This window comes from Phyllobates terribilis, unplaced genomic scaffold, assembly GCF_046119375.1.
Source record: "Phyllobates terribilis strain yellow unplaced genomic scaffold, ASM4611937v1 Scaffold_1__5_contigs__length_1240528914, whole genome shotgun sequence".
Classification (NCBI taxonomy): Eukaryota; Metazoa; Chordata; class Amphibia; order Anura; family Dendrobatidae; genus Phyllobates; species Phyllobates terribilis.
Window position 1 is genome coordinate 376,282,946 of NW_027362761.1, and position 72,089 is coordinate 376,355,034.

At 42.8% G+C, this 72,089-nt stretch overlaps 1 protein-coding gene across 1 annotated transcript; it reads left to right on the forward strand.

The window, feature by feature from the left end:
* The first annotated feature begins 7,825 nt into the window (after positions 1 to 7,825).
* Positions 7,826 to 43,579, forward strand: SUDS3 (SDS3 homolog, SIN3A corepressor complex component). The gene is made up of 12 exons (XM_073676395.1): positions 7,826 to 8,106; positions 10,394 to 10,463; positions 13,631 to 13,686; positions 17,288 to 17,359; positions 21,324 to 21,343; positions 21,428 to 21,584; positions 27,481 to 27,576; positions 30,036 to 30,097; positions 31,321 to 31,342; positions 31,828 to 31,933; positions 37,835 to 37,919; positions 40,491 to 43,579. Exons 1-12 carry the CDS (start codon positions 7,983 to 7,985, stop codon positions 40,587 to 40,589), a joined length of 969 nt encoding a protein of 322 aa, XP_073532496.1. The 5' UTR covers positions 7,826 to 7,982; the 3' UTR covers positions 40,590 to 43,579.
* The last annotated feature ends 28,510 nt before the right edge of the window (positions 43,580 to 72,089 follow it).

The following is a 72,089-nucleotide window of genomic DNA, read 5'->3' on the forward strand; positions in this document are numbered from 1 at the left end:
ACACACTTTTCTTAGCCCGGCCTGCTTTAGGGCAGCATTGGACGAGCCTACCAGAGAACCAGACTCCTCCGGTGGGCCCTGGCTTCTCCATCAGGGGAGTTGAGAGTGCCAAGATGAGGAGCATGATGATGATGATAGAAGTTAGCATCTGCTTTGTTTTCTTGGAATGCAAGCGTAAGTGTACAACCAAACACCCACCCACCCCAGGCGGCAATACCATACTGCTAGCTTGCACTTGAAATGGGGCCTTTTAGTTTGGAGGAGGCCGAAGCTGGCCACTACCTCATGGCTGCTTCGGCAGCGAGGTATCCATACTCAGTCCCCAGCCGCCCGGCGGCCGGGTGTCCACGCTCGGTCCCCAGCCGCCAGGGGGTGGCCGGGTGTCCACACTCGGTCCCCAGCCGCCCCGCGGCCGGGTGTCCACACACACTCCCCAGCCGCCTGGGGGTGGCCGGGTGTCCATAAACGGTCCCCAGCCACCCCCATTTCTCCTTGGAACATCCCCCCACACACTTTTCTTAGCCCGGCCTGCTTTAGGGCAGCATTGGACGAGCCCACCAGAGAACCAGACTCCTCCGGTGGGCCCTGGCTTCTCCATCAGGGGAGTTGAGAGTGCCAAGATGAGGAGTATGATGATGATGATAGAAGTTAGCGTCTGCTTTGTTTTCTTGGAATTCAAGCGCATGCATGTAGTAGCGGCTAGGCCTGAGGTGGTCAGCGTTTTGGCGCATATCCTACCTCCTCCGAGGATTGCTGGATGTTTTCCTGCTACTATCCCAGTTCTATGACTCCCGTTAAGACAAAGCTTCTGGTGATGAATAATGGATGAGGTGGTGGCAAAGGAGAAAGAGCAGGAGGAACAGGGACCATTCACATCAATATCATGCCAGTCAACCACACATGTCTTGTAGGATATGTTTCTGTACCCAAAGGAGCGGTTCGGCTACACAGTTAAAGGGCATGCAGTGAGTGTAATGCCTACCAAAAATTTCGAGGCACTCCAATGCCCCTTGGAAGTGACATGGAGGTCAGAAGGCCTTAACTAAACCGTTTTTTCCATTTATAGCAGAGGTCCCCAACCGCCGGTCCGCGGACCAGGACCGGGCCGTTGGGGTTTTTCAGCCGGTCCGCGGGGAGAGGGGGCCCCTCCAGCCTCCAGCAGGGCCGCCATCAGGGCATGACTGCCCTGACTCCAGTATGGGGCCCGGCCGGTAGGAGCCCCCTCGGAGCCCCCCTCTTGTGCGTCTCTCTCCTCATGGGGCCCCCGGCCCCATGCTAAGCGCCGGGTCCGGGACATTTAGCGCTGCGCTGCTGCGGCAGCACCTTTATGATTCCCCTGACTTCCGGTCATGTGACGGCGCCGTCACATGGCCGGAAGTCAGGAGAACCTGGTGTCAGCGATTTGGACGAGCGCCAGGATTCTGCAGGGATCGCATGGGGGTAAGTATAACAAGTTTTATTTTTTTTTAAATACAATTAACTAGGAGTGGGGGGAATGGGAGATGCGCATGGGGGGAGGGGAGAGATGAGAGATGCACATGGGGGAGGGGAGAGATGAGAGATCCACATGGGGGGGAGGGGAGAGATGAGAGATGCACATGGGGGGGAGGGGAGAGATGAGAGATCCACATGGGGGGGAGGGGAGAGATGAGAGATCCACATGGGGGGGAGGGGAGAGATGAGAGATGCACATGGGGGAGGGGAGAGATCCACATGGGGGGGAGGGGAGAGATGAGAGATGCACATGGGGGGAGGGGAGAGATGAGAGATGCACATGGGGGGAGGGGAGAGATGAGAGATGCACATGGGAGGGAGGGGAGAGATGAGAGATGCACGGGGGGGTGAGAGATGCACGGGGGGGTGAGAGATGCACGGGGGGGTGAGAGATGCACGGGGGGGATGAGAGATGCACGGGGGGGATGAGAGATGCACGGGGGGGATGAGAGATGCACGGGGGGTGGATGAGAGATGCACGGGGGAGTGAGAGATGCACGGGGGGTGGATGAGAGATGCACGGGGGGGTGAGAGATGCACGGGGGGGATGAGAGATGCACGGGGGGGATGAGAGATGCACGGGGGGTGGATGAGAGATGCACGGGGGGGATGAGAGATGCACGGAGGGGATGAGAGATGCACGGGGGGTGGATGAGAGATGCACGGGGGGTGGATGAGAGATGCACGGGGGGTGGATGAGAGATGCACGGGGGGTGGATGAGAGATGCACGGGGGGTGGATGAGAGATGCACGGGGGGGGGATGAGAGATGCACGGAGGGGGATGAGAGATGCACGGAGGGGGATGAGAGATGCACGGGGGTGAGCTGCACATGGGGGGGTGAGAGATGCACATGGGGGGGTTATGTTTACATAACTTTGTTGCCTTATGAAGGGCGGGGGGGGCCCCCAAAAATTTCTTGCACAGGGGCCCACTACAGTCTGTGTCCGCCCCTGGGATGAAGTAAATGCAGCTGAACAGCAGCTGTCAGGACAGCTGCCCTGTCCTGCTGCAGGGCGTGATGGGGCCTCAGTGATGCGGCTCCTGGCACAGCACATTATGTGGGGCTCCTGGCGGGGACCTGGTCTACACTATATGATAAGTATGCACTAAACTCCAAATCCCTCCATTACCCCGCCCCCATATGACCAAAGCCCCGCCCACCCCACCCCCTCCTTGCTGGGCCATGGAAAAATGATCTTGCTTCAAGCCGGTCCCTGGTGCAAAAAAGGTTGGGGACCACTGATTTATAGCAACTGGGTCTCCTGTGCACTGTTGGCCTAAGCAGTAAATGGAAGGCTTTCCAAATATTATGAGGAACTGCAATGCCCCTTGAAACAGACGTGGATTACAGCATACTAAAAACCTTTTACCCATTATTGGGGAGTGGGTCTCCCTTAGTGTTCACCTATGCATTGAAAAGCAAAAGCTGACTAAAATTAGGAGGAAATGCAATGCCCCTTGGAAAAGTGGTGGAGGTCGCAGTAGCTTAACAAGACGGTTTTAATGCCCCTTGGAGAAGTGGTGGAGGTCGCAGTAGCTTAACAAGACGGTTTTAATGCCCCTTGGAGAAGTGGTGGAGGTCGCAGTAGCTTAACAAGAAGGTTTTAATGCCCCTTGGAAGAGACGTGGTGGAGGTCGCAGTAGCTTAACAAGAAGGTTTTAATGCCCCTTGGAAGAGACGTGGAGGTTGCAGTAGCTTAACAAGACGGTTTAAATGCCCCTTGGAAGAGCCATGCAGTACAGCATCTTAAAAACAATATTCCCATTATTGGGGAGTGGGTCTCCCATAGTCTTTGCCTATGCCTTCCAAAAATTAGGACGGAGGAACTTGCAATGCTGGCAACACGGACCAAGGTCACCCTGGTGGTATAGTGGTGGTGGAGGCTGAGGATAAGAGCAAAATACAGCCGAAATGAGGAAGCTTATACCCATGTGTGGGTGTGAAGCGGTGCATGGGAATACACCTCCCGAAATAAGACAGTGGATTTGACTTTATGTTACTCTGCTGTCATTTGGTGGTGATGAGAAGTCTGGCCCAATCCAGCCCTTGTTCATTTTGATAAGGGTCAGCTTTGTCAGTTGACAGGCGAGTGCGCTTATCAGTTATAATTCCCCCAGCGGCACTAAAAACACGCTCCGATAACACGCTAGCGGCAGGGCAGGCCAGGACCTCCAAGGCGTACAGAGCAAGTTCATTCCAAGTGTCCAGCTTGGATACCCAATAATTAAAAGGCACAGAGGAATCACGGAGGGCGCTGGTACAGTCGGCAAGGTACTCCTTCACCATCTTTTGAAACTTTCCACTCCTTGTGAGAGTACCCCGCGCCTCAGGGCCTGTAAGCTGGGCGGGTCTCAGAAAACTGTCCCAGAACGTTGACAGTGTTCCCCCTGCCTCTGCTAGATTGGAGTTGTGTCTCTCTCGCCTGTACGCCTTGGTTGGGCAACGAACTGTGACCTCTGCCGCTAGCGTGTTCAGATGGGAATTTTTTTAACAGTTCTGCAGCAAGGGCCTTCTGGTACTGCCCCATTTTTGTAGACCTCTCCACCTCAGGAATAATAGAGTGAAAGTTCTCCCTGTAGCGGGGGTCTAAAAGTGTCACCAACCAGTAATGACTGTCACCCAACATTTTTACAACGCGAGGGTCACGGTTAAGACAGCGTAACATAAAGTCAGCCATGCGTGCCAGACTGGTAACGGGCAAGACTTCTTCTTGATCCATCTCATCATACTCTGGCTGCAATGCCTCCTCTTTAATTCTCTGCAGAGAACGTTGCAAAAGACAGACAAGTGGGATGCTGATGCTAATGATGGCATCATCGCCACTCACCATCTTGGTGGACTCCTCAAAGTTTGTCAGGATGGTACATATGTCAGACATCCAGGTCCACTCCTGAGGTCTTATGTGTGGAGTCTGACCTGAATATCGACGGCCTTGTTGCAGCTGGTACTCCACAACTACTCTCTTCTGCTCACAAATCCTTTGCAACATGTGGAGGGTAGAGTTCCAACGTGTGGGGACATCACCCACCAGTCGGTGTGCCGGAAGCTGCAAACGCTGCTGCAACACAGCCAGGGTGGCGGAAGCTGTAGCAGACTTGCGAAAATGAACTGACAGGCGGCGTACTTTGACGAGCAGATCTGGCAACTCGGGGTACGATTTATGAAACCGCTGAACCACGAGGTTAAGCACATGAGCCAGGCATGGTATGTGTGTGATCTCGCCTCGCCTCAGAGCCGCCACCAGGTTACGGCCATTGTCACACACGACCATGCCTGGATGTAGGTTCAGTGGACTCAGCCACAGATCTGCCTGCTCTTTCACAGCTGTCCACAACTCACAAGCAGTGTGAGGTTTATCACCTAAGCTTATGAGTTTCAGCACAGCCTGTGGCCGCTTGGCTGAGGCAGTACTGCAGTGCTTCCAGCTTGTAACTGATGTGGTGATATCTGAGATGGAGGCTAAAACATGAGGAGGAGGAGGAGGATGATGCACAGGAGCTGTACACTGTGGGGGCAACTCTGACTGACATAGGGCGCGCAATCCTCGGTGTGGGGAGGATGTGTTCCGTCCCAAGGTCCGACTGGGTCCCGGCTTCCACTATGTTTACCCAGTGTGCCGTCAGGGAGATGTACCGTCCCTGGCCACAAGCACGTGTCCGTTGTCAGATGGACTCTCCCAGTAACTGCGTTGTTGAGGGCACAGCAGATGTTTTGGGACACGTGCTTGTGTAGTGCGGGGATGGCACACCGGGCAAAATAGTGTCGGCTGGGGACCGAGTACCGACCACCGCCATAAGGTCGCGGAAGGATTCCGTCTCCACCAGCCTAAAAGGCAGCATTTCCAATGCAAGCAGTCGTGAAATGTGCGAATTTAGGACTGTGGCCTGTGGGGTGTTGGCTGCGAATTTGCGCTTTCGTTCAACACTCTTGGATATGGACAATTGAATGCTGCGGTGGGACGTGGACGTTGATGCTGTTTCTTGAGAAACTGCCATAACATGTGAAGACTGAGAGGAGGGGGAATCTTTGCATGCAGTATGGACAGGGGATTGCCTTGCACACACAACAGGGGGTTCTTATCACCAGAACGGCCAGTTCCACGTCCCTTGCCACGCGCCTTGCCCATTGTAAATTAAGTAAAATAGCTTACACTCGCACTATCAATGGAAAAAGGGTAATAAAAAGGAGATTAGAACCGTGGAAGAGGAAAATCACAGTTCTATTTCTCTGGCCTACACCAGAATCTTTTAAACAGATATATTTGTGACTGAACAGACAGGGAGACACTATTTTTTTTTTTTACGTAAAACAGGCCAAAAGCTGGATAATACAGAGATTTGAACCGTGGAACTGCAAAACCACAGTTCTAATTTACTGGCATATACCAGACTTTTTTAAATAGATATATTTGGGGCTGAACAGTCAGCGACACACTCAAATTGTTTTTTTTATGTAAAAAAGGCCCAAAAGTGGATAATACAGAGATTTGAACCGTGGAACTGAAAAACCACAGTTCTAGTTATGTGGCGTACACCAGAATCTTTCAAACAGATATATTTGTGTCTGAACAATCAGGGAGACACTATTACTGTTTTTCTTTACGGAAAAAATACCAAAAGCTGGATAATACAGAGATTTGACCCGTGGAACTGCAAAACCACAGTTATATTTTTCTGGCCTACACCAGACTCTTTTAAACAGATATATTGGTGTCTGAACAGTCACAGACACACTCAATTTTTTTTTTTTGGGGGGGGGGGAATACCAAAAGGTTAATAAGACGCGTATTTGGACAGTCTGACTGAGGAAAAATAAATAAATACAGGATTTAGATGAAAAAATAATAATTTTTCCTGGCCCCTGAGACCGGGGTGATAAGTCTAGCAATTTGACCAGCAGGAGCACACAGGACTGTAATGCAGCGTTTATTGGTATAACCACTGCGTCTCCTATACAGCCTGCCTGCCTGCCTGATATCTGGGATGGATATTAGTCCTGAGAAGGACTGTTTGTCTGATTTGGCAGGCTTTACAGACCCTACACTAACTATTTCGGAGTATAAATCTCTCCCTAGCTCAGCAGCACTGACCCTACACTGTCTGATCCGGAGCGACTGTGCCTAAGATGGCGGCGCCCGGTTTTAAATACTCGAGGTGACGCTGTGCGGCCAGCCAATCACTGTAATGCCCACAAACAACATGGCTGCGGCATTACAGTGACTGGCTGGCAATCCTTGCATGTTCATTGGCTCTGTAAAGAGTGCCAAACGTGCAGGGCGGAGACCCGAGCTCCCGCCCGAGTAACCCGGAAATGCTAGGTGCTCGCCGAACATCCCGAGTAGTGAGATGCTCGGGCGAGTACCGAGCAGTGTCGAGCATGCTCGCTCAACACTAATAAAGATGACTGAATCTCCTAAAAAATTATTTCATTCTGATCAGTGCCCTGATTAACGAGAAAAAAAACACCTTTTATTACCTTCTGAGGTCTCTACAAAGCCCATAGCATAAGAGGGGAGGTAAAGAGTTAAAGACTATTATTATGTCCCTCGCCCGATTCATTACACCTCTCCGCTCCCAGGGTCCGCTATGTGGGTCTCTGCTCGGTCATGTGGGGGACGTCAGGTCATTTCCACCAGTCCCATGTGGCCCCTGACATGGCAGCATGGGCCACAGTACTGCACGGAGGCCATGAATGGTGGCAGCAGTCAGGTGAGGGCCTAGGACAGGAGTAGAACCTTTATCAGCCCACAAAATGAGCCACTAAATGGTGGCAGCCATTTTCCTGGATTAGCGCGAATCGAATCCCAATAGCTCAGTTTCACCGGAAATCAAAATTTGAGGGAAATTCTCTGCGAATTAGTCTGCTGATAACTAGTCAACAAATAATCTCCTAACGCTTTGTGTCCTCAATCACAACTGACTGATATTACACCTTCCTGCAGGGAAGAAACACTCCAGGCCTCCTCCTGGCCCTCCATTATTATCAGCCTGATATGGCGCCCAAGACCCTGAAGGAAGCGGCGCAGTACACTGCAGTGCACAGTCACATAGAGCGGGTGCCGGCTGCCCCCTCGCGGCCACTCTCGGTATCACACCCTCACTGTATAACCTCCGAGAGATTTGTTTCCATCCACCACTGTACTTCCCGCCAGGTGGTGTCCGCCGTACTGCCTGTGTGGGCCTTGTTCTAAAATTCACTGTTTACGACCTTAAATTATCTAGTGTTGGCACTTGAGGAGCAACTACATTATCACTAGTGTAAGTTTGCTCTGTGTATAATAATATATTACCTAGAGAGGCTTTTCGGTTGCACTGATATTTCTGGCAATTCACAGGACACCTAGAACGGAGACACAGGAACTCGGGCGGCGGAGGACCCCGTTGCTGTGCGCCGATTGTTGTAGCTGCTGTGTCGGTTCTCGTGTGGAAGTTTCCCGCTGCAGTTCCGGTCACGGAGGTCCGGGTGTGGGGAGGCGGGTAACAGACATGAGCTCGGTCGGCGTGATGTCCCCGGCCGCGGCGGCAGCTAATGACTACTATGAGGAGGAAGAGCTGGAGAGCGCGGACGAGGACGATGACCGCAGCTTCAGGGGCCGGGAGTCAGACGAGGGTAAGAGGACATGCTGTGCCCGAGGGTCCTCACAGGTGTGCAGGGGCTGCTGCTGTCACCTGGAGGGAGCAGGGAATGACCACGAAATCCTGCTTTACCCATGAATGCCCCCAATACGCCTGTCTGCAGACCCCAGATCACACACTGCTGTCAGCCACGGTCAGTGTGGGCTCCAGTCATGGCTGTTTAACCCCCTAGATGCTGCTGTCAATAGCAACAGCGCCCTCTAGCTGGCCGACTCCTCCATCTCATCACGGCATCCCGAGATCGCGATTGTGGGTCCCAATGGTCGCCATGGCAATGCGAGGCCAAGTAATGGCTGCGGGGTCTGCGACTCTGGGGTCCCGTGAGGATTTTAGAAAACTTTTAGGGGAGAAAAATCCATTATTTAATTCATTCCACTTTGCCTTAATTCCTGTGAAGCACCTAAAGGGTTAACAAACTACCTGATACACTCCTCAATGTCACTTTAAAGCACCACTCCAGTCTCTTTTTTTATTTTTTTTTATTTCAGCGCTGGAGTGGTGCCACTTACGTAATATACTTACCAGCCGCCTTTTTCCGCTGTTCCCGGTGCAGCTCCGGTCCTGCGCCGCCATCTTGTGACTGACCGGAAGTTAGGTGTAATGGTGTAAGTCTATGAGACTTTCTTACTGGCTCTCATAGACTTACATTGAATATAGTGACCTCCAGATCACCCAGCAGATCGGGCTGGTCACAATCTGCAGAAGACGACTGGAGCGACGCTGATAACAGACGACAGCAACTAAAAAGTATACTAGGGGCAAGGAACTTAGATTAGTTGTGTCACTCCAGCTGTAAAATAAAAAAAAACAACAATTCTGGAGCAATGCTTTATAACTGAATAGGTCACTAAAAAATATAAGTTTTGTAAACTTCTTTGAAAAATTGCTGCTAAACATTAAAAGATTCTAACATCCTTATAAAATAAAAGGACCTTGGATAATGACACTGACATAAAGTAAATGTGTGGGAAATGTTATTTAGCTTTTTTTGTGTAGTATGACATATTATGGTTTAAGAATATAAAGGCTGTGCTCACATCACATCTGTTTATGGCCTCCATATAACACACGTACTGTGTATAGCTGTATACTGGAGTGCATTGTATGGAATAGTCTGCCTCGGGTGTATAGTGATCAGATGGAGACCAAACGGGCTCTTGTGACCACAACTGGGAGGATTGCTCCTCGATCAGGAGCGTACACAGCATGTATTCTAAATGTATGTAACGGATGGAATGTGAACATTTCACAAGAAATAGCAAGTTGCATTAGTTAATTTTGCTCAGAAAAAAATAAAATAGCATTTAACTGAGATTTATGTGGTTGTTCTATGAGAGAACCACATGTGACTTACAATAATAGATATTTCTGAAGTGATCAAGACATTTGCAGTAGTTTGTTTGCATGTGACCTTCTATTTGTTTCAGTAGGAGCTGAGCTGCAGTTCCCAGATCCCTGTTTATCTGTCTCACATCCAGTAGTTCTCTGTATGTTGAGCTCTGTATAACCCCGCCCACAGCACTGATTGACAGCTTTCTCTGTACACTGCATAGGCAGAAGGCTGACAATCACGCTGCTTTCAGATTAGGTGGCTAAAACCTGATAATGGATTCCGTTAAACAGCGTACGGAGCTGTGCTGTTCATCCAGCAATTGGCTGTGGTGCCTGGTGTGAGACCCCCCCCCATTGTTCTGATATTGATGACCTATACCTTTTTAAATTTCACACGCAAAAAACTTTTACCTGCCAAGTGTAAATGTACAAGGCAGTGAATAATACATCCTTGGCAGTATGGCAGCTTGTATCCGATTTCAGCCTGCCCTCTGCTACTTTATGGCTCAAATATTGAAGGGAAAAAGGTTTGTGTATATGTTATCTCATTGTCAGTAAGAAAAATAAGAAATGTCAGATTCTCGTTACCTTCAAGGTGTACTGTTTTTTTTTACACATATCCATTCTTTATTTTTATTATTATTATTATTATTATTAATAATAATATTTATTATTATTATGTGTATTAGCTATTATTAAAAAGGGTTTTCCAGTTTGGAACCCTTGTTCCTGGCTGCAGTCTGAGTTAATACCCGAGGCTGGTGAGTAACGCATTCTTTTGTTAAACTGCAGCTGGGGAACAGAGTTTTTTCTGAAGCTGGAAAATCAGCTTAATAATTCAGACCAAAATGTAACAGAGCGAATCCTTGTTATCTGCCTTTGTGACCCTCTTCTATACTGACATCTTTGTTTTCCATTTTAATATAAAGATACTGAAGATGCGAGTGAGACCGACGTGGCAAAGCATGACAACGTGGACTACGTAGAAATGAAAGAACAGTATGTACACTTTATATCATTATGGTAATGTCCATGCCTCATAGGTGTTTTGTTACTGTGTAATGCCACACTATAAGAAAGTCCTGTGTCATCAGTGGTAAGGTATGATCCTGAGGCTAAGTGTACATTGTCATAGTAAAACTTGGGCCAGTCTTGTCCTTGTGTAACTTTGTGTTTTGGTCTCCATGACAGATGGGTACATGATCTGCCTATCATTTACATGTACCAGTCTGGGCCGCAAATATTCCAGGCTAGCACATGCTGTGTGGTTTTGTTTTTTCCAGCATGTAAAATCTTCCATGTGGACGAGCCAATGGGTAACACTAGTCCTTGTGCAGTTCTTTGAGAACACACTAAAATTGTTTGTCTGAACATAGCCTAAATCTGGCCATGTAGATAGTTTCTAGTTAAATGCTCATTTAACCAACTGCTGTTCCACTCAAACCCTCCCATCCTTATATATTCACACTTGTCTTGGCGGAGCAACTTGTGTTCTTAATAGGGAGAGGGGATTTAGCTGCTGCCACACACCTCTGGCGAAGGCTTATCTAATGTGAGAACATAGGATCAGGCAAGTTGAAATCCAACATGCCCAACCCTCCTGCACACATTCCAATAGATCAGACCTGGGCAAACTATAGCCGGCAGGCCATATCTGGCCATTTGCCTGTTTCTATTTGTCATGCAGACCAGGACAGTAAAGGGGCCGAACACTGCGGCCGCCCTCTCCACCTTCGCTCAACGTCTCAATTTCACTGATCTCTACATTCTTTGGGATGCAGATACCAGTGAATATAATGGTGGAGGAGTGAGCTGTCGGCTCCATCTTTCACCATTAAGCCTGTGCAACTTAGTGTCTCAGCACAGCTGGCGCGACAACTTCATTAGATTGCGCCTGCTGTGCAGCCTCAGTGTGCAGATTTAAGATCGGAGCAGCGCACCAGGGGAACAGGGGTAAAGTGTGCAGTGTTTTTTTTGACATTCACTTGTGGGGCCATCATTAAGTATTGTGGGGCTGTGAGGCATCATACTGTGGAGGTAGTCATTCTGTGTTGGGGGGACCATTGGGTGCATTATACTGATTTGGTGGGTGGTCATGCTGTGTTGGGGCCTGTGTGGTATCATACTGTGTTGGGGTGCTGCATGGGCCATCATATTTTGTTATGGGTCTGTGGGGGATCATAGTGTGTGGGCAATCATACTGTCTGGTATAATTTTTGGGGGGCTGTAGGGGCTCATTCTGAGTGCAAGATTTTAGGGATCATCATACTGTGCTGGGGGGCTGTGGGGTTCAGTATACTGTATGGGGGCTGTGGGGACGTGTGGGAGCTGTGGGGGACATCTTAGAATCATAGAATCATAGAATGGTAGAGTTGGAAGGGACCTCCTGGGTCATCTGGTCCAACCCCCTGCTCAAAGCAGGATTCACTAAATCATCTCAGACAGATGTCTGTCCAGCCTCTGTTTGAAGACGTCCATTGAAGGGGAACTCACCACCTCTCGTGGCAGCCTGTTCCACTCATTAATCACCCTAACTGTCAAAAAGTTTACTTACTGTTTTTGGAGGAGCTGTTGATTATAGTACAAGGACTGCATAACTGGACCAGTATATATAATTTACTGTATTATTTATAAACTTTATAAAAATCTGTAAATTTATATGGTTTTGTTCTGCTTGATAATAAGCAATACAATTATTAAAATGAAATCAATTCTGTTCAATATTAACATATTTTAACGTATTAGTTCAGTCCTCCGCAACACTCACGGTCTCTCGTGCGGACCCTCGGGAAAATTAATTGCCCACCTTTGCAATAGATCATCTAATCTAGTGATGTCAGAGTTCTCTATTCTGTGTAGCTTATGACTGCTCTGTAGCACCAAGGACAAAACTCCATTTCCCTTTTAAATGGATGCAGTTTTTGTACATTGATGATAATTCTCTCTGAAAGTACAGACTCAGATAAGCTGGGGTAGAACAGGCAAAAATTGATCTGGGGCCGGGTAATTATTCTTATTGAACGAAGGATCATTGTAGTCGTCATTTTTGTGTTTTTTTTATATTTGCACACAGAATTTTATGCACTGTATAGAAAGATATTAATGTACTGTTACACTTAAGAAATAGTAGCCCATGAATGAAACTAGAAATACATATAAAAACTTCCTCATATTTATGCCATCCCAATTCATTTACATCTTCACACAAATCTCATGGCCTAGCTCATCACATAATGCTCCACTTCGTACACAAGGGTCCTAGTACTGAAACACCATTATCTATTACCGGGAGACAGAATAAGATGTAAAATAAAAGCAGATTGTATATCGGGAAAGTTTAGCCTAGTTGTGGCTAGAAATATTCAGAATCTGTTAGGAATATAATAATGTACTTGCTGATGGCCGATCATACAAACTAATTAAGCGTTTTGTGACCTCATGACATAAAATTACACGGCAGCAGGTGTTTAGGGCAGGTTCAAAAACTGGACCCGCACCATACATGGCAGATGCTGACTGTGTTAGACAGACGGCATCTGCCTGTAACAGCAGCAGCAGCTGAGTATTGCTCCATTTAAATGTCGCTGTCACTCACCCCGGCACTTTGACTGACAGCTGACTCTGCACTGCCAAAGTGCCAGGACAGGTTTACTGCCGCCGCTTACAGTGCTGTGAGTGTTGACTGTCTAATGCTATCAACCTGCAGATTAACCCCATATCGTTAGCGTTGGCCAACGTGATAGGTTCCCTTTAAAAACGTAAGCTTTCACACAGCTCCATTAACAGGAAAAATAAAGAAAAAGTTACAGGTATAAGATCATGATGCTGAGTCATTTTTACTAAATAATAAATGCCATACAAACAAAACCTAAAAAAACAATGGCGGAATTGTTTTTTTTTTTCCCCTTATTTTTCAGTACATTACATGGTGAATTGTGTTATTCAAAACTATAAATTGTCCCATAAAAATCAAGCCCTCACACTGCTATGTTAACGGACAAATATACAAAGTAATGGCTCTTGGAGGAAGGCGAGGAAATAACAAAAATGGAAAATTTCCAATTCATAAAGGAGTTAAGCTCAGTGCAGTTAAAACTAAATAAAAATGTTTTTTTTTCCCATAGATATAACTCTAACTTTATTTTTATTTATTTTTTTCTTGCCAGGATGTATCAGGATAAGCTGGCCTCTCTGAAGAGACAACTGCAACAACTTCAGGAAGGTGGGCATTGAGATTACCAGATGATGGTGGTACTTATTCCTTAGTATTTATTGTCTTCATAGAGCCCCCGATGAGTTACTGGTCTGCCTCAGATAGTTCTCATCTGCAGGTATCATTGCATGAAAACTTCTGTAGCCAACCATTAATTTCCAAGCTGCAAATTATGTGACACAATCCTATTGCATTGTAGATGAAGGAATGTGTAAAGTAATTGGTGCCCTCGCGCTACATCTTTATGTCGCAGATCCACCTATTCCTGAGTCTTCTTCCTCCACCAAAAATGGCTTCTTTTAGTACCCTGCACACACCCAGCTGACCCTTCCTTTTGCTAAGAGTGACCAGTGCTTTCTCTCTATAACTTTATGCTGTGTCCCGTCCTGATTTTAAGTTATTATTCCCAATATTCCCTGCTTATTTGTTGTCTGCATAGAGCTTGCTCTAATGATTGCATTCTGGGAATAATCATCCAATGTTAGTGTTCAGCAAAAAGATTTTCAGCATCCTTGCGCAGGAAGGTATTCGCATGTCTCTGGTCTGGCGGCCACAGACTACCGATGTGAATGCTGAACCAGGGTCATTCAAATCATTTGGCTCACTGTTCGGCACCTAAATATCTCACTATAAAAAATAACACGAAAGGTGTAATGTAGGGCAGTACTGGAACAGTGCAGCATTGTTGTCCTGAGTTTAGTCCCACCAAGGACAACATCTGCAAGGAGTTTGTATGTTTTCCTTGTGTTTGTGTGGGTTTCCTCCAGGTTCTTAAGTTTCCTCCCACACTCCAAAGACATACTGATAGGGAATTTAGATTGCGAGCCCCAATGGGGACAGTGCTGATAATGTCTGTAAAGCACTGCAGAATTAATGGCGCAATATAAACGAGTAAAATAACTAACGTACAGAACTCAGTACAGCCAGGATGTATTTACTTATGTAGATTATTTATATAGAAACTATGAATCATACAACCCCAATTTCAAAAAAAGTTATTGTGTAATATGTAAAGAATGCAATGATTTGGAATTCTGTTATAGCCATATTTTATTCACAACAGAACATAGAACACAGATCAGAAGCTGAAAGTCAGACATTTTCCAGCTCATTTGAAAACATTTACACATTTAGAAATTGTTGGCAGCAACACCTCTCAAAAAAGTTGGGACAGGACCATGTCTGCCACTGTGTAGCATCCCCCCTTCTTTTTACAACAGTCTGTATCTCCAGAATTACTTGTATTTTGAAATTAGATGGATTGCACCTTTATAAAACAAACTTACAACAGCAAGGAGAAATCCTATAAAACACCCATACATTAAAGGGGTTGTCCGAATATAAATATCTATCGTAAAGCCCTAACCACTCTTGGAATTTGCTTTATTATAACATTTCTTACCATCCTACTAATCCCTATATCTATAATTTATTTCTTCAGTTCCTGGGAGGAAATGGAGTCTCAAACAGGATGTCACAGGGGGTGGCCCTGCTGTCACTTCTCCGCAGCTTCTATCACCCCCACACCCCACGTGGACCACAGTGTTATCAGAAGGCTCTGCTGCTGTCACTTACCACAGCTTTTGTCACCACCAATCCCTGATGTCCTGTCTAAGGGGGTTGGTGGGGAAGTGACAACAGCTTTTATCATGCTGTCTTACTTATGTGGCTGCCCCCACACTTCTATGCCCTCCACACACAATTTCAGTTTCCACAGCCACAGTTCCGGTCTCTTTCTTTGAAATGAGACGTCAGCGGGGGTCGGTGACAGAAGCAGGGTGAGTGACAGCAGTACCCCCTCACAGCCTCTATCACTGTCTTCAAGCAAGTTGGCCTCAAAGGGCAGCAAAAGAAGCAGATTGATGACACCATCTGCGCTCCCTGATGTCGATACGTTTGAGGGCGGTGATAGAAGATGTGGGCCGGTGTTGCTTTCACTCACCTTGCTTTTATCACTGCCCCATGATGAAATTAGTTTCAGGGAGAGATGTGGCCGTGACAGTAGTAGGAATTGTGGCGCCAACAGAAGTGTGATGACAGCCACTGAAGATGTGGGCACAGAAGCTGCGGTCACTTCTCCGTCACCTTCTCGAAACAGGACATCATCGTAGGATGGTACGTAACAGCAGTGCCGCCCCCTTGTACGTCTGTTTCAGGGGGGTGATAGAAGCAACGGAGAAGTGACTATAGGACAATGCTCTTATGACGTCTCTTTTGAGACTCTCCTCAAACAAAACGTCACAGGAAGTAAAGTAAAAAACAAACAGATATAGGAAGAATGGTAGGTAAGTTTATCATAAAGCAAATTACAAAAGTGGTTAGGGCTTAAAGGGGTATTCACATCTGCAAGATCCTATCCCAATATGTAGTAGGTGTAGTAATAATAATATTAGCAAATACCCACAATTAGAAATGTAATATAGTTTTTCTGACTCGCTATGTCTCTTATGTGCTGGCATTGCAAGACCTTAGGTATCCATGGTTACGACCACTAGTGGTCGTAACCATGGATACCCAAGGTCCTGCAATGCCTACACATAAGGAAAGAGATTTAGCTTATCAGAAGAACTACACTAGTACATTTCTAATTGGAGGTATTTGCTATTATTATTACTACACCTACTACATATTGGGATAGGATCTTGGAGATGGGAATACTGCTTTAAAAATAGATATTTTAAAGAGCATTATAGATATTGGGTAACCAATTTAAAATTCCAGACCCTAAGCTTTTCAGATAGATGTGTCTTCATGCCTGAAACAGCTTCAGAAAGGTTCAGTAATGGTCCGATAAAAGGTCCACTTTTTGCATAGCCTGTTGGAGTGCTGCCTCTTTTTTTCTTCTATTATATAAACAGGATGTTTTATAAGGATTTCTCATTCCTGCTGGACTTTTGTCTTTTCTTATGCAAGTTTGGTTCATCTGAGTCTAGGATGTCCATGCATAGGAGTTTCTGGTCCAGAGAGTTTAAGCGGTGAGCTGACTTATTATTTCTTGTACCTCATGTGTTCCTCCTCAGGGGGAACAGAAACCCATATCATAGATAATGATGATAATTTCACAGCTCCTGTCGCAAAGTTATAATAAAGATGACAAGTCTGCCTCCCTGACTGTATAACTATATTATGTTATTTAGGGGAATATATAGGAGAGTAGTGCCATCCCAGTAGACAGATGTTACTAGCCAAGCTGGCAATGTGATGCTATGCTGACACATGAGATTGATAGCGGCGTATAGAAGGATAAAATGCAGGGTGAAATCTAGGAATCATGATATAGGCTGTCCTGCAGGGAAAGTAAGTTCTCCGTATGTAAGATAAATGCTGAGTGTGATAGACAATCAGGTGGGGGTGCAGGCAGAGAAAAAAAAATTGCTAGATTGATTCTTTAATAAATCCCCACCCCACCTCCTGTTAACTTGTTACAAGAAATAAAAATATGAGCTACATTTTTTTTAATCACTTTATTTGTAATTCATTTTCCCCAACCCCAGTTGGCAAACGCTATGGAAGAAATATCATGATTTGTGATGGATGATCACTAATAACTTTAGTTACACTCACCGGTTGTTATTATATATGTGATTTCATGCCTTTATTTTATATTTAGGTACCTTGCAGGAATATCAGAAACGGATGAAAAAATTAGATCAACAATATAGAGAGAGGCTAAGAAATGCTGGTAAGAACATGAAAGAATGAATGGGATCTCCTTCTTTTACATGGGTTTTCTTTTAACCCCTTCACGACATCCGCCGTACATGTACGGCGCATGTCAGAAGCGGGTGTATGGAGTGGGCTGCCCCATACACGGCAGGTGATGGCTGTGTATTACAGCCAGGACCTGCTGCTAACAATCGCGGGTGGAGCAGTGCTCTACCCGCGATTGTTAACTTATTAAATGCAACTGTGTGCTTGATCGCTTCATTTTCTCCGTCCATTGGCGCAACCGTGACGTGATTGCGGGTCGCCGATGGGTTGTCATCACAGCCGGGGGTTGTCATGAAACCCTGCCTCTGGCTGGGCTTCAAAGGAGACTGTAATTTCTGCCATATACAGCAATGCTGCAGCATCGCTGCGTATAGCATAAACGATCAAACAATCGCATCTTCAAGTCCCCTAAGGGGGCTAACAATAACAGTAAAAAGTAAAAAAAAAAGAGTTTAAAAAAAAGAAAAAACATTTCAAATCCCCCATTGAAAATAAAGATATATATAAAAAATGTGGTATCGCCATGTTCAGAAAAGTCAGATCTATCAAAATATAAAAACAATTAACCCGATCAGTAAACACCATAAACGGAAAAAATTCAAGAAAGCCAAAATTACGTTTTTTTTTGGCTTCCACAAAAAAGGCTGTAACCAGCGATAAAAAAAAAAAAGTCACATCTATCCAAAAATGGTACTAATAAAAACGTCGTTTTGACCCGCAAAAAAAATAAGCCATCACACAGCTCCATCGGCCGAAAAATAAAAATGTTACGGTTCTCGGAAAATGGTGACACAAACCCAAAATTATTTTTTTTGCAAACTTCTGACTTTTATTTTCACCACTACAATAATAAAAAAACCTGGACATGTTGGGTATTGCCGTAATCTTATTGATGAGGAGAATCATATTGCATGGTAATTTTTACTACAAAATGTACACTGTAAAAACAATTCCCAAAAAACAATGTCAGAATTGCGTTTTTTTTTTCACAATTTTATCGCACCATACAACTTATCCCAGCAAAAACAAGCCCTCATATGACAATGTGGACAGAAAAGTAAAAGTTATGGCTCTGGGAAGAAGGAGAGGAAAAAACCGAAAACGCCAAAACGGAAATTGGCTGCGGCGTGAAGGGGTTAAAGAATGTATTGGTATGTGCTAATAAGAGGTTCTTATGCCCAGTACACCCAGTCAAATGCCCAAGAATTGATGGGTGTATGCTCCCATTTACATTATACCATTCATTATATGAATCCTCAAAGACTAGAGCTGTTTTTTCTTCTGTACAGAATAGAACAGCATGTTATATTATTTTGTATAGCAATAAAATGCCTATGCTTAAAATGTAATAATATCAGAAAAAGTCTGTGTTAACCTGTAGTGACCACATTTTTCTTTACTGAAGGAATACGAATTTTAAAGTTTCTTGAGATATCCTAAAATATTTTGTTTAGATTGAGGAGCATTTGGGTGCTGAAATCTGGCTTGCCTCTTGAAGAAGCGCTATCACCTATCCTATCGATTGGCAGAATGGGACACTCTCCTCCCTGTAAGTTCGGAGCGTCAGTGCACATACCAAATTGAAGCTCCCTTTTTCTCTTACGGTATTGCTGAGTGCTGCACCTTTTCTTTCCAGTAGCCCTATGGAGCTGCGCTCAATCATAGACACTGCCTCACCATTCTGAGAGGGATAAAAGTGACCCTTTCTGCCAATCCCTGCAGTCGGTCCGTGATAACTTATATTGTGGATAGGTGTTAACTTCCATTCACCAGACAACCCCTTTAACCATAAAGACAGAAGTGATATTTAAAGGGGTATTCCTATCTCCAAGATCCTATCCCAATATGTACAGTGGGTACGGAAAGTATTCAGACCCCTTTAAAATTTTCACTCTTTGTTTCATTGCAGCCATTTGGTAAATTTTAAAAAGTTCATTTTTTTTCTCATTAAAGTACACTCTGCACCCTATCTTGACCGAAAAAAAAGCATAAATGTAGAATTTTTTTTAGTTTATTAAAAAAGAAAAACTGAAATATCACATGGTCATAAGTATTCAGACCTTTTGCTCAGACACTCATATTTAAGTCACATGCTGTCCATTTCTTTGTGACCCTCCTTAAGATGATTCTACTCGTTCATTGGAGTCCAGCTGTGTTTAATTAAACTGATAGGACTTGATTTGGAAAGGCGCACACCTGTCTATATAAGACCTCACAGCTCACAGTGCATGTCAGACCAAATGAGAATCATGAGTTCAAAGGAACTGCCCAAGGAGCTCAGACACAGAATTGTTGCAAGGCACAGATCTGGCCAAGGTCACAAAAGAATTTCTGCATTACTCAAGGTTCCTAAGAGCACAGTGGCCTCCATAATCCTTAAATGGAAGAAGTTTGGGACCACCAGAAGTCTTTCTAGACCTGGCCGTCCAGCCAAACTGAGCAATCGTGGGAGAAGAGCCTTGGTGAGAGAGGTAAAGAAGAACCCCAAGATCACTGTGGCTGAGCTCCAGAGATGCAGTAGGGAGATGGGAGAAAGTTCCACAAAGTCAACTATCACTGCAGCCCTCCACCAGTCGGGCCTTTATGGCAGAGTGGCCCAACAGAAGTCTCTCCTCAGTGCAAGACATATGAAAGCTCGCATAGAGTTTGCTCAAAAACACATGAAGGACTCCCAGACTATGAGAAATAAGATTCTCTGGTCTGATGAGACGAAGATAGGACTTTTTGGTGATAATTCTAAGCGGTATGTGTGGAGAAAACCAGGCACTGCTCATCACCTGCCTAATACAATCCCAACAGTGAAACGTGGTGGCAGCATCATGCTATGGGGGTGTTTTTCAGCTGCAGGGACAGGGCGACAGGTTGCAATTGAAGGAAACATGAGTGCAGCCAAGTACAGAGATATCCTGGATGAAAACCTCTTCCAGAGTGCTCTGGACCTCAGACTTGGCCGAAGGTTCACCTTCCAGCGAGACAATGACCCTAAGCACACAGCTAAAATAACAAAGGAGTGGCTTCAGAACAACTCTGTGACCATTCTTGACTGGCCCAGCCAGAGCCCTGACCTAAACCCAATTGAGCATCTCTCGAGAGACCTGAAAATGGCTGTCCACCAACGTTCACCATCCAACCTGACGGAACTGGAGAGGATCTGCAAGGAACAATGGCAGAAGATCCCCAAATCCAGGTGTGAAAAACTTGTTGCATCATTCCCAAGAAGACCCATGGCTGTACTAGCTGAAAAGGTGCTTCTACTCAATACTGAGCAAAGGGTCTGAATACTTATGACCATGTGATATTTCAGTTTTTCTTTTTTAATAAATTTGCAAAAAATTCTACATTTTTGTTTTTTTTTTCAGTTAAGATGGGGTGCAGAGTGTACTTTAATGAGAAAAAATGAACTTTTTAGAATTTACCAAATGGCTGCAATGAAACAGAGAGTGAAAAATTTAAAGGGGTCTGAATACTTTCCGTACTCACTGTAGTAGGTATAATAATAATAATATTAGCAAACACCTCCAATTAGAAATATAGATAGTTCTCCTGATAACTTTTGTCACAAACCCCATATGCAGGCCATTGCAACAGCCTAGGTATCCATGGTTACGACCACTCCTATATAGACAGTTGCTAGTGGTCGCAACCATGGATACCTAAGCTACTTCAATGGCCTACACTTGAGGTAAGCGACATAGGTTATCAGGAGAATTATACTACATTTCTAATTGAAGGTTTTTGCTAATAATAATAATATTATTATTATTATACCTACATTGGGATAGGATCTTGGAGATGGGAATACCCTGTTAACTGAGCTCTCCTGATCTTTGAAGTGACTGTTTGTACTGACCACAGAAAGTAAAGGTCACTATTCCCACCATGTAAATACTGAATACAAGTTTTCTAAACTGATTTTATTTCTGTTTTTCTTCCAGAACTTTTTTTACAACTAGAGGTAAGTGACATTCCAGGCTCATTGTGTATCACAGGCATCATTCCTATTAATTATTTATCGCCGTGAATTATATTATCTTCCTAGACTGAGCAGGTAGAAAGAAACTACATCAAGGAGAAGAAGGCAGCTGTGAAAGAATTTGAAGATAAAAAGATTGAACTAAAGGAGAATTTGATAGCAGAATTAGAGGAAAAGAAGAAAATGATTGAAAATGAGAAATTAACAATGGAGCTAACAGGAGGTAAGTTCTGTCCATGCATAAAGGGAATGAATAATCAAAAATTACCTTTTTTATTTTTTCTTAAAATCAAAATTTTTTAAGAATTTTGCAGGTCCTAAAATTTGTCAATTTTCACTTTAGGCTACTGAGCATTTTTAAAAGGAGTCTGTCGCACCTAAAATGGCAATAAAACGGCATAAACATTTATATAGAGCATGGGTGGGGAACCTTTTTTCTGTCAGGGTCCATTTGGATATTTAGACCTCCACTCTGGGGCTGTACAAAATTATCAACTTGAAATTTATCCCGTTATATTTTGTAAAACATTTAATGGACTCGCCCCTAATGTGATGGCTGGAACTGCTTCTGTTTGGTGCAGCTGTGATGTTAGGAGGTATTGCTACTCCCAACTGCTTTTCCAGGGTTGCCCCAGTCTGGAGCGCAGTTGACTCTTTGCAATGAATATGGAAAAAACCTTGCACCAGTAAGTTCTGAACATAGATGCATATTACACTGCAGGTCTCCTCACAGGGGGCAATCTCTGCTCACTTTTACATTTATAGAAGTCAAGCAGTTGGGGGCCTGGAGTATATACATCTCACATAGACACCAAAACTGCTCTGTATACATCACATAGGAGACATTGGGGGGGCTACAGTATACACATCACATAGGAGATGCTCGGGGGGGGGGTTATATACATCACAGGAAGGGCTGGGGGGCTATATACATCACAGGAGGTGCTTGGGGGCCTATATACATCACAGGAGGGGCTTGGGGGGTTATATACATCACAGGAGGGGCTGGGGGGCTATATACATCACAGGAGGGGCTTGGGGGGCTTATATACATCACAGGAGGGGCTTGGGGGGCTTATATACATCACAGGAGGGGCTTGGGGGGCTTATATACATCACAGGAGGGGCTTGGGGGGCTTATATACATTACAAGAGGGGCTTGGGGGGCTTATATACATTACAAGAGGGGCTTGGGGGGCTTATATACATTACAGGAGGGGCTTGGGGGCTTATATACATTACTGGAGGGGCTTTGGGGGCTTATATACATTACTGGAGGGGCTTTGGGGGCTTATATACATTACTGGAGGGGCTTTGGGGGCTTATATACATTACTGGAGGGGCTTGGGGGGCTTATATACATTACTGGAGGGGCTTGGGGGGCTTATATACAGTACAGACCAAAAGTTTGGACACACCTCATTTAAAGATTTTTCTGTATTTTCATGACTTTGAAAATTGTACGTTCACACTGAAGGCATCAAAACTATGAATTAACACATGTGGAATTATATACTTAACAAAAAAGTGTCAAACAACTGAAAATATGTCTTATATTCTAGGTTCTTCAAAGTAGCCACCTTTTGCTTTGATGACCTCTTTGCACACTCTTGGCATTCTCTTGATGAGCTTCAAGAGGTAGTCACCGGAAATGGTTTTCCAACAATCTTGAAGGAGTTCCCAGAGATGCTTAGCACTTGTTGGCCCTTTTGCCTTCACTCTGCGGTCCAGCTCACCCCAAACCATCTCGATTGGGTTCAGGTCTGGTGACTGTGGAGGCCAGGTCATCTGGCGTAGCACCCCATCACTCTCATTCTTGGTCAAATAGCCCTTACACAGCCTGGAGGTGTGTTTGGGATCATTGTCCTGTTGAAAAATAAATGATGGTCCAACTAAGCGCAAACTGGATGGAATAGCATGCTGCTGCAAGATGCTGTGGTAGCCATGCTGGTTCAGTATGCCTTCAATTTTGAATAAATCCCCAACAGTGTCACCAGCAAAGCACCCCCACACCATCACACCTCCTCCTCCATGCTTCACGGTGGGAACCAGGCATGTAGAGTCCATCCGTTCACCTTTTCTGCGTCGCACAAAGACACGGTGGTTGGAACCAAAGATCTCAAATTTGAACTCATCAGACCAAAGCACAGATTTCCACTGGTCTAATGTCCATTCCTTCTGTTCTTTAGCCCAAACAAGTCTCTTCTGCTTGTTGCCTGTCCTTAGCAGTGGTTTCCTAGCAGCTATTTTACCATGAAGGCCTGCTGCACAAAGTCTCCTCTTAACAGTTGTTGTAGAGATGTGTCTGCTGCTAGAACTCTGTGTGGCATTGACCTGGTCTCTAATCTGAGCTGCTGTTAACCTGGAATTTCTGAGGCTGGTGACTCAGATAAACTTATCCTCAGAAGCAGAGGTAACTCTTGGTCTTCCTTTCCTGGGGCGGTCCTCATGTGAGCCAGTTTCTTTGTAGCGCTTGATGGTTTTTACAACTGCACTTGGGGACACTTTCAAAGTTTGCCCAATTTTTCGGACTGACTGACCTTCATTACTTAAAGTAATGATGGCCACTCATTTTTCTTTACTTGGCTTCTTTTTTCTTGCCATAATACAAATTCTAACAGTCTATTCAGTAGGACTATCAGCTGTGTATCCACCTGACTTCTGCACAACACAACTGATGGTCCCAACCCCATTTATAAGGCAAGAAATCCCACTTATTAAACCTGACAGGGCAGACCTGTGAAGTGAAAACCATTTCAGGTGACTACCTCTTGAAGCTCATCAAGAGAATGCCAAGAGTGTGCAAAGCAGTCATCAAAGCAAAAGGTGGCTACTTTGAAGAACCTAGAATATAAGACATATTTTCAGTTGTTTCACACTTTTTTGTTAAGTATATAATTCCACATGTGTTAATTCATAGTTTTGATGCCTTCAGTGTGAATGTACAATTTTCATAGTCATGAAAATACAGAAAAATATTTAAATGAGAAGGTGTGTCCTAACTTTTGATCTGTACTGTACATTACAAGAGGGGCTTGGGGGCCTATATACATCACAGGAGGGGTTTGGGGGCCTATGTACATCACAGGAGGGGTTTGGGGGCCTATGTACATCACAGGAGGGGTTTGGGGGCCTATGTACATCACAGGAGGGGCTTGGGGGCCTATGTACATCACAGGAGGGGCTTGGGGGCCTATGTACATCACAGGAGGGGCTTGGGGGCCTATGTACATCACAGGAGGGGCTTGGGGGCCTATGTACATCACAGGAGGGGCTTGGGGGCCTATGTACATCACAGGAGGGGCTTGGGGGCCTATGTACATCACAGGAGGGGCTTGGGGGCCTATGTACATCACAGGAGGGGCTTGGGGGCCTATGTACATCACAGGAGGGGCTTGGGGGCCTATGTACATCACAGGAGGGGCTTGGGGGCCTATGTACATCACAGGAGGGGCTTGGGGGCCTATATACATCACAGGCGGAGCTGGGGGGGCCTACATACATCACAGGAGGAGCTGGGGGGGCCTATATACATCACAGGAGGGTTTTGGGGGTGCCTGTATGCATCTGGAGGGGCTGGGGGTACATACCTCACAGGAGGGGCCTGGGGGCCTGTATACACATCACAGGAGGGGCCTGTATACATCACAGGAGGGGCCTGTATACATCACAGGAGGGGCCTGTATACATCACAGGAGGGGCCTGTATACATCACAGGAGGGGCCTGTATACATCACAGGAGGGGCCTGGGGGCCTGTATACACATCACAGGAGGGGCCTGTATACATCACAGGAGGGGCCTGTATACACATCACAGGAGGGGCCTGTATACACATCACAGGAGGGGCCTGGGGGCCTGTATACACATCACAGGAGGGGCCTGGGGGCCTGTATACACATCACAGGAGGGGCCTGGGGGCCTGTATACACATCACTGGGGGGGGGGGCTGTATACACATCACTGGGGGGGGGCCTGTATACACATCACTGGGGGGGGGGCCTGTATACACATCACTGGGGGGGGGGCTGTATACACATCACTGGGGGGGGCCTGTATACACATCACTGGGGGGGGGGCTGTATACACATCACTGGGGGGGGGCCTGTATACACATCACTGGGGGGGGGCCTGTACACACATCACTGGGGGGGGGCCTGTACACATATCACTGGGGGGGGGCTGTATACATATCACGGGGGGGGGCTGTATACATATCACTGGGGGGGGGCTGTATACATATCACTGGGGGGGGCTGTATACATATCACTGGGGGGGGCTGTATACATATCACTGGGGGGGCTGTATACACATCACTGGGGGGGGGCTGTATACACATCACTGGGGGGGTGGGCTGTATACATATCACTGGGGGGGGGGCCTGTATACCCATCACTGGGGGGGGGGCCTGTATACCCATCACTGGGGGGGGGCCTGTATACCCATCACTGGGGGGGGGCCTGTATACCCATCACTGGGGGGGGGGTCCTGCATACACATCACTGGGGGGTCTTGGGGGACTGTGCACATATCACTGGGGGGGTCTTGGGGGACTGTACACATATCACTGGGGGGGTCTTGGGGGACTGTACACATCACAGGAGGGGCTGGGGCATTTATACATCACAGGTGGGGCAGGGGCTTCAGCTGCTGTTGTCGGTGGGGCTGAAACATGCTGACTCCACCCATAAAATACACCCTGACGCAGGACACAATTCTTTATTCCACGTGCCGTAGCATTCTATAGTGAACGCTTAGTGCATGCACTGTCAGAGGCAATTAAATGGCCTGTGGTCCCTGGGATTCTGCCTGGGGGCTGGAGAAAAAGATGTTAGAGGTTCCCTACCCCAAATATAGAGGATGCAGCCCTTATAAAAATCATATCAGGCATATACAATTTATCTTAACATTTGCTGAAAATCTACTTTTATTTAATATACAGATGAGGCTGATTTAGTGCAGCCTTTGCCTGGTCGATGCTCTGGTGCACCATTACGCCCTCTTTTTTATTATTAAAGAAGATGGCCACAACTTTTTATTATGCCCCCAATGTATTCCCCCAGGACCCATAAGGGTTTTTGTAATTACCTTCTGTTGCAGATACTGCCTGTGAGCGGCGCTATCGCGGGCCACTCACAGGCATCATGTGACCCGCCACGGATGGCACGTCAAGTGAGGCGCGACATCAGTGTCGCGGTCCCTGCGGTGAATGCTGGATTGAGGGCGGGGTTATCCCCCACGTCACACCCAGCATCCACTGCGCGCTTTCTCGATGAATGAGGAGAGGGAGAGCGCGCGGTGGATGCCGGGTGTGACGCGCGGGGTAAACCCGCCCACAGCCCAGCATCCACCGTGAAACGCAGAAGTAAGTCACTCCTGGCTGCATCCAGAACCATGAGGTGACATCAGCGGATGTCAGAGCCGGCTGCAGCCGGGGGTCACGTGATGCCTGTGAGCGGCCAGTGGTAGCGCCGCTCACAGGCAGAACCTGCAACAGAAGGTATTTACAAAAACCCTTATGGGCCCCAGGGCAATACATTGAGGGGATAATATAAAGTAGTGGACAACTCTTTTTAAAGTAAGTTTTTTGTCTTGGTAGACAGCTCTCCGTTGATGAAAGGGAGCACTGTCTAAAATCAGTTTGTGTGCCTGTGCTTGCATATAAACACTGGAGGACCTCAGTGGCATTCTCCAAGTGTCCGTGTGGGGTAGCACACAATGTGGCGCTGACGCCTGGTTCCTGCCTGTGTATGACCGCCGCTCAATGCACCTGTAGCGAGCGGCTTCAGAGAGGAGAGGACGATGTGATGTGCGCATGCTGTTTGTTCACTTCAGTACCCCTACTCTTCACTGATGCCGCATGAGCGGCTGCCATAGATGGGCAGAAACCAGGTGTCAGGATGCGTCGGCAGTCATGTCTTGTGCGCGCCTGCACTTACACTTGTAGCACGCCACTGTGCGCCTCCAGTGTCATTGTGCAATTGCACTGATTTTAGACATTGATCGCCCTTACAAGCCTAGCGCTGTCTGCACGTGCCTGCTGTTCTGCCACATATAGCCGCTTTATCTGGTTCACATGCAACATCGTCGACTTCTTCTAAAAATGTATTTCTTTTGACAGATTCTATGGAAGTGAAACCTATTATGACTCGAAAATTACGACGACGACCAAACGATCCTGTACCAATTCCTGATAAAAGAAGGAAACCGGCTCCTGATATCCTTTACATGTGGGACTTTATTGTATCGTCTACATAAGTTAGATTTGTTCTTAGTGCTGGAATTGTCAGCTGTTATTATATCAAGCTTGGAAAAATCCTGCCCTAAGGCCACGTTCACACATTCAGTAGTTGGTCAGTATTTTACCTCAGTATTTGTAAGCCAAAACCAGGAGTGGGTGATAAATACAGAAGTGGTGACGTGTTTCTATTATACTTTTCCTCTGATTGTTCCACTCCTGGTTTTGGCTTACAAACACTGAGCTAAAATACTGACCAAATACTGAACGTGTGAACGTGGGCTATTGCTTTGAAATAAGCAGGGAGTTTCGAGTCATGAGCACAGCTTGATATGCATGTTAAAATGAAAAACTTAGTGTATTGACATCTCTTGGCAGGGAAATACTCAGACACAATGAAATTCATAAACTTCACTAATAAGACCAACATTGAGAAATATCCTCACATTATGTATTGTTGTGTGCTGCTCCACTAACATCCTGTAGGTGGAGCCAGCGCTACAGCAGTGCCCAAACTTCATCTTATAAGCCAATGTGCAGAGTCCCAATTATATTTGACATCATAGGTTGCAATGTATAGCCTTCATCCTTTTGAAGGACATGGCTTTGAAATTGGGTATATGCCGGCCATAGCCTATTTTGGAAGAACCTACAGTTAAAGGGAACCTGTCTCCAGGTTTCCCCTATATAAACTAAATCTACCACCTAAAAGTCGTCTTAAAGGGAATCTGTCTCTACTTTGGAGTTATCAGACCTCTACTATGGCCATACAGGGTATAGAAAAGTAAATCTATACATACCTGTATGGCCCGTAGTAGAGGTTTAATTACAGAGAAAAGCGCTTTAATCAGTTCTATGTTGTACAGGTTTGGCGTCCGGGGGACGCCAAGCCTGTGAAAAACCAAGGAGATAAAACTACATTTCTCTGCATTCAGACCTCTACCATGGGCCATACAGGTATGTATAGATTTACTTTTCTATACCCTGTATGTCCATAGTAGATAACTCCAAAGTGGTGACAGATTCCCTTTAAACAGCACTGCTGTTTATAAGCGCTCAGCTCTTCTGCATATCTAAGGAAATACCTTTTTTTAAGCCTCCAGCACCATATGCTAAATGGTGCAGTCCAGCCCCAAGGCTGTCGCTTGTCTGCTGCCTCCGCTGTTCTTGCAATCGCTGTCCTCCTGTCTTGATCGATGTGGCAGATGTCATCCGCAGAGTCTGCTACGCCTGCGCTGCTCTTGTTCTCTACTGTGCAGGTGCAAGGTTTGGCTAGACGGTGAATGACGTAGGAAATGTCAGCCACTCCAATCAAGGCAGGAGGACAGCGATTGTAGGGACAGAGGAGGTGGTGAGCACATCAGCCGGAGGATTAAAAGGTATTTTCTTAGCTATGCAGGAATGATGGGCTCTTAAAAACAGATTGCTGGAGTGCTGTGTAAGACAGCTTAAAGATGGTGGATTTAGTTAATATAGGGGAAACCTGGTGACAAGTTCCCTTTAATATTCTGTGCATGGCCACCACAAATGTCAGCAGGTTTGACCAAATTTTGACATCTGTCAATTAGCTGCAGATCCAATTTCATTTTTATAGAAGCTGTCCAATAGGAGAATGAATTTTTCCCTTATTTTCTAGTCTTAAAGGGGTTGTTGGTGCTGTAGACTAAAGTCTGCCTTCACTCTGTGACTGCAGATTGCTGAATCGTGACAGCAGGCCACATGAGACAATTTGGCATGTGACCACAAGCGCTCGCACGAGGTGAATCGTGACATAGTGTGCGCCGTATGCTGTCATGATTCGGCAGTCTGCTGTCGCGTAGTGACTAGACGTTTGGCCCAAGCCCGAACAACCCCTTTAAGATAAGGTGTTTGGCTATGTGCCCACGATGCAGAAATGAAGTCCTTGATTAGCTGCGGACTTTCTCTTCATGTTCAATTTGTCCGAAGGCGGGGACAGTGACAGCAGCGCTAAATGGGCACCGGCGTCACATGTAATTCCACCGCATCACAGCCCCGGGACCACGAGTGCTGACATCACTGGAACGGTGCTGGCAAGGTATAGTTTTTTTATTTTATTGGGGCCAAACATTTAGTTCAAGAAGGGGTTGTCCTAGTAGTGGACAACCCATTTAACTGATCTGTTTTTGTTTTTGTGTGTGTGTGTTTTTTTTTTTTTTTTTTTTTTTTTTTTAAAGCACCTTGGAAATCAAAATATCCATTTGCAACACTAGATCCATTACAAAAGGTTGACAACCGGCCTTGTGAACAGAGGTTAAAATTCCTTTCTCCTGTTGACCTCAACAAGGTTTTATAAACATTACTGTACATGGGATTCTCTCTGTGTTCAGCTCTACAATAAGGAATTGATTTTCAGTTGTGTACTCATTGTGGCCTTTTTTGTGAAGTTTCCTATTTTTATTTTTCCTTAATACTTGCACCCCAGCTAAATTATCTTCTCACAGATGAACAAATCATGGAGGACTTACGGACACTAAATAAGGTATTACAAACCTCATTGTCATACAATTTTATTATTCGGTTTACAATTAGTACAATTTAGGAGACAATGCGGATCTTTTATTATTGCGTTTGCACCAAAATATTTGCGCACAATGTGACAATTCATTTTTGGAAATGCCTATGCCTAAAGTATTATGCCAGTTATTAGTACCTATATCGAAATGTAAAAAACGACTAGAAAATGGAGCTTGAGTAACCTTTTGGGGTGAGATACGACATATTTATTGATTACATTTCTATGTAAATTTTGCAGAAAAGTCGCAAAAACAGGTTATGTCCGTCTTAAATGTATTTGCGCCATGTCTTTTTTTTAAATTTTTATTTTAATCTTACAACCATTTGTAAAATGCATAAAAAGCCGCCATTTTGTGCAAAATTCTACATTACATCTTGGTCTCCTGCTTTATTGTCACATAAGGAATTGTATATCTTCGCAGAAAGTAACAATTTGTGCAAAATTTTATAAACATTTGACTTGTGACATTATGGGCATGCAGGTTATGAGAAGCTGAATAAAATGATACCTTTATATCTGTGATCTGGTGTCTTATTCCAGGAAATCCCTGTTTTTCTTCTATGTAAATGAGCTGTTCAGGACTATAGGCTAGACACTGATCTGTATGAGAATCTGCTTCCAGAGATTATTATAAATAGGAGGAGTTACCAGTGTGATGTGTAATGGCCGCTCTCTGCTGTCCTGATCTCACTGCAGAGCTGTGTGTGATTATACCTGACACATCTACAGGTTCCTCTCAGCTCCATCTCGCAGGCCGCTGGCTTGCAGTAGTGCTGCATTACAGCAGAGCTGTGAGAGCTGCAGCTGGTAACGTGTTTGTTATGAGATGAAGTTTAGTTCTGTTCTGTCTTACTTGTCTCACTCTGGTAACGCCAACTTTAATTTAAAATAAGTTCTGGAGGCAGATTCTCAGGGAGATCAGTTTTTTCCCCATAGTCCTGAGCAGCTCATTTACATAAAAGAAAAACGTGTATTTCTCAGGAATAAGACATCAGATCGCAGATATTAAGGTATCATGTTATTCAGCTTCCTATGGCCTGCATGCCCATATAGATGGCTTAGGAGCGTAGCTCCTACTGACAGATTCCCATTAATTCTGTTTAACTGAAAAGGATGCAAATTAATTTTCTCTTCCAAATGTAATCTCTCTTTTGTGTTTTGTTTTTTCTTCACCCTCTTTCTGACAGTTAAAATCTCCTAAAAGGCCTGGTAAGTCATTGTTGATATCTAGATGTGTTTGACAGTAGTGAACAGGTTTTTTTTGTCTTTGCACCAATATTTTGGCATATCTTGCAAACATGTATGTGGACACATTCAGTATTTCCAGCAGGAAAAAATTGCTGCAAATACTGCAGTGTTGGCAAGAAAAACTCTGTGTAAAATACGTGAGTTGTTTTTTTTTCTCCATATTTTTGCGTGTGGTATTAATGCGTTTTTTTCCTGTTTGAATGTATGAAAAGCGCTAAAAAATTGACATGCTGTAAATTTGAATCAGCTTCAAATCTAAAGGGAAAAAATAAGCAGCATGTACATGAGATATCAGAAATCTAATTCACTTTGCTGAGACAGTAAAATGCTGAGGTTTTTTTTCTCATGGCAAAGATACAACGTGTGACCATACCCTAATGCTATTAATAAAGCGTAATTGAGGTTGGATTGCACCTTGAAACCTCTATTTTTATTTTTTTTTTCAGTATCGCCATCTACTCCAGAACATCTTCCAGCAACACAAGCTGAATCTCCAGTCCAGCGCTTTGAAGCTCGGATAGAGGACGGAAAACTCTATTATGATAAAAGATGGTAATTTTTTTTAGGGGGGGTAATCAAATAAACCATTAACTGAAAGGGGTTGTCCCACAAACAAAGCACATTTTACTCCACAGACCTTGGAATAAAAATAATTTCCACATTTGGATGTGTTTAAAAAAATGTTCCTGTGCTGAGATAATCTTATAAATGTGCCAGGAGCTGTGGTATGATCAGACCATGTTCCTGTACGGTGAGACACAGCCATTACACAGTACACAGCAGGGGCACATTAATAAGATTATCTCAGCACAGGAACATTTTATTAAACACATCTAATTGTGGAAGTTATTATTATTCCAATATCTATTGATCAAAATGTACTTTGTTCGTGGGAAAAACCCTTTAAGCTGTAAAAGAAATAAACATCAAACTAAAGACCTTTCAATGTATTTTTTCTCTAACAGGTAGGTCCACCTACTGTAAATTAGGTCTGTATTTTAGAGTTTCTTTTCCAGTGTGTCCCTAATATATATCTGATATCACCGTTAGTGACAGAACAGAAGTGAGGACATCAGTTTCTCTGCAATTTAAGGAAACATAAATGGGTTTTCAAAGTAAATAGGCCAAACAACTTGCATAGTGACGGTCACATGCGTGGTACAGCCAGGCATAGGCTGCTGTATTGACACCTCGACTATTGGGACGTCGCTAAAGCAGAACATTCAGTTTTGTGACTCGTCTTCCTGCAGATATTTGACCTATACAACTGATTAGCAATTTCCCGGTATTTCCTAAAAATGTTTCAGACTTCTGCTCCTGCGATTTAGATATTCTTATTCCTCCTATTACAGAATGGAAAAGAGAACAAAATTAGATTTCATGCAACTTTAAGAATATTAAAAAAGTAGAGACTGATTCTGTAGCAAAGCTCAAAAATTGAGGCAGCTAATAATCTTATCGTTAAAGTGGATCATTCAATAGTTTTTTTTAGATAATTCTGTTTATTGGTTAATGTAATAAAGTTGTGTTTTATGTAATACAGATTAGCATTGGTTCTTCTTCATGGTCTTTTTAACCAGACTGAAATTATCTAATTTTTAATATTAGAAAACCCCCTATGACATCATAACAGATCATTAACTTCATAATAAGGAAACCTGTCTTGTCCAGTTTGGAAAGCCATTATATAGGTACTCTTCACTGTTTGCATGAGCCTGTAGAAGATTTTTAGGCTTGCGATCATCTTCCCATTTAGCCACTAGATGTTGCTGTTTCTACAAGAATCAGTTCATCTGTTTAGAGTGAAATCTAATTAGCTTTTATTACAAATATTGCAGAGGTTTGTGTAGAGATGGGGACTCTCCTCCTAAATTTGCTCTTGAAATTAGTTTGAGAAATATGAATGAATTATGATGGAAAACATCTTTAATTGTCCAGCCTTTTCCAATAAACAGATGCTTTGAGATAACCTCATTGTCCGTCCTTATTATACTGATGACTTATCTTTAGGATAGATCATCAATATTGGGTCAGTGTGGGTCTGACACCAGGTACCCCCACCAATCAGCTGTTATCAGCTCTGGCCAGATGTGAATAGAGCTGGAACAGCACACCTCTGTGCATTGCAGAAAACTGCAGCTCAGCTGCAGTTTACTATACACTCGGATACCAGAGCTGAAAACAGCTGGTTGGTGGGGGTGCCGTGTGTCAGCCCCCCACCCATCTGATCTTGATGATCAGTATCTTAACGCCAGAGATCTCCTTTTATGATTTTTAAACACAATTGTTTATCGGAAAAGACTGGAACATAAAAGATGTTTTCCTTCAAAATTCAATTGATATTTCTCAAAATAACTTAGGAAATATAACACGAAACATGTGGTTCGCTTAACATTTGGCTGCATGGGACACATTATGCCTCCTTACCCAGCATCAGACAGCGCCTGCTAACTGGCTTCCCAAACCCCCAATCCCAGTGATGCTATTTCATTTATGTACATAGTGTATGAATTAAAAAAAGAGAAAAAGATATTGGTCTTTAGAAAAACCTCAAAATAGTGCATGTCACATCATTACCTCTCAGATATGGCAGCATAAGGTAATTTAATTGATTTAATTATTTCAATTAAAAAAACTACTTAAAGGGGCTATCCACTACTAGGACAACCCCCTTCTTAAACGAAATGTTTGGCCCCGATAAAATAAAAAAAAAACTGTACTTACCTCCTGTGCCAGCTCCATTCCAGCTTTGTCGGCACTCGCAGTCCCGGGACTGTGATGCGGTGGAATGACACGTGATGCCCGGCGCCCAGTCAGCGCTGGCATCAGTGTCTCCGCCTTCAGACAAACTGAACATGAATAGGCAGCCAGGGCTGTAGCTGATCCCGGACTTCCATTTAATGTTCAGTTTGAGGTCATTCCACCGCATCACAGCCCCGGGACCGCGAGTGCCGACACTGCTGGAATGGAGCCGGAACGGGAGGATAGTATAGTTTTTTTTTTAATTTTTATCGGGGCCGAACATTTAGTTTAAGAAGAGGTGGTCCTAGTAGTGGACAACCCCTTTAATAGTAATAAAGATAAGTTTGCTGTGATAGTAAAATGTGGTTTCCTTCATTTTAGTTATTTTTATTGCAAATAAATAGAATCAATAAATTTGTGCAGGTTTAAGAGGCAAAAATAATTTGGGCATGTAGTCTAATGGCCCGTTATCAGCCCAGGAGTGGTAACCACATATGGGTTACTGCCAGTTGTAATATTCTGCCTGTACCTTGGTTTCAGGCTGGGGGTACGGGTGCGGCATGTGATACAGCGGGTAGACCTTATGCGCTTACCATTTCTCAGACCATGCATGTGGCCTCCTTTATGCAGAATAACTCAAACCACTTCTAGTCGTTATTTTACACTGCCATAGATCTGATTACCTTTACTAGGTGAGAAGCATCATTTCTGGTTAGAGACCAATGTTCTTAGATCCTTCTGCTGGGTAATGTAAATGTTATTTTCTCTAGCACTGACTTCATTCTACTATGAGCCCTGTGATGATGAAAGATGTCAGTGTATCTGCTCAAAGGGGGTCCGGTCACAAGATATTGATGATTAATCCTGGGTTAGCTCATCATTTAATCAGTGGCGGGTGACACGCGGGGTCCCCACTGATCAGCTGCTCGATGTAAACATTGTACGGTGCTGCACTGTGCAGCTTCATTCACATCCAGCCGTTGAAGATAAAACTAGCTGATTGTTTGGAATGCCAGGTGTCGCACAGGTACTCAATATCATGTGCCCTGGCAACTCTTTTAAAGGTATTATCCAGTACTTTTATATCGATGACCTACCCTTAGTTTAGGTCATGAATTTAAAATATGTGGGGTCCAACTGCTATAAACCCCACTTTGAGCTGTTGCTGTTATCACCTTCGGCAGCAGTCACTGTTTAATGGCTGCCACTGGTACTGTAGATCCACTCTTATGCAAAAGAGCTGATCTGCAGTGCCCGACAGCTGCTGCTAAGCAGTGTGATGGAACTGCTGTGTTCTGCTCCACACTCTTAAAGGGGTATTCCCATCTCCAAGATCCTATCCCAATATGTAGTAGGTGTAATAATAATAATAATATTAGCAAATATCTCCAATTAGAAATGTAGTATAGTATTTTTGATTTGCTATCTCTTACCTCATGTGCAGGCATCACAGGACCTTAGGTATCCATGGTTACGACCATTAGCAACTAGCTAACTAACTGTGACTTTATCAGTGGACGTAACCATGGATACCCAAGGTCCTGCGATGCCTGCACATGAGGAAAGAGATAGCAAATCAGAAAAAATATACTACATTTCTTATTGGAGATATTTGCTAATATTACTATTATTACACCTACTACATATTGGGATAGGATCTTGGAGATGGGAATACCCCTTTAACACCCAGCCATCGCTGGAGCTGGTAACAGCTGATTGTGGATGTGCCAAGTTTTGGACTCCCACAAATCTTAAAGCACCATTGCAAAAAAATGCAATAAAAGGCGATATAAACATCTTATCTACCCCAAAATGGTATCCATAAGCCCCCACACAGCCCCATATCCCAAAAATTGAAAATGTTTGTCAGGCAACAGCCTAACAGCCGTGACACATGCAGCAGCGGCGGCTGAAACTGAAATGCCGAGCATGCCGAAAATACTCGGCGGGTACCCGAGCGTGCTCGTTTAAAGGGTTAAACGAGCACGCTCGCTCATCACTACATGAAATAAGTATTTGATACAATAGTTAACAGAACTTATTATTTGGTACAGAAAGCTTTGTTTGCAATTACAGAGGTCAGAAGTTTCCTATAGTTCTTGACCAAGTTTGCACACACTGCAGCAGGGATTTTGGCCCACATCTCCATACAAATCTTGTCAAGATCTTTCAGGTTTGGGGGCTGTCGCTGGGCAAAATTGAGTTTCTGCTCCCTCCAAAGATTTTATATTGGGTTCAGGTCTGGAGACTGGCTAGGCCACTCCAGGACCTTGAAATGCTTCTTATGGAACCACTCCTTAATTGCCCTGGTGGTGTGTTTCTGGTCATTGTCATGGTGAAAGACCCAGCCATGACCCATCTTCAGTGCTCTTACTGAGGGAAGGAGGTTGTTCCCCCAAAATCTCGCGATACATGACCCTATCCATCCTCCCTTCAATACAGTGCAGTCGTCATGTCCCGTTTTCAGAAAATCACTGCCAAAGTATGACGTTTCCCGCACCATGTTTCACAGTTGGGATGGCGTTCTTGGGGTTGTACTCATCAGTATTCTTCCTCCAATTGCAAGTGGAGTTGATGGCAAAAAGTTCTATTTTGGTCTCATCTGACCACATGACTTTCTCCCATGCCTCCTCTGGATCATCCAGATGGTCATTGGTGAACTTCAAACGGGCCTGGACATGTGCTGGCGTGAGCAGTGGGAAGTTGCGTGCCCTGCAGGATTTTAATCCATGATAGTGTAGTGTGTTACTAATGGTGATGTTAGACTGTGGTCCCAGCTCTCTTCAGGTCATTGACCAGGTCCTCCCGTGTAGTTCTGGGCTGATTCCTGACCTTTCTCAGAATCATCCTTACCCCATGAGGTGAGATCTTGCATGGAGTCTCAGACTGAGGAAGATTGACAGTCATCTTGTGTTTCTGCCATTTTCTAATAACTGTGTCAGCAGTTGTTGCCTTCTCACCAAGCTGCTTGCCTATTGTCCCGTAGCCCATCCCAGCCTTGTGCAGGTCTACAATTTTGTCCCTGGTGTCATTAGAGAGCTCCTTGCTCTTGGCCATGGTGGAGAGGTTGGAGTGTGATTGAGTGTGTGGACAGATATCTTTTATACAGGTAACAAGTTCAAACAGGTGCAATTAATACAGGTAATGAGTGCGGAGTAGGAGGGCTTCTTTAAAGAAAAATTAACAGGCCTGTGAGAGTCCAAATTCTTTCTGGTTGGTAGGTGATCAAGTACTTTCATGCAATAAAATGCAATTTAATTATGTAAAAATCATACAATGTGATTTTCTGGTTATTTTTAGATCCTGTCTCTCACAGTTGAAGGGTATCTACGATAAAAATTACAAACTTTTCCATTCTTTGTATGTGGGAAAACTTGCAAAATCTGCAGTGTATCAAATACTTATTTTCCCCATTGTACATATATCATTATAGTGATAACGTTTAGAATATAATTTATCCCTAGTGCAGGAGTGTGACACAAATCACTCACTTCTCTTGCCCTTAGATATTGCTCCATTTGTAACCTGCTAAAGTTGAGTCAACATTATCATTAATATTATGATTGGGTCATTTTCAGCAGAATTTTTTTTTTGTAGCCGTTTTCTTTTAATTAAAAAAAAAAATCTCTAACTATTATTTTTAAATAAATGAGTAATACACACAATGGACTCATGTTTTTATCTGATGGTCTGTCCCTTAATTCATTATAGGTACCACAAGAGCCAAGCAATATACCTGGAATCCAAGGACAACACAAAAATCAGTTGTGTAATTAGTTCTGTGGGGACTAATGAGGTAAATTTTTCATGCTGTAGAATTTACTGTGAACCCTGACTTATCTCATATGGCAGAACAGTGTGAAGATCGCGATCATATTGTGACTGACATTCACCCAGTTTCAGAATTCGCTTCTTATAAAAATAATAATTTTGTTAATGAAGTTACAAGAAACCTTATAAAATGTTTGAACTGACTTTGCAGCTATTTTGGGAGTAGAACAAACCTTTACAAATGATGAATGAAAATTCATTACTAGACAAGATAACAATTTGAACTCTCTTAAAACACAGTAATGTTTGAACAAGTGAATGCACACTATAATATTAAGTTTATGCCTGAAAATACCAACAATTAACTCCTTAACACTAAAGCAATTTTTCATTTTTGCGCTTTTATTTTTTCGATGCTGCATTCCTCGTTGACTGCAAAGTCTTTTACGCAAAGATGTGCCCCTTTGTTAGTTTTTTTGGAATTGTTAATGATGTCTCATTTAGTGTCAGAAATCCCGCCTGAGTGTTTGGTCTGCACGTGACCGCATGTATGCAAATCTCAAACTTGGGTGTCACATGACTGCGCTCACTGGCAACAACGGTGTATGGAGACTTTCATCAGAAAAACAGACAACCCCTTTAAAGGGAGTCTGTCAGCAAGTTTTTGCTACCTCATCTTAGAGCAGCCTGATGTAGGCAAAGAGAAGCTGAATCCAACGATGCATCACTTAGATTACTGGGTGCAGCCATTCTCACACAATCAGAGCTTTTAGATTTAGCAATGAAGCAGAGCTGAGAAAGCTAACCACGCCCACACCAGGCTCTCCATGTACAGAGTCTATAGACTATGAGCTGCCTATCACAGGAGGGGGCGTCTCAGACCAGGGCTCACAGACCATCTAGTCTCAGCAATAATAAGATACTGGTGCTAAAACAGTCATAGTAAGCAAACAAAACCTGGAGCTTGATAAGGGAGGTATCTGAAATCTGTGTTTTAACCCCTACCTCATGCTGTCTTCAGATTACACAGTAAAGACCTGCTGACAGGTTCCCTTTAAGGGCAGCTACCTTTATGCCAGTGTTTAGCTGCTGTTAGGAGATCTCTTTACTAAGCTCCCTGCTCATCTCTGCACATGCTCAAAGATGTCTGTAATATCGATCCACCTTGGCACCAACATGCATGTTACTGTCACTTATACAGGAAGGGAAATGTCATTTTATTATACCATTATATGTGTTTCTGGCCTAAGCAAATAGATTTAACTCCATTTCTAGAGATCATATTTAATTATTTCATTTTACTGTGATTTTTTTTTTACTTTTATGCATTTAAATGTTGCTTGCACCACGGTAAGGTCACCTTATTTTGTCTGAAGTGTGTTTACAAGGAAGGTTGCTACTAAGGACATTGATTCCAATTATCAGATTGCATTGACTATTCATTTGCAATCTCACAAATTAAATATAGTCTTGCTTGATTGCCGTGGAGTCACTCCATTGTGCAATCACTGAAGCATGTAGAGATGCAGATATGATGTATCTGGTTGAACACCGCTGTGTAAAAGCTGCAAAAACATCTCCAATTTCTCCTGATATCAAATGAAAGAAGTCATAAATCTTTATTGATATGTATCATCCATATAAAATGTGGAGCTATTTTTTTTTTTAAACTTTTGCGAGTCCCATCAATTTTACTGTAAAACAATATTATTGTGTCTATAGAGTTCTGACAACTCTGTCATTCCTGATTTGTGGATTCAACCATCTCCTCTGACGCTTTATATAGTGACTACCAAAATGCATACATTTGTGCTATTATATATGCCAGTTTCAGGTGTAAATTATAGTAAATTCACTGGAATGACACTGCCTTGTCCTATTTTCTCATCACTTTTTAAAACGTATCTCAAATTTTAGCTATGTCCTGAATAGTGGCACATACTGGAGATAATCTGTGCTTCCACTAAAGGGAATCAGTCACCAGGTTTTTGCTAAATATAAACTATATCATGAGGAGCATGACAGACACCCTGATTCTAGCAATGTATCACTTAGTTTACTGGGTGCAGAAGTTATGACAGAATCACAGTTTTCTCTGCTGCACATCTAGCAGAGCTCTGAATGCTGAGCTCTGTATAACCCCGCCCACACCACTGATTGGCAGCTTTCTGTGTACATTGTATACTGACAGAAAGCTGATAATCAGTGCTGGGGGTGTGGCTGGACTAGGAGGCACGAGGAAGCTTGTCCTGTAGTGATTATCTCCTGCTGAAACAACACTATTGTATTCAAACAACTTAGCTAGTAGCCTAGTAAGTGACACATCAAATCTTCTCCTACATCATGGTGCTGTCAGATTACAAAACAAAAACCTGGTGACTGATTCTCTTTAAGCGCAGAATCACTAATGAAAGAGATTTTGAAAAATGATTACAGGCCCCTCCACTGGAATGATTTTTTTTTGTATACATTGTAAACTTTGGGGTCAGACAACAAATGAAAATAACATTTACCCAGTGATGGTTCCTACATTCATCACCAGGGATTGGCAGATGTCTTCTACTTAATGCACCTTGTTTTCTTTCTTTATTTGCAGATTTGGGTAAGGAAAAGCAGTGATAGTACAAAGATGAGGATATACCTAGGCCAGCTACAGCGAGGATTGTTTGTAATCCGCAGACGTTCAGCAGCTTGAACACAACAGACTCTGCAAGGGACAATTCTCATTCAGCAAGTTAATATACGACTAAATGAAAATTGACATCGCTGAGTGGTATGGACAGAAGTTCAGATTGTGATCAGTGAACATTTCCAGAAATGAAGTTTTCATGGCCTTTACAGATTCCACGGATGATCAGTAGAGTGCAAGACTTCAAGAAAGTATTTTTCAGGAAAAGCCTGTTCTTCACTGTAGTTGAAGCAGTATTTTCTCCAATGCTTACCTTATCCCGTTGTTAATTTACATACACTGAAGCTAAGAAATGACAATCTTTCACCCAGAATTCCCTTCCAAATTGTTTGTCCAATTTCTGTGCTATAGATGGGATTTTTTGAAGGAATATGACCTGATCTGCGTAATTCCAACACAGCTAGATACTTACATTTAGATGGATTTGGGTGAAATAAGAATATTGCCTCTTACCTGTCCTCCTGGTTTCATAATATCCTGCAAGAGTCCAAACAGGAGGTTTCTCTTTTTTTTGTTTGTGTTTTTTCTTTTTGTTTATTTGCGGTACAATTTTAGGCAGCCCTTATTTTTATATAAAAAATATAAGCCAACAGTGTTTTCATGTTAAAACAGTGCTGCAAACATTTCAAGTCGTGTTGCCTTCTTATCATACAAGTCTCAGGAGTTTAGTGTAAAGACGTGGGCTGTCTACTATGTTTGGGCTATCACCAGAACTTACAGTCTGAACCGTCCAGCCGTGAAATTCACAATGTTTTTAAAAGTAGAATCCAGTTTTATCTGTTCATCCATCCATGTAAGCATCACCTGACCCAAAAGTAAGTAACAGATGTAATACACTTACTAATTGATTTTTTAACATACTGTACTAGGGTCACTTAGTGGAATTGGTTTCTACACTGGCCTAATGCACAATGTCTTGAGGCAATTAGTTTCCCCAAAAGCTGTGTCCCATCCCGGTGAGGGCGAAATTGACCATACACTTTAATAGTAAGGACAGGGCTGTAAACAACAGCTGTTGATGATTCGCTTTACGAGATATTAAAATGTTCAGTTTTGATGGGCGAATGCTTGTTCCAATTGTTGGAGCTCTTGTAGGATTGTTTCAAAGTTTTTGTGCTCAATACCTATCAATGGATATCCAAATATGGAGAAATCCGCAAAATGTCACTATTGCAGCCCAACATATACCCACTGCTAAATCTAGATTGTGGATGGTGCTTACGGAGTTAAAATGCAATAGAACTTTGACCTCCCGCTCCACTTTATCCACCTGTCTGTCCAGATCTCGCTGGGTGTAATTATTCAAACCTTTGACCTCCGAGTGCCTCTCCTCAATAAGCCTTCTGATCTTGTTATTATATTTGTTCATTGAAGGTAAGTAACATTTGTATATTTTGCACTTTCTTCCTACACTCCATTTTCTTTTCAGAGAACCCCCTAAAATATTCCTAAATGCATTCTAAAGCTAGCTTTACCCAGGGCTGTCACAAGAAACCCAAGTCCCTGCTAATCAAGATATCTGGTATAAGGTGAAGGTCTCTAGCCTTCCGGAATAGGCCTTTAGTCTTCTAGTTTTGGCCATTTTACTTTCAGTCCTTTTTTTTTTTTCCTTAAGAGCTGTGGGAAGACATTGACAGATGAAGCAAATATCAGGGTTAACATATTAAAAATGGAGATATTCTCTCCTGTCCTCTTTGAGTTACTTATGTTCCTTTTAATGTGTTACTTATGTTCCTTTTAATATATGCCGCAGAATTTGATGCAATATCTATTAAGCAGAAGATTTAACATATTCTTTGGAAAATGAGGCAGCCTGGGCCCTTTTGGTCAACTAGAAGTGTTCATATGATGGATTCTTCTGGTTACATAGATTTGTTCAAAATGTAGAGTCTACACCTAGTAAAGTAGCTGTGAGACCTGTTCACATTATGCAGTATGATCATGTCTTCGCTCGGGGCTTCCGTCAGAACTTGATCTTACTCTATATGTCTTGGCAGCTACATTCTAAGAAGCTGTTCTGCAGTAGTTAGAAAATGTTACCACCCCCTGGTGGATATTGGTCTTCTAATTACCATTGAGGGATTTACTGGTAGAGGCGCATTGATATTTGACTTTACTCGTTGCTGAATTATACATTCTGTGTGTACCAGACGTGTCTCTTATGGCTGTTGTTACAGAGACAGAACTCACCAATTTCAATGAGGTAATGCTTAGTGGTTATTTAGGATTCTACCTTTCAATGCCCATGTAAAACCCCTTTTTTTTTTGTAAATGTCTTATAAAAGGAGGTCACTGCTAGCTTGACAAATTTGTGAATAGCGAATTTTAGCACAAGTTGAAAAACTACGATTTTATCAAGTGGAGATGTTTTGTGGTCAGAGGAGTTATCATTGTTCTTGGGTTGGTGGGCGATAAATGGAGTCCGTCAGTCAGCACAAAAGGACTGTTCAAACCAAGCTCAGGTGCTTGGTGCACACTTGGTGTGGCCAAACAGTTCATTGCACCTTCCTTGTTACATGTTTTGCATGTATCTCTGCCCCCTCTACCTTAATTGACAGCTCTGGATTTACAAGAGCAAGAAGAGTGCTATAATAGATGGAAAGCAAGTAGGTGGGAAGGTGCACTGATTGCCTGTGCATGGTTTGAACAGTCCTTTTATACTGTCAGATTCCCTTTAGTATGAACTAAAACTATTAAGAAATGAGGAAGCCAATCTAATAAGAATCTAAGAAAGTAATACCAAACGGGTATAGTTTATATGTTTAATACAAAAGACTTGTTATATAAAAACTTTTTATTTTCTTCTTTTCTCCCTATGGTCTTCAAGACACCTCCTGCACATGAGGTAGGCCTCACTGCCACAGTTCTGATGCTGCTATGCAGCTCCAGAGTTTATTTCACCAATTCAGGATGAATACATAATTTACATTTATTGTATATTCATGATAATTATGTTAAAAAGTCAATATTTGTAAATAAAAAGTTTCTTACTGCCATTTGGTGTGTGTGTTTTTTTTATTTATTTTTTTTTATTCACGGTTTACTTGCTGTCAAAATAATGATAGTTCATTCTGTTTCCCTCTTAGGACACTTTTAGAGGAAGGAAAAACAAGTTCTTTTTTTCCATATATTTTTTATTCAAAATTTACAACAAAAGCAAATTATATCAAGAGAAACTTCAATCATTCTAACCATTGCATTGTATTATATGACAATTTGTAGAGCAGACCCCAATCTAACAAACCCATTAAAAGATCAGCTTACATGGCTGGTGGCCTAGGCTTAGTCTTTAGCACCCTATTTCCTCCTAATATGTTGTCACTTCCAGCCCCCCAATTAGTTAGTAGGCAAAGCAACTGGGTCACAGTTTACAACCTAAGCATTTAAAGCGCACCTGTCAGCAGGATTGTGCTCAGTAAACCACATACACTGTTAGGTGGGTGACATTACACTGATTAAAATGATACCTTGGTTGATGAAATCCATCCTGTGGTTCTTGTGTAATCTTTAGTTTCAGTTTGGAGATAATGATATGCTCGTGCTTCGGGGAGGCCTGTGGGGTGGGCTCTATCTGGTGCACTGCTTACATATTCATCTGTATGCTCTTATAACAGCTCACTGTGCCTTCACTGACCTGCCTCCTATTTTACATAATGCATCTAGTAGTGCGGGGCTAGGTAAAATAGGAGGCAGGTCAGTGAAGGCCAGTCATGAAAATTGATGCTCTTGCTGTTTTTCATTATAGTACCACTTGCTTTCCTACTTTTTTTCTAAACCCCGTCCCAACTTCTTGAAATGTGTGTCCATCAATTTCTAAATTAGTTTTTTTTTTCCAAGTGAAATGAAAGAACATCTGACTTTCCTCTTCTGATCTGTGTTCTATGTTCTGTTGTGAATACCATATGGCTATTAGAGATTTCCAAATCATTGTATTCTTGTTTTCTTTACATTTTACACAAACATCCCAACTTTTTTTAATTTTGGTTGTGCTTTTCTGACTACCGTAAGTATTTTCAATTTAAAGCAAAGGAAATAGAAAATTGGGATAATGTTTATTTATATATATATTTCAAACACAGGAAGCAGGCTTACCTATGTAGTTTGCAAACAATCACTTCAGCATTGTGATACCTGTTTGTTCCTGGACAAATCTCTGTCAGTACAGTTTATTTATGTTTATATACCAATACTACAATACTTTTTCCAGTCTAAATTATAGTCTTCACAAAATTACTGCTTGTACCAATGTGTTATATTTGACTTTAATTTTTGTAGCTGAAGGTAGGAGGCTCTACTTCCATCGAGGAAAGATCAAGATATTATTTCTCCTTCCCCCATGACAGCACCACGGAGAGAGGGGATCCACCCTTCAAGGACAGGAAACCTACAGATAAAAAGGGTGGTACCTCTCTCCCGCATCAATTGGTTTCCTGTCCTTGACGGGGAACCTGCAGTATGGCGTATCTGTGTAAGAAGAAAGGATGAATCATCGTTGGACCCGGGGCCGACCAGTCTGACTCAGGCAGCGGGGGTTCCCTGCCTCAGCTGGTGCGATGACCCGAAGCGCCACCGCTGGGGTCAGTGGGCCTCTATGGTGTGCGGGGGAAGAGGTAGCAGAAGATGGAGAGATGCACATGCTACCTCTCCCTGGATCTTCATGGCGGCGAGCTGAGGTCACGCTGAGAAGACGCGCAAGGAACTTCCGGGGTTCCAGTGCGCACGCAGGAGTGACACACCCCTATGACGTGGCCACTCCCATGGTGGGTGAGCCCCCTGCTGACTCAGCGCTTCAAAGGGGACAACTTGCGGGGGAAGATGCATGGCGTCCCTTAGGAAAGGGATATGAGGGCGTTATTTTCGCTCAGAAAAAAAAACAAAAGGGAAGCGGCAGACTGGGAGGAGACCAGGTATATATATATATATCGCCAGAGAGCACTGCAGAGGACTTCTGATGGGCTCTGGCAGTCTCCTTCGGTCATGATTGAACAGGAGCACCAGGAGGTCCTGCATCACCAATCATCGCCGCTACCACCCCCTTCACCATGTCAACCTCAGTCGCAGCAGAAGCGTGATAAGGAAACGGGACATCAGGAGGACTCTTCCCATCATCACGAGCGTGGTAATAGCGGGAATGGGCGTTCCGGCAGATCGTCCCAGCACAGCAAGGACGTCAGCGCGGCGCCAAAGCCAAGAGAGAACCCGTCTACAAAAACTGTTCCTCCTCCTAACCCGGTACCTCTTCTTCCGTCTGAATGGTAAGGGATTTTCGTGAAAGTTCACCTTTTAGTTGGGTCCCCCCTTTTTTCTCTTCTCTCATTAGGGAAGGAAAAATGTGGGCAAGACAAACCATAGGACCTGTGCACTTTGCGCAGAAGAGTTACCCCAAAGTTTGCTTCAGAACTTAGGTCAATTATAAGTCACAGGTAGTAGACACTGTTAGGTCCCTCCAGGGGAAGGGGAAAAACCAGAAAAAAACCAAATGTGTGTCCCTGAATTCGGATCCAGTAGCCCCGAGGATGATGAAGGTTCAGATCTGTCCAGTTCATCGTCATCCTAATCTAGGAATAGAAGCAGGCGTAGATGCTTTCCCATAGAAGAAACAGATGGTCTCATCAAGGCCGTCAGGGCAACTATGGGGCTGACTGACCCCCGTCACAAAAGATCTGTCCAAGATATAATGTTTGAGGGTCTAGAACAAAAAAAAAAAAAGACCTTTTTACCTTAATGAGAAATTCCACTCTTTACTTAAAAAAGAGTAAAAAAAAAACAGAGAGAGGGGGCCTTTTATTCCCGAAGAGAAAATACCCATTTGATGTCTCGGTATGTTCCTTCTGGGAAAAAGCGCCAAAACTGGATGTGGCTATAACTAAGGCCTCCAAAAATTTTTCTCTTCCATTTGAGGATATGGGGGTATTAAAAGATCCTATGGACAAAAAAGACACCTTCTTAAAAGCTTTATGGGAAGCCGCTGGGGGAGAGTTGAGTCCCGGTGTACAAGCCATTTGTACGGCCTGAACTTTGATGGTCTGGTTGGATCAGTTAGAAACACACTTGAGGGAAAAAATACTTTGAGGGATACTATATTAGACTCCATCCCTGTAATGAAAGGAGCTGCTGTTTTTTTTTGGCAGATGCCTTGGCTGACTCGGTCAGGTTAGCAGCCAGGGCAGCAAGTTTTTCCAATGCAGCCCGGCGGGCCATCCGGCTTAAATGTTGGCCGTGAAATCTCCAGACAAAGTCATGATTATGCTCCATTCCCTGTTTGGGCGAGTTTTTGTTTGGTCCTACGCTGGACGATATCCGGGACAAAGCCGGGGATAAGGAAAAACGTTTCCCTGCCCTGTCCAACAATAGGAAATCTTTTCGGAGTAAGAAATATATCCGTAGGAAACCCCCCAGGGACCAGGATAAGTGGAAGGATAGAAGGAGAAAGGCCAAAGGATTCCTGTTCAGCAGAACCCCCAATGATAGTAGAAAGCCCTCACAATGAAGGTTTTCCCCGGGTGGGGGGGAAGGCTATCCTTGTTTCTTCTGATCTGGGAAGGAATATCCTACACTCTTGGATCCTAAACATAATAAAATCAGGGCTGAAATTCCAATTCCACTCAAATTCCCCATCCAAATTTCATAGGGACTTCCCAAACACCTTCAAACGAAGAGCAGCTAGTCTTAGAGCAGGAAGTTCTAGGCCTGATAGAGGAAGCCGTTCTTCAAGAAGTCCCTTCTCAGGGAAAAGACGAAGGTTTCCACTCCCCTCTTTTCCTGAGGAGAAAACCGGACGGGACTTACAGGACAATTGTAAATCTCAAAAAATGTAACAAGCTGTTGAAGGTTCAAACCTTCAAAATGGAGTCAATAAAGATGTCAGTAAAAATACTGTTTCTAGACTGTTTCATGACGGTTCTGAACTTAAAGGAAGCTTACTATCACGTCCCTATCCACAAGGATTATCAGAAGTTCCTCAGGGTAGCAATATCTATGGGGTGGTGGTCAAGCACTACCAGTATACGGCTCTCCCATTCGGTCTAGCCATAGCCCCAATTGTATTTATCAAAATAATTTTGGAGGTAACTGCACACCTGAGAGAACGAGATGTACTGATTGTCGCATACCTGGACGAATTTCTGACAACAGGAAAAAAGGTCATGGATTCCTTGAGCAGCTTAGGCTGGCTTTTAAATAAAAAAAAAAAAATCCAGAACCGAGCCGAATCAAGTACAAGAATATCTAGGCATCATGTTAGACTCAAAAAATCAAGAATATCACCTCCCGGCAGGAAAGATTCAAAAGATCATAGCTCAGATTTCTCGGATATAGGATCACCCATCGATGTCTCTACTAAAAGCTATGTCCCTCCTTGGTTCCATGATGGCCTGTTTTCCGGCCATTCAATGGTTTCAGATACATACCAGACAGTTGCAGTGGGAGATTCTAGGAGCCGAAAGCTCGGTAAACGGGCATTTAGGTCAGCTAACCTTGTCGTTAAACTAGGTTTTCTCTGGGATTTTGAATGAGGATGGACAGTTTGACCCGAGGTATTCCGTGGGTGATTTCAGTCCATCAGATCCTGACCACGGATGCAAGCCCCAGAGGCTGGGGGGCTCACAGGAACGACCAGGTAGCTCAGGGGGATTTGACTGATGTCCTGAGTTCAGCATCCTCAAACATGAAGGAGCTGCTAGCAGTGGAATTCACCCTTTTGGAATTCCTGGACACTTTGCGGGGTCTCCACTGAGTTTTCTCAGACATCTGGGTTGTAGTAGCATACCTGAACCACCAGGGGGGTACCCTGTCTCGTCCTCTGATGCTAGTGACAGAGTCTATCTTTCAGTTAGCCGGAAGCAATCTGAAGTCCCTATCGGTCCTCCACATAAAGGGGATTGAAAATTACAGGGCAGACTACCTGAGCAGAACCCAGCTGAGACAGGGCGAGTGGGAACTGAAAGAATCAGTGTTCAATCAGATCACAGAGATGTGGGGATGTCTTATCATAGACCTATTCACCAACAGTCAGAACCGGAAAGTGGAGGTGTTCTGCTCAATAGACCCCAAAGGGAACCCCGTACCATTAGACGCCTTCACGATTCCATGGCATTCCCCTCTAGGCTATGCTTTTCCTTCGATTTGCCCTGATTTCGGCAGTTCTGAAAAAGATCTGGGAGGACAGAGCAAAGGTAACCTTAATAGCCCCCTTCTGGCCGAAGAGGACATGGTTCTCTTGGCTGAGGATGATGTCCATTTCCGACCCCTGGGTTCTTCCGGAACTTCCGGACCTTCTTTCTCAGGGGCCAGTTTATCATCATCAGGTGAAAAACTTGCACATGACAGCCTGGAATTTGAAAGGGCACTCCTGAGGAATAAGGGTTTTTCACAAAATTTTAACCTCCACGCTACTACAAAGTAGGAAGCCAGTAACCACCAGACTTTATGGGAAAACTTGGAGGAAGTTCCTTTCATCGTCCGGTTTCGGGTTGGATAGAGGGGTTCCATTGTCAGTGATTTTAGAATTTCTGCAGAAGGGATTGGAAAAGGATCTAGCTAAAAGTACCTTGAAAGTTCAGATCTCAGCATTAGGCGCCCTATAAAACTGCGACCTGGCTAGAAATGGATGAATATCTAGGTTCATCAAGGCATTTGCCAGATCTAGATCTATCCCCTCTCCGAACACGCGTCGTCCTTGGGATCTATACTTGTCCTCACAGCTCTAACCAAACTTCTCTTCGAGCCCTTAGCAGACACATCTCTAAGAACCCTGTCCCTTAAAACATCACTGCTAGTAGCACTCACATCAGCGCATAGAGTCAGCGATATCCAGGCACTATCTGCTGGCCTTTCCTTTTGCTCCAATCCCAAAAACAAGGGAGAAAGCGACTTGCATACGCTAGACGTCAGAAGGTGCCTAGTCCAGTACCTAGCGGCCACGCAAGAGTGTAGGAAGGACAGGGCTCTCTTTGTCTGCTTTCAGGGACCTTAGAAGGGGCGGAAAGCTTCTAAAGGCACGTTGGCGCGATGGATAAGATACACCATCACCCTGTCATACTCCTCACGTGGGGAAGCCACCCCGGAGAATCTTAAGGCTCATTCAACAAGAGCCGTGGCAGCATCCTGGGCGGAAATAGCTGGGGCTTCGATAGAACAGATATGTAGAGCCGCTACATGTTAATCTCCCTCTACATTCTTTAATCATTATCGGCTGGACCTAGCCTCTTCTTCAGACCTTACTTTTGGTAGAAGGGTTCGTGAAGCAGTGGTCCCTCCCTAATGTTGCATTTCTCTGTAATTCTCTCCGTGGTGCCATCATTGGGGAAGGAGAAAGACATAGTTACTTACCGGTAACGGGATTTCTCAGAGACCATGACGGCACCCGTACATTCCCTCCCTTCACGCGTTTGTGTGCACACTCACTTTTATAGTTTATACGTAGTCACATGGTGTTCCTAATAATCATCATAATAATGTTGTATATTATGTTATTAACCTGGAAGTCCTCTCGTGCTCTGTAAACAACTGATGCGGGAGAGAGGTACCATCCTTTTTATCTGTAGGTTTCCTGTCCTTGAAGGGCGGATCCCCTCTCTCCTTGGTGCCGTCATGGGCTCTGAGAAATCCCGTTACCGGTAAGTAACTATGTCTTTTTGTCAGCTCTATGGATTATAGAAATAAAATATGAGTATATGACTCAGAATATCTAAACAAAATAAGATAAAAATTTAAGGAAATTATTATATAACATAATATACTCTAAAAACCTAAGCGTCTTTATTATTAACATTTAAAAAGCTTTGTAATTGTGCAGTAAGCAGTAATGTTAGCAATTGATTATTTTTGCAAAAAATACATAAGATGAGCTAATTTCAGTTTGCATGTCATTTTAATTATGTATTACATAGGCCTATTTGCACACTGTTAGTATTTAACAATCTTCATTTTATTTAAAAAAAAAAAAAAAAACTTTCTGAAACCGATAATGGCCAAATGGTCACAGTTTGCAGAAAATACATTTACACACACAATAATTAGTCATAATTTTAAAACAATCTGCCTAATATTGTGTGGTTTCCCCTTCTGCCAACCAAACGTCTGTGACCCATCGAAGTTTGAACTACACAAAACAAAGGTATCCTATGATCTATAATGCCATGACTTTAGTGGAAGATCTTTAAAGTCCTATTGCTAGGAGGTTTAAATTAACACAAAAAAGTGCAATTCCACAATTATTTTTTGGGATTTTTTTTTACCACGTTCACGAAATGCTAAAGCTGATCCACCATTATGATTATCCTGGTCTGTACGAGTATGCTGATACCAAGCATGTGTAGTTTCTTTTTTTATTTAAGTAGTGAAAAAAAAATCCAAAGTTTGTGAGAAAAGAAAACAACACACCAAAATTAAGATTTTTTTTGGTTGCCGCAACATTGCAATGAAATGCAATAACAGGCGATCAAAAAATTGTATCTACCCCAAAATGGTAACAATAAAAACGTCAGCTCGGCGCGCAAAAAATAAGCCCTCGCCCTGCCCAGATCCCGAAAAATGGAGACGCTAGGGGTCTCGAAAAATGGTGCTATTTTTTATTTTTATTTTTTAAAAACTTTGGATTTTTTTCACCACTTAAATGATACATGTTTGGTATCTACGAACTCGTAATGACCCGGAGAATCATAATGGCAGGTCCGTTTTAGCATTTAGTAAACATGGTAAAAAAACAAACAAAAAACAATTGTGGAATTGCACTTTTTTTGCGATCTCATGCACTTTGAATTTTTTTTCCGTTTTCCAGTACATTATATGGTAAAATCAATGGTGTCATTCAAAAGTACAACTCGTGCCTCAAAAAAAACAAGCCCTCACATGGCCATATTAATGGAAAAATATGGCTCTGGGAAGAAGGGGAGCAAAATACGAAAAGCAAAAATGGAAAATCCCAAGGTCACCACCTTGGGATTTTGCATTTTCATTTTTTTTGGGGTTAAAAGGATTTGTTTATCCAGCACTTTCTACAGATGCTTGATCGGAGACCCCTTCTATTAGGAAATACGCTTTCCATGAAGGGGTGTACTTGGTCAGAAACAATGTTTAGGTAGATGATGTCAAAGTAAATCAACATAAATGCCAGGATTTAAAATTTCCATCAAAAAATTTCACCGCATAAAACTGTTTTGGCAGCTTGCTTTTTTACCATAACAACAATAAGAGGCAATAGGGAGTTATAACCCAATATTCAGTCAATGCAACAGTAATACATATAAAACATAATAACATTTATTTAATCAATTAAAAACCAAGCTAATTGTTATGATAATAGTGAGGAGTAAATGATGATAAACACAATTGTGTGACAAGTTTGGTACTTACATAAAATAGTATTGCACATAGGGTTCCTAGACACCTAGGAAAAGAAGTAATAGCATCTTCCATATATAGGGGGTAATCCGAGTGTATGTGTAAATATAATTATAAGGTCCCTGCGTTAATGAATGTTGCTATATGGGGGACTAGTACTCCATAATACTCCGTAATACAATCAGATCTTAAAGGTAAACCCCAATACTAGCCAAAGTGGCCATGTGTCCAGGAAAGCGCAGTAGTATATAGGGTCAATGGACTCACCCATAAAGTGCTGCAGTGCCAAATTAGTCAGAAACAGGAGCCCCTACGTGCGTTTTCACAGGCCCCCCCCCCCAAAAAAAATTAATTAATTTCAGTTCTTCAATCCAAAAAGTGAAACTCATATATTATATAGAGTCATTACAAACAGAGTGATCTGTTTCAAGTGTTTATTTCTGTTAATGTTGATGATTATGGCTTACAGCCAATAAAAACAAAAAATTCATTATCTCAGTAAACTAGAATAATTAACAAAAAACACCTGCAAAGGCTTCCTAAGTGTTTAAAAAGGTCCCTTAGTCTGTTTCAGTAGGCTCAACAATCATGGGGAAGACTGCTTACTTGACAGTTGTCCAGAAGTCAGTCATTGACACTATGTAAATGCAAAGTAAATTTTGCATTTAATTTGTAAATCAAGGTCTCAGAGTCTGGAGGAAGAGTGGAGAGGCCACAATCCAAGTTGCTTGAGGTTTAGTGTGAAGTTTCCACAATCAGTGATGGTTTGGGGAGCCGTGTCATCTGCTGGTGTAGGTCCACTGTGTTTTATCAAGACCAAAGTCAGAACAGCCGTCTACCAGGAAATTTTAGAGCACTTCATGCTTCCCTCTGCTGACAAGCTTTTTGGAGATAGAAATTTCATTTCTCCAGCAGGACTTGGCACCTGTCCACACTGCCGAAAGTACCAATACCTGGTTTAAAAACAACAGTATCACTGTGCTTGATTGGCCAGCAAACTCGCCTGACCTTAATCCCATAGAGAATCTATGGGGTATTGTCAAGAGGAAGATGAGAGACACCAGACCCAACAATGCAGACGAGCTGAAGGCTGCTATCAAAGCAACCTGGGCTTCCATAACACCTCAGCAGTGCCACAGGCTGATCGCCTCCATGCCACGCCGCATTGATGCAGTAATTGATGCAAAAGGAGCCCCGACCAAGTATTGAGGGCATTTACTGAACATACATTTCAGTAGGCCAACATTTCAGATTTTAAAATTATTTTTCAAGCTGTTGTTATAAAATATTCTAATTTACTGAGATAATGACTTTTGTGTTTTCATTGGCTGTAAGCCATAATCATCAACATTAACAGAAATAAACACTTGAAATAGATCACTGTGCTTGTAATGACTTTATATAATATTTGAGTTTCACTTTTTGTATTGAAGAACTGAAATAAATTAACTTTTTGATGATGTGAGATGCACCTGTAGCATGTTGTGATGAATTGTATGTTTAGACACCTTTCTATCCAGCAAGTGGTGCTATAGCAGCACTCACATGATGAGATAACATTCACTTTCCACAAATATTACTAACCTCTCACCTGATCACTGATTTTCATTCTTTGGTCCACATTTCATAGGCATCACTAGTTGGCCCTTGTCAATGTCTTTTAGAGTCCTCTGCTTCAAATCTTTACTGCTTCTAAAACAGCTTTGAGAGTTGAATGTTCACTGCGTTTTAATCTTATGTGCTGTAGAACTGGTTCAGAGGTTGTATCCTCTCCAATCATAAAGTTATGGCATATGCTAGACAACTGTCAATCTTGGGAATCTGGATTTTAATACAGGCAAAAAAATACATAAAGTTGAACTGTTGCTTCCAATAACTGTTTTTTACGAAAGTTCTGTTACTTGGATTTTATCAGTGGAACAGTCTCACTATGTATGCCCTATGATATTTGTTACAATCTAATGGTGTTTCTAGTTGTATTTGCTAGCATACTCTTTCCATTATGGAATATACTAATCGCCTTTTGAGATTTTAATTTTTTTTAAACAAAACTTTAGTTTACTTAGGAGACATTGGAGAATGTAAATTACAGATATACAAAGGCAAAGTATACATTTGCATAAAAAAAACCTAATTTTTCTCAAGAAGAGCAAAATAATAAAGACATGGAATTCAAAACTCCCCTAATCAAAGAGTCACCGAACTCCACATCGAAGTTATGAGCATACAATATTGAAACAAATATAATCATAGAAAGCAGCACTTACCCAATCTTTTAGGTAAAAAGTCCTTTATTCAATTCATCTGGATATTATTTCGGCGGCATGCAGGAAGAAGCAAGGGAGTTAAGCGGGGGGGAACATGAACGACGGCCGTTTCGCGTCTGGCTGTCACTTCTACGGGTCCATTCTCCGCATACGTTATTGAAACAAATATACTATGTTAGTATGTGTATGGCAGATGTAGCCTTATCAAAGTAAATGAATAAAGAAAATACAGAATTAGTAAATCTTTCAACTGTGCATAGTGTCAGTGGGAGCCAAAACCAGGTACAGTAACAGCTCGGGATTGCATTGATTGGGTTGTGGAACCAATGGCGTAGCCATTTCTCCAAAGTGTCCCAGGAGAAGGTTTTCAACAAGACAACATGAAGCCACATGTTGCTCATGCTACTGTGAGCAGCCTGTGCAGCCTATACATCCTACCATGGCTTGCATCGTCTTCGGATTTCTCTCCCATCGAGCACATCTGGAATGCCATTGGTCGGCAATTGCAAAGGAAGCTGCCAGCAGCGGATCTTGATGATTTCGTTGTCAAAGTGCATTCAGCGTGGCAGAACATTCCTCAGACAACTATTAATAATGTCATTGATAGCAGCCAAGGCCTGTAAGTGCATGTATTTCTGTGCATTGTTCTCATACTGAATAAGTCAAGATGTTTTGAATATTTTATTTCTAGTTTTTTCATCATTTACATCTTATTAACATGTCTGTTGATTTTTTTCTCTTTGATTTTTATACCTCCACAACTTTTCCTTCTTGGTGTTGGATTTTCAATGTTGAGGAGTATAGAATGGGAAGCAATATGTTACCTTAGGGCTTGCAGTCCGATTTACGCAGACACAGACAATGGAGAAACTAAGTTCTTCATCTTCTCCACACCTGTGATATGATTCTCACATTCGAGACAATCGGATCACAGTAAACTGATACTTTTCTCAAGTGTCATTAGCATAATTGATAATAATCATTGCTTGTGTGAACCCAGCTTTAATTCAAGTCATTACACATATGGCAGCCATATGTAAACTAGACCTGATCACTGTTTTTCTTTCTTTGGCCCACATTTCATAGACATCACTAGTTGGCCCTTATGGCTGTGTGCCCACGTAGCGTTTTTCAAGCGTTTTTGATGCGGAATTTCCGCAGCGGAAACGCTTGTAAAACGCTTGGTAATTCGCACCCCATGGTCCCCAATGGGATTCCGCAAGTTCTATGCACATGCTGCGGATTTTTCCGCAGCGTTTATGCCGCGTTCAAAAATCCGCAGCATGTCATTTAATTTTGCGTTTCCACAAGCAGAATTGCCTTTGTCCAATGCATTAAAAACGCAAGGCAATTCCGCATGTGGAAAACGCGTGATAAACGCGCGAAAAATGCGCGATAAACGCGTGCGGAATTCCGCATGCGTTTTTCCGGGAGAGGACTTGCAGAAATGAAGCAGAAATTTTCTGCTTCATAAATGCTACGTGGGCACATAGCCTATCAATGTCTTTTAGGCTGTGTGCCCACGATGCCTTTTTGGTGCGTATTTGCAGCGCGTAAACGCTCCAGAAACGCATTGCATACCTTATCCCATGACTTCCTATGACATTCTGCAAGTTCTGTGCACATGGTCAGGATTTTTTCTGCGCAGATTTTACTCGCAGAAAAAATATGACCAATTCTTGTGCGTTTCTGCATGCGTATTTGCCTATACAATGCATTGGAAAAACACGTCAAAAACGCATGTAAAAATCGCATGCGTTTTTCTGCCAAGGAGATGCAGAAATGCTCAGGAAAATTTCTGCTTCATTTCTGCATCGTGGGCACTAAGCCTTAGGCTATGTGCCCACGTAGCAGATTTGATGCAGAGCGTTTTTGCCTCTCTCTGGCAGAAAAAAACGCATGCAGATTTACATGCGTTTTTTCTGCCAGAGAAAAGCGTTTTTTCAGCGTTTTTACATGCGTTTTCGCATGCTTTTTTTCAAGCACTTTTCCAAGCGATTTTGAGCATCACTTGGAAAAGTGCTTGACAAGTTGATCACACAATATAAATCCATGCAACCGGCATGGATTTATAATGTGTGAACAACTTAGATGCTTTAAATGCAGCATCTATAGTAAAAAAAGAAGAATTAAAACGTTAAAAATAAAAAAAAACTGTATATTCACCTCTCCGGCGGCCCCCGGGTCTGCTCCCGGCCGCGTCTTCTCTCTTCAGCGTCCCGCAGTGTACTGTCAGGACCTGCGGTGACGTCATTTAGCCAGCTGATGGTCACGCGACCATCACCTGACCGCCGACGTCAACGGTTGCGTGACCATCAGGTGACTAAATGACGTCAGTACACTGCGGGACACTGAAGAGAGAAGACGTGGCCGGGAGCAGACCGGAGGAGACCGGAGAGCAGACCGGGGGCCGCCGGAGAGGTGAATATACAGGTTTTGTTTATTTTTAACTTTTTTATTTCTTTTTTTCACCGCGTGGTAGCCGGGATGAAGAGGAGTTGTAGTCTCCTCTTCATCCCAGGTACCACACGCACCGCGATTACGCTGCAAATTCGCGGCCATTGAATTTAATTGAAACACAGCAAATCCACATATACCTGCGGGTTTGCTGCGTTTCAATGTTCCTCAATGGCCGCGAATTTGCAGCGTAATCGCGGTAGAAATGGTCATGCTGCGTTTTGCAAAGCAATGCGAATTCGGCGCGCAAATTAGCGCATCATGTGCACAGCACATCCGAATTCACATTGCTTTGCATGGCAGACTGTTTTACAAGCGTTTTCGCGGCCGTAAAAATGCCGCAAAAACGCTACAAAAACGCTACGTGGGCACATAGCCTCAGAGTCCTAAGCTTCCAGTCTTTCCTGCTTCTAAAACAGAGTTGAATGTTCACCTTACTTTTAGGCTATGTGCCCACGATCAGGCTATAGCAGCGTTTTGGAAGCAGCGTATAGATTCGCTGCTTCCAAAATGCGGCGTTCTAATCACGCAGGTAAATCTGCATGTGTTCAGTGAATAATGCGGATTTACCGCATCCAATACATTCTATAGGGGAAATTTCTGTTGCGGAGGCTAGGGTCACTTTGGCTTTTATGAAAATTATGTTACTTGGACTTTATCAGTGGAACAGTCATCATATGGATGCTCTGAGATTTCTTACAACTATAACACCATGAGATGGCATCCGAGTGAAGTCTGATTTACGCAGACACAGACAATGGAGAACAGGGAGAAATTAAGTTCTTTATCTTCTCCACACCTGTGATACGATTGTCAGCTTAAGTGTCATTAGCATAATTGAGCCGAATCGTTGCTACTGTGACCCCGGCCTTAAGGCCCCGTCACACTAAGCGATATCGCTAGCGAGATCGCTGCTGTGTCACGGTTTTGGTGACTCACCAGCGACCTCACCAGCGATGTCGCTATGTGTGACACTTTGCAACGATCAGGCCCCTGCTGTGAGGTCGCTGATCGTTGCAAAGTGTCCTGGACCATTTTTTGGTCGTTGGCCTCCCGCTGGCCAGCACACATCGCTGTGTGTGACCAGCGGGACCAACGATCTGGCTGGTAACCATGGTAAACATCGGGTTACTAGGGGCACGCGCGCACTTAGTAACCCGCTGTTTACCATAGATACCACTCTGCTACTGTGAGCGGAGGCTCCAGCTCACGGTAGCAGAGTGGTATCCATGGTAAACAGCGGGTTACTAGGGGCACACGCGCACTTAGTAACCCGATGTTTACCATAGTTACCAGCCTGCTCCTGCTTGCAGCAGGCTGGTAACGGGAGCAGGACATCGTGGAACGATTCTTTCCACGATATCGTTGCTCCCCTGATCGCTGGTGAGCCTGCCTGTTTGACAGCTCACCAGCGATGTATTAGCGATGCAGCAACGATCCCTGACAGGTCGTATCGTTGTCGGGATCGCTGCTGCATCGCTTAGTGTGACGGGGCCTTTAGTCCTAGTCATTACAGGGATTGAAGCTAGATGCAGCCATATGTAAACTAGGTATTTGGAAAACTCAGGGGACCAATTCATGATTCATGACCAAAATGATGACTCAGGCCTAAAAGTGTAATTTACTATTTCTTGTTTTTTAAACTTCAATACATTTCTATGTAGTGCTAGTTTTTTTTCATATGAATAAAAAGTGTAATGTAAACAGCAATTGTACAAGCATATGGTGTAGTACTTGGACACATCAGGTAGATGTGGACGGTGGTTTTGCATGGAAACACTAGTTTTAATGTTGGGTTTATCCTAAGAAAAATTATTTGTTATTATTATATTTTATTAGCTTGTCAATTGACGTAGCTATTATAAAGCATCATTTACATACACCTATACTACATTGCAGCCGTTTCAGCAAGATACACTTCCATAATTTGGAAGTGACAGAAGTTAAATGTGCTGTCTCTGAAGTAGCAATGTTTGTTACAGTCTAACCATTCTTCTTAATCATAATTGCATGACATTTATTGAAGTGTTTACTCCTCTGTATTTCTGTGTCTCTGAAGCTTTGCAGATAGCGCTTATGGGTACGTTGCATAAGTACACTCGCACAATTAGATAATTTGCCTGCAACGGTAAGTCTAAAATCCAGGAACAAAGAACTGACTTTTCCACTCTTGTATCTCAGGTGATGTATAAATCCTTAAAAGGATACATGAATTATACAGCCTCAAAGAGCTTTTCAATACATGCAAACAGCATTGCTCTCTGTCAAAGGAACAAGAGATTAAAACATGGAGAGGTCTAAAGAGTTCAGTCTGTAAACACAAAGAAAAGTGTGCTCAGCCTCTGAGGATTTTCTGCTTATTTTTCGAACGTCTGCATTAAATTCCTGCATGTTTAGACCATTGATATTGATTACTTTTGTATTTTACAAACTTCACCAAGCAAATCTGAACAAAACTGATTAAAATACATTCTAAGTAACATTTAGATTCCATATACAGTGGCAACCTAAAGTTTTGCATTTTATTTTTAAAAATGTGATTACTTTTGTCTGGTTGTTGTGATGCCATTTTCATGGTGATTTTAGTAAACCGGAAGCAAATGGTTGTCGGCTATAAGGATGAAAATTGTGTTTGACATTGTTTTATCCCTTTGTGTTAGTTTTCAACATTTGCTGGGCCAAATGTTTTGCATATTTAGTCATAGAAAGTCGAATTTTGCGTACATTTTTTTTTCTGTTGTGTGTGTGTTTTTTTAGTTTAAAACATGGCCACGAAAAAGCCAAATTTATCACCAGAGGTCAGGAAGCTTATTATTCTAAGAGTGAAGTCATGCAAAAGCCATAAAGAGGTAGCTATGGAATTCAACTGTTCTCAGAGTCAAGTGTCACATGTATTAAAGAATGAAAAAGAAGGTTATGGAACAGCTGACAAACCTAGAAGTGGACGACCACAGAAAACTTCCTCCAAAGTTGATCACATTATTACGAAAAAGTCAGTATCTGATGTCCATAAAAGTGCTGTACAGATTTTGCATGAAATAAACAAAGAATATGGGGTCAAAGTGAGTCACCAAACTGTGGTGTGATGGCTAAGAGCCGTAGGGTTAAATGCATGAGTTCCAGTCAAGAAGCCTTTCATCTCTGCAAATAACCGGAAGGTCCGACTTGAGTTTGCCAAAGGACACAGCCAGTGGAAAGAGACAGATTGATCTAAGGTGTTGTGGTTGAATGAATATAAGTTCAATCTGTTTAGCAGTAATGGCAAGAAGTATATATACCGCCCAATTTGAAAACATAATGATGTAAGGTACCTAACACCTACAGTAAAACATGGTGGCGGCAATGTCATGGTTTGGGGCTGCTTTTCTGTATCTGCCATTGGCCCTCTGCATAGAATTGATGGAAATATGAATGCTACCATGTACAAGGATATACTGGAGAATGTAATGCTGTCACATGGAAAAACCAAAGTAGGCAGGGGATGGAAATTCCAGCAAGACAATGATCCTAAGCACACATCCAATTTAGTCAAAAATTGGTTAGCAAAGAAAAATGTTTGCCTGTGGCAATGGCAAGCCAATCAACTGATTTAAACCCTATAGAGCACCTTTGGGATGAGTTAGGACGAGTTGGGGCCCATACCCATAACAATAAAGATCAATTGTCTGCAGATTTGCAAATGAAATGGAGCAAGATCGCTCAAGATGTCTTGAATACCCGAGTGGCTTCAATGCCCCGTCAGTGTGGTGCAGTAATTAAAGCAAGAGGTTATGCTACAAAATACTAAGTTATGGCATTGTAAACAATAAATTACTCTTTATGTTGTGATCAATAAATAGTATATGCAAAACTTTTGGCAGTCAGTTTTCTTTAATTAAATGACCATGCCTATATTCAAAAGCATTTTGGTTAACCCCTTTACCACCGAGGGGGGTTTGCACGTTAATTTTTACAAATCTGACCACTGTCACTTTATGAGGTAATACCTCTGGAACGCTTCAACGGATCCCGCTGATTCTGAGATTGTTTTTTCGTGACATATTGTACTTCCTGATAGTGGTAAAATTACTTCAATATCACTTGCGTTTATTTGTGAAAAAATTGGAAATTTGGCAAAAATTTTGAAATCAGAGAGATATATCACAGAAAATAGTTAATAAATAACATTTCCCACATGTCTACTTTTCACATCAGCATAATTTTGGAAACAAATTTTTTTTTTATTAAGGAGCTATAAGGGTTAAAAGTTGACCAGCGATTTCTCATTTTTACAACAAAATTTACAAAACAATTTTTTTTTTTTCGACCACATCACATTTGAAGTGACTTTGAGGGGCCTTTATGACAGAAAATACCCAAAAGTGACACCATTCTAAAAACTGCACCCCTCAAGGTGCTCAAAACCACTTTCTAGAAGTTTATTAACCTTTCAGGTGCTTCACAAGAATTTTTGGAATTGGAAAGAAAAAAATTAACATTTAACTATTTTCGCAAAAATGTTGCAGGGGTAAAAAGAAAAAATGGACCCCAAAATTTGTTGTGCAATTTCCCCTGAGAATGCAGATTCCCCATACGTGGGGAAAAAACACTGTTTGGGCACACGGCTCGGCTCAGAAGGGAAGGAGCGCCATTTGACTTTTTGAATGTAAAATTTAATTGAATAATTAAAGGATGCCATGTTGCATTTGGAGAGCCCCTGATGTGCCTAAACAGTGGAAACCCTCCACAAGTGGCACCATTTTTGAAACTAGACCCCTCAGGAAACTTATCTAGATGTGTGGTGAGCACCCTAAATCCCCCAGGTGCTTCACAGTTTATAACATGGAGCCGTGAAAATAAAAAAAATCGAACTTTTTCCACAAAAATGGTATTTTAACCCCAAATTTTTTATTTTCACAAGGGTAAGAGGAGAAAATGGAACCTAAAAACTGTTGTGCAATTTCTTCTCAGTACGCCAATACCCCTTATGTGGGGAGAATACACTGTTTGGGCGCACGTCAGGGTTCAGAAGGGAAGGAGCACTGTGTGGCTTTTTGAACGCAAAATTGGCTGGAATCAAGAGCGGATGCCATGTCGCATTTCGGGAACCCCTGATATGCCTTAATAGTGGAAACCCCCCCACAATTGACTCCATTTTGGAAACTAAACCCCCCCAAGGATTTTATCAAGGGGTATAGTGTACATTTTTAACCCAGAGGTACGACAGAATTTGATAACATTAAGTCATCATATTGAATAAGTTGTCATTAGGCTTGAGCGCAAGTGCTCGCTACTTGAGTTTGCATCAGGTACTCAGGTATGCACCATGTATCACGGGTGCTCGAGTGACATGTTCGAGTCCCCGCCCCGCATGTTTTACGGTTGTTAGACACCCAAAAGAAACATGCGGGGATCGGTCGTGCATGGCAGGCGATCCCAGCAAAGTTTTTTTTTTGGCCACGGAACATATGGGGCAGAGACTCGAGCATGTCACTCGATACTCAGTGCACACCCGAGCACCCGATGCAAACTCAAGTAGCGAGCACTTGCGCTCAACACTGATCACCATATTGTCATCATTTTTTTTTTCTTTACTTTTGAAAAAATCCCAACCCTAACCCCAACCCTAATACAACCCTAACCCTAGCCCAACCCTAACTTTAGCCCAACCCTAACCCCAACCACCACAACCCTAATACAACCCCATCCCTAACCCTTGCTCAACCCAACCCTAACCCTAGCCCAACCCTAACCCTAGCCCAACCCCATCCCTACCCTAACCCTAGCCCTAGCACAACCCCAACCCTAGAGTTAATTTTTTTATGCCATTCCTCATGTGGTATAAGTGATTAGATGACTTTATTCTTTGGGTCGGTGCGATGAGAGAGATACCAGATTCATATCGGGTTTTTATGATTGACAGCTGCCACACACTACACTGTGTGCAGAATTATTAGACAAGTTATATTTTACAGGATTAATTGTATTATTGATCAACAACTATGTTCTCAATCAACCCAAAAAACTCAAATATCCAAGCTTAATATTTTTGGAAGTTGGAGTGTTTTTTTTCTAGATTTGGCTATCTTAGTAGGATATCTGTGCAGAATTATTAGGCAACTTAATAAAAACCAAATATAATCCCATCTCACTTGTTTATTTTCACCATGTAAACCAATATCAGTGCACAAAATTTAGAAATAAACATTTCTGACATACAAAAACTAAAAAAATTAGTGATCAATATAGCCATCTTTCTTTATGATGACACTCAACAGCCTTCCATCCATAGATTCTGTCAGTTGCTTGATCTGTTTTCGATGAACATTGTGTGCAGCAGCCACCACAGCCTCCCAGACACTGTTCCGAGAGGTGTACTGGTTTCCCTCCCTGTAGATCTCACATTTTATGATGGACCACAGGTTCTCTATGGGGTTCAGATCAGGTGAACAAGGAGGCCATGTCATTATTTTTTCTTCTTTTAGACCTTTACTGGCCAGCCATGCTGTGGAGTAGTTGGATGCATGTGATGGAGCATTGTCCTGCATGAAAATCATGTTTTTCTTGAACGATACCGACTTCTTACTGTACCACTGCTTGAAGAAGGTGTCTTCCAGAAACTGGCAGTAGGTCTGGGAGTTGAGCTTCACTCTTTCCTCAACCCGAAAAGGTCCCACAAATTCATCTCTGATTATACCAGCCCATACCAGTACCCCACCTCCACCTTGCTGGCGTCTGAGTCGGAGTAGAGCTCTCTGCCCTTTACTGATCCAGCCTCTGGCCCATCAAGAGTCACTCTCATTTCATCAGTCCATAAAACTTTTGAAAAATCAGTCTTAAGATATTTCTTGGCCCATTCTTGACGTTTTATCTTATGTTTTTTGTTCAAAGGTGGTCGTTTTTCAGCCTTCCTTACCTTGGCCATGTCCCTGAGTATCACACACCTTGTGCTTTTTGATACTCCAGTAACGTTGCAGCTCTGAAATATGGCAATACTGGTGGCGAATGGCATCTTGGCAGCTTCACGCTTGATTTTCCTCAATTCATGGGCAGTTATTTTGCGCCTTTTTTGGCCAACACGCTTCTTGCGACCCTGTTGGCTATTTGCCATGAAACGCTTGATTGTTCAGTGATCACGCTTCAAATGTTTGGAAATTTCAAGACTGCTGCATCCCTCTGCAAGACATCTCACAATTTTAGATTTTCAGAGCCCGTCAAATCTCTCTTCTGACCCATTTTGCCAAAGGAAAGGAAGTTGCCTAATAATTAAGCACACCTTATATAGGGTGTTGATGTCATTAGTCAACACCCCTCCTCATTACAGAGATGCACATCACCAGATTTACTTAATTGGTAGTTGGCTCTCAATCCTACGCAGCTTGGAGTAGGACAACATGTATAAAAAGTATCATGTAATCAAAATACTCATTTGCCTAATAATTCTGCACACAGTGTAAAAGACATCGCCATATTTTGAGAGCTATAATTTTTCCATATTTTGTTCGACGGTCATGTGATGGCTTGTTTTTTGCGGGACAAGCTGACGTTTTTATTGGTACCATTTTCGGGCATGTGACATTTTTTGATCGCATTCTATTCCGATTTTTGGGAGGCAGAATAAATAAAAACCAGCAATTCCGTAATTGTTTTTTTTTAATTTTTTTTATGCTGTTCCGTGTGTGGTAAAATTGATAAGGCAGCTTTATTCTTCAGGTCAGTACGTTTACAGCGGTACGGCATTTGTATATATTTTTATGTTTTGGCGCTTTTACACAATAAAAACTATTTTCTAGAAAAAATTATTTTCTTGTATCTCTTTATTCTGAGAGCTATAACTTTTTTAGTTTTTGAATGATGGAGCTGTATGGCGGCTTGATTTTTGTGGGATAAAATGACGTTTTCAGCGGTACCATTTTTATTTACATTCGTCTTTTTGATCGCGTATTATTCCATTTTTTGTTTGGCAGTATGATGATAAAGCATTGTTTTTTTGCTTCGTTTTTTATTATTTTTTTTCACCGTGTTCAGTAAAGGGGTTAACTAGTTGGACAGTTTTATAGGTCAGGTCGTTTTCGACGCGGCGATACCAAATATGTGTACTTTTATTGTTTTTTTTTATTTTCATAATAAATAAATATTATGGGTACAATATATTTTTATTTTTTGGGGATTATTTTTATCATTTTTTTTTTATATATTTTTTACAATTTTTTTTTAAATATCCTAAAACAAGCAAACACATGATCGCTCAGTTCAGATCTCATTGGCCATTATCGAAGCAAGCGTTAGCGTACAGTGCCGCGGCCATCAAGGTAGTCTGTGCATAGTGGGAGAGCATGGATGTGCAACCATGGCTTCCGAGCACAGCGCATTGAGATGCCTGAGAACTGTGTGGGGGCATGGGATGTGCCCGCGCACACATTGGATCCCACCAAGGGAAAATAGTAATGTAATGCGGAGGAGGACTATAAATGATATAAGACCATGATTAAGGTGTCGGTGCATGAGATACAAATAACAAAAAAAGTGCATTTTCATTAATATTCATGACAATAGAAAAATAATATAAACACACATAAATGTAAATGATGACAACATGTAAAATAGTGAGAAGAAATGGACATCATACATAAACAGAAAAATAAGACAAAAAAATACCAATATGTTGAGTATATTGAATTTGAGTTTCTTTCAGGCCAAGAGTCAACAACAGGCATGTGAGAAGAAGGATTTCAGAGGGCTACAGCATAAGTTGCAGTCACTGCAAGGCCTTCTTCACTCAGCCTGGGACATCAGGGAGGAGCTGGAGGAGACCAAAAGAAGTCTGAAGATGCACTACCCAGTTGAATCGTTTTTATTCCAAAGTGGTGAACCTGGAGAGGATGAGAAGTGTAACTTGTTTTTCTGGAAACTCCATGCCAACCACACACTTTTGAGAAAACTGCAAGACAAAATCAGAGACATACAACTTGGGAAGGCTTGTTTTAGTTATATGCTGTAGTAATAGTGTGGTGTGGGGGAATGATTTGTAGTGTAGGGTGTTATGGAGACCCTCTTTGTTATTAGGGAGAACTTTGGAATAGACAGCAAAGGGTCTTCACATTGCCAGTGAGATTCAAATTAAAATACTTCATCGAGAGAGACAAAATACATGCGACATGCATTGTCAGCAGGTAGAGTCTTCTGTGTGGCAACAAAGACTCACCACATTTATTAGCTAGACAAAAAGCAGAACTACATTTCTTACATACAACTGAACAGTAAACCGAAATAGACAATCAGTGAACACACTTCCCTTGGCCCAACGTAAAACCTTCTTATCAGGGAATTCACAGGAAACCAGTATCTTAGTCAGACATTCCACAATGTAAGTCTTAAGCAGAGGCCTCATAGAATAGATTGTTTTTCTAAATTAATAATGAATCTAAATCTAAAAAATTAACCATAACAGCTCCTCCCTTTTTATTATTTTACAAAACAATTTATTCATCAGCTACTTCCACACGCTGTAAAAGCCTTGAGGGGACGAATCCCGTTCACCGACAAATATCTTGCTTGTAAATCTCATCATATATGTTTATAGGAGAAGTGGCATTATATTTCACAGGCATGTGATGCTTAATTTTGTGTGTTTTCTTGCATAGTCTCTTAATAGCAAATATACTAATCCTGGCAACTATATACACTAGTAATATCAAAATTCCTTTTTGTAGAATACCTTGTAGGATGCCCATTAGCCATCCACCTATTCCCTTCAACCAATTGACAGGATTAAGAAATGAGAAAGTGTCGCTCCACCAGGAATCTTTGTTGACATTATGTTCTTGGAGCCGCGCATCCCTCATTTCTCTAACTATCTCTATCTTGGTCTTTACCTGGAAATTTCCTGCAGGGTCTATATAGTGGCAACAGGTAGGGCCTATTATCTGACACATCCCGCCCTCTCTATCAGTCAAGTAATCTAGCACTATGGTGTGTTGATTAGTAACTGCATATTATTTGTTTCTGTTCAATATTAGATGTATTGAGAACATCAAGAATCTGGAAGATCTGGTCATCTAGACCCATTATGAATGGGTAAATGAATAAGACACTAAAAAATTTGTTAGCCACCCCCATTTCTACAAGATGTGGTTTACCATTTGGTCTGGGCTTGTTGTCTGCAGCTCATCTGTAAAGTGTGTGTAAAGGGATTGCTTTAATATCTACTCTTGTGTGTGGTGCTATAAAAGTAGAAGGTGTCAGAAAGGCCAGTGTGCAAACTCCTGTGAAATTGTTGGGTAACCACTTGTAAGCCTGATGTCCACATACAATATATAAACTCTCTGGTGCTCCAACAACAGTGTTGTTGAGCAGACTATCAATCCATTTAGATAACAAAGTGGTACTTAATTTTTCCATAATTTTTCCCTGATACTGAGTGTCATTTGAGGCAAAACCTGATATTAGATTTTGCAAGGTGACATTTACACAGTGAAGCTTAGGATTGAGAGTGGCATCAACCGCTATACACTGTGTAGTAGTGGTAGCAGATCCATTACACTCTGAATAGTCAGCTGTAGAGAAAAGAAACCCTCTGGATTTTATCTGAATACAGCTGCAAGAGGTAAAGTTCGGATAACAGGAGAGGTCGACATGACTGGTCGCCCAAGGCATTTCAGTCTGACTTAGAGGCGGACCACTCCTGTTAAACAACAGCCATGGCTCAGTCACCCAAGCAGCTACAGTTAGGCTAAGTGCCCACGATGCAGAAATGCTGCATATTTTTTCCGCTTCTCCCTGGCTGGAAAAATGCATGCGGTTTTTACATGCGTTTTTCCCGCCAGGTAGAAGCGTTTGTCAAGCGTTTTTGCATGCATTTCTGCATGCGGGTTATTAAGCGCTTTTCCAAGCGATTTTAGCATCACTTGGAAAAGTGCTTGACAACTTGGTCACACTATATAAATCCATCCAACCGGCATGGATTTATAGTAGTATGACCAAGTTAGTTAAAAAAAAGAATAAGAATGGTAAAAAATAAAAAAAAAGATTATACTTACCTTCCGATGTCCTCCCAGTGTTTCCTCCGGTGTTTTTTCTGCGTCAGGTGTCTTAGGCGGCTCGCGGTGTTGTGAAGGACCTGCGGTGACGTCATTGAGTCATGTGACAGGTCACATGACTCAATGACGTCATGGCAGGTCCTTCACAACACCGCGACCCAAACAGCAGACCAGACAGAGGGGAGAAAACACCAGGAGGACATCGGAAGGTAAGTATAATCTTTATTTTTTATTTTAAATTCTTTTTCAACAGGTTCTATGGTACCCAGGTCTGGAGGAGAGTCTCCTCTCCTCCAGACCTGGGTACCACCTGCTCATTGAACCGTGTGATATCCGAATGTGCAGATGCAGTGATGCGGAGGTCACGCGGTCCAATGCAAGCCAATGGTGGCGATTACGCTGCGTGTCCGCAAAATTGATGGACATGCTGTGTATTTTTCCGCAATGATAATCCGCAGCGGAAATTTCCACAGCATGTGCACAGCACATGCAGATTATCATTGGGGGCCATGCGGAAATTCCACGGCAAAAATGCTTGAAAAACGCATAGTGGGCACGCAGCCTTAGATATACAGCCTTCTTTTTTTGTTGTTCTTAGTCTAATAGGAAAAGTGTAGTTACTTAAGTAAAACATTTCTTTCAAAGTCACAGGAATAGCTAAATAAGGCATAGTATTGGAGGATATTGGACTATGGGTGCATATCCAACAGTTTTTAGGACGGTCATTAGCATTCATGTCTAGGAGTAAGACTTGGTGATGCTTTATCAGTTTGTTATCCCAGTTCTCTTTAAGTACTTCATGGAGAGTTAGGGCAAGGGGTACGGTTGCTATCACCACAGTCCAAACAAACGGGGTCATCATCCTTGCTACTGCTGGGGTTCAAAACCTTTTTACAATGGCTGGCGTGGATCCAAGTGTCCTTGCCTTGAAGCCTGACAGAAGTGGCAGTGGTTAACAGTAGAGATGAGCGGTGTTCGACTCGAACTGTTCGCCAATCTCAAATTCGAGCTGTTTTGGGCGGTGTTTGAGCCGTTCGGCGAACACGAACAATTTGAAAAAAATTCGGCTGTTCGAGGTTATGTTCGATAACTGTTCGTGCACCAAAATCAGAACTGGATTTTTTCTCAGTAATACTGAAAATTAATGTTAATACGCCGTTTGAGTGTACAGCGGGGCGGGTGGAGGGGCAGGGGATGGATCTCTGCATAAATAATGAAGATCTCCATTTTTTTTTCTCTTTCCCGCATTTACAGTGGGGAGGTGCAATCTGTCCGCCTATCAGCAGCGCACACACGGAGCGAACTGCTTTTTTTCACATGAGCAAGGGCATGTGTCATTGGCAGTGTATGTCACATGTCCTTGCCCTATAAGACCCAGCCATTTTCCCCGTTGCCACCATTTTCTCACTGCTGCAGCTGCTTGTTAGACGGCACCGCTGTTGCTGTGTGCGCTATACTTTGTTAATTTCAAGCCAATTTTCGCACAAATCTACAGATAGCTTGGGAGTAGGGAATAGTTGTGATTGCAGTACTTTTAAGGACTAGGTTACATCATTTCCTACGACTTTTATCAGGCAGGTCTGTGCTCTTAAATAGATAGGTTGGGAGTAAAGACTAATTGTAATTGCAGTCCTTTTCAGGGCTAGGTTACATCAGTTCCTATCACTTTTATCAGGCAGGTCTGTGCTCTTAAATAGATAGGTTGGGAGTTCAGACTAATTGTAATTGCAGTCCTTTTGGGGGCTAGGTTACATCAGTTCCTATCACTTTTTGCCATGCAGGTCTGTTTTAGTGCTGTACAAGTTTTTTTCACAGCATTTGGCTAAATCTAGCAAAGCAAATCCTTTCTGGCCTCTTGCAGTGTGTGTGTTAGTCAGTGGAGTAGCCTATCTGTGTTGCAAGCTACACCACCTGTGTATAGAATACCAATATTTTTACTGCACCTAGTGAAGTAAAACCTTTTGGGCATAGCATCATTCTATTAGTCCATCTATACTAACCTCCACCAGGTTGCAAATTCAATATAATTTTTATCTGCATCTAGCTCTGAAAAAATGTTTGGGCTTCGGCTTGTAGCAGTGTGTGGGACTTGTTCTATTAGTCCATCTATACTAACCTCCACCAGGTTGCAAATTCAAAATAATTTTTTTCTGCATCTAGCTCTGAAAAAATATTTCGGCTTGTAGCAGTGTGTGGGACTTGTTCTATTAGTCCATCTATACTAACCTCCACCAGGTTGCAAATTCAATATAATTTTTATCTGCATCTAGCTCTGAAAAAATATTTCGGCTTATAGCAGTGTGTGGGACTTGTTCTATTAGTCCATCTATACTAACCTCCACCAAATGAGGTTTAATGAGGAGAAATGTAAGGTCATACATATGGGAAGGAAAAATGGAAGTCACCAGTACTCACTGAATGGGAAATCATTGGGGAATTCAGAGATGGAGAAGGACTTGGGCATCTTGATTGATAGCAAACTAAATTGGAGTGCCCAAAGTCAGGCCGCTGCTGTAAGGGCAAACAGGGTAATGGGATGTATCAGAAGAGGTATAGCTGCAAAGGATGAGAACATTGTTCTTCCACTGTACAAAGCACTGGTCAGACCACACTTGGAATACTGTGCTCAGTTATGGGCCCCAATATATAGAAAGGATATAAATGAGCTTGAAAAGGTACAAAGGAGGGCAACAAAATTAATAAAGGGAATGGAGGGACTGCAATACCCAGAGAGGCTGGCAAAACTAGGACTATTCAGCCTGGAAAAAAGAAGGTTGAGGGGGGACATAATAAATGTGTACAAATATGTTAGGGGACAGTATAGAGATCTTGCCTGGGATTTGTTCAAAAGGAGGGATATTACGGTAACAAGAGGGCACTCACTAAGACTGGAAGAGAAAAGGTTTCAGCACCAGCATAGGAAGGGGTTCTTTACGGTAAGAGCAGTGAGAATATGGAATTCACTGAGTGAGGAGACGGTAATGTCAGATTCACTACACCAGTTCAAGCGGGGACTGGATGCATTTCTAGATACCAGGCAGATTTCAGCGTATACTTAAAAATAAAATAAAATAGTAGGTTGATACAGGGATTTATTCTGACTGCTGGTTTCAGAGTCGGGAGGGAATTTTTCCTCAGGTGAAGATTGGCCAAATCATTTGGGGTTTTTGCCCTCCTCTGGATCAACTTTAGCAATTCCAGAACTAACAGGTCGAACTTGATGGACGCAAGTCTTTATTCGGCTTTACAAACTATGTTACCAGGTTGCAAATTCAATATAATTTTTTTCTGCATCTAGCTCTGAAAAAATATTCTGGCTTGTAGCAGTGTGTGGGACTTGTTCTATTAGTCCATCTATACTAACCTCCACCAGGTTGCAAATTCAATATAATTTTTATCTGCATCTAGCTCTGAAAAAATATTTGGGCTTCGGCTTGTAGCAGTGTGTGGGACTTGTTCTATTAGTCCATCTATACTAACCTCCACCAGGTTGCAAATTCAAAATAATTTTTTTCTGCATCTAGCTCTGAAAAAATATTTCGGCTTGTAGCAGTGTGTGGGACTTGTTCTATTAGTCCATCTATACTAACCTCCACCAGGTTGCAAATTCAATATAATTTTTATCTGCATCTAGCTCTGAAAAAATATTTGGGCTTCGGCTTGTAGCAGTGTGTGGGACTTGTTCTATTAGTCCATCTATACTAACCTCCACCAGGATGCAAATTCAAAATAATTTTTATCTGCATCTAACCCAGCCAATACTTTTGGGCTAATACCACAGTTTGGCCACTCAGCTCTGCTCGGTTCCCATCCATTGTTTTTTGTGCAAACAACTCCAGAGTTGTGAATTAGTTAACCACCAAAATGAGTGGAAAAAGGCCTGCTGCTGGTGGAAAGGGGAATAGGCGTGTTGGGAAGGGAAAAAAAGGTTGTGTCCGTGGGGTAGGTGTTAAAGCAACAGTAACATCTGCAGAAGAAAGACCATCTTCCAGCCAAACTAAGATGTCTACTTCTTTTAGCGAACAATGTGATAAGATCCCTTTCTTACGGCCACGCCAATTGCTACAAATTCCAGATGAGGCACAAAAACAGCAGGTGCTTCAACGGATATCAAGTGCTCCTTTAAGTGGGCTCTCCTCCACCTCAACTTCAACATCACAAATACTCCAGTCCTCAGAGGTGTCACCCCAATCGCACTTGCTTCCTCACAGCTCCCAAGTCTCCAGCTGCCCGTCTGAGTATGGGGTAGAACAGATGGTTGAGTCTGCAGAGCTGTTTACTCATACTATAGCCTGGGAATCAGAGGTCGGCTCCAGAGCTTCTGTGAATCCAGACGAGGAAATGATCTGCACGGATGCCCAGAATCTTTATGAGTCGGATCCAGGACCAGACGCAGAAGGTTCTGATCATAATGTCGACCC

Coding starts and splice junctions, on each gene's coding strand:
- SUDS3 (XM_073676395.1), top strand. CDS start 7,983: ATGAGCTCGGTCGGCGTGATGTCCCCGGCCGCGGCGGCAGCTAATGAC. Junction 21,344..21,427: donor AACTTTTTTTACAACTAGAG/GTAAGTGACATT, acceptor TTATCTTCCTAG/ACTGAGCAGGTAGAAAGAAA. Junction 31,343..31,827: donor AAAATCTCCTAAAAGGCCTG/GTAAGTCATTGT, acceptor TTTTTTTTTCAG/TATCGCCATCTACTCCAGAA.